The 72,089-nt window shown below is 39.1% G+C and overlaps 1 protein-coding gene across 1 annotated transcript; it reads right to left on the bottom strand.

The window, feature by feature from the left end:
• Window positions 1–18,633: 18,633 nt before the first annotated feature.
• Window positions 18,634–71,183, bottom strand: LOC309548905 (uncharacterized protein). Its single transcript, XM_082248830.1, has 9 exons — window positions 70,876–71,183; window positions 64,823–65,115; window positions 63,312–63,367; window positions 56,496–56,634; window positions 51,622–51,749; window positions 45,534–45,669; window positions 32,302–32,479; window positions 22,254–22,452; window positions 18,634–19,489 (listed from the first exon to the last, which is right to left on the bottom strand). The coding sequence occupies exons 1-9, from the start codon at window positions 71,110–71,112 to the stop codon at window positions 18,732–18,734; spliced, it is 2,124 nt and encodes a 707-aa protein (XP_082104956.1). The 5' UTR covers window positions 71,113–71,183; the 3' UTR covers window positions 18,634–18,731.
• Window positions 71,184–72,089: the final 906 nt, after the last annotated feature.

The raw sequence follows: 72,089 nt of genomic DNA, 5'->3' as shown, positions 1-72,089 counted from the left end.
TATCATTATACAGGATTTATATAGTGCCAACAGTTTGCGCAGTGCTTTACAATGTAGAAGGGAGACAGTAAAATTGCAATACAGTTCAATAAAGAAGGAATAGGAGGGTCCTGCTCGTGGAGCTTACAGTCTAAAGGGAGGGGGAGGTGGTACAAAATGCAATAGCTGTGGGGATGATCTGATGGAGGTGACTCGGATACAGTTTAGTGCCTATTTTACAAATATGCATGGTGTTAGACTCCACAGCGCATTTTCACACCAACAGTGTGTACCGCAAGCAATTACCCAATTTTGTCAAATGCTAGGACTGCCTCTTGCCAGGACAGTCTTTGTTTATTTTGCTGCAATTCTTGTTGTACTGGCTGAAATAAAAAGGAAATTCTTCTTTCTGTATACAGATTCTGTACAGTGTTATGTGGAATGCTTAAAGTGATGGTAAAGTCTTTTTCTTTTTTCTAAATAACAAACATGTTATGCTTACCTGCTCTGTGCAGTGGTTTTGCACAGAGCAGCCCTGATCCTCCTTTTCTTGGGTCCCTCTTCGGTGCTCCTGGCTCCTCCCTCCTGTTGGGTGTCCCAACAGCAAGCAGCTTGCTATGGTGGCACCTGAGCTGAGTCACAGCTCCCTGTGCCCATTCAGACATGGAGCCATGGCCTGGCCCTGCCCCAATCTCCCCTGATTGGCTGACAAACTTTGACAGCAGCGGGAGCCAATTGCGCAGCACCGCTGTCTCAGCCAATAAGGAGGGGAGTACCGGGCAGCAGAGAACCTCCTGCAACATCGCTGGATAAAGATAGGCTCAGGTAAGTATTTGGGGGGCTGAGGGGGGCTGCTGCACACAGAAGTTTTTTTTATTCTAATGCACAGCATGCATTAAGATAAAAAAAAAAAAAACATTCTGCCTTTACAATCCCTTTAATTAGAGGGGCAGTAAAGTAACTTTTACATCCTGTGTTCTTAGAATGTTTACTGTACAACAGACAATGAACACCATAACTTGGAGAAATAGGAAAAGAGCAATATAGATATGGGATGAGAGATAAAGGGTAATGGTGGTAGAATTTGTATGGAGACTGTACCAGTGAGTAGATGTTGTTCACACGTCATTGCCACCACATAAATGTAAGTCAATTATTTATCTTTAGTATCAACCATTATTCTACTCTAGTGGTCCAATAATATATTCATTACAGAAGAGGTTTACACTGGTGTCATTTCTTTTGAGGACATGTTTAGACTTGTATGGTATTTTTCATTTTTTGTCTAATGGTTAATAATTAATTTTTGCTTGTTCTCACGTTTTTCTTCATCGTTGACCCATGAAGGAGTCCTGGGCACTTCAGACCTGGCCTATTTTAATGCTCATTTATTATTGCCTTCATTCTGTATAGGCATTATTTTTTTGAAGGATTATCTGACTGCAATTCAAGGTATAATTATAATATATAACATATAAGTACAAGTTATATAGGAAAATGTAAAAATAAAGCTTAAAATCCAAAGCGTTTGACATATTTTCCAAGGGCACAGACAACCAGAAAAGTCTCATAAAAGGTCCATAATAGGATTAGTTCTAATTTTATGTAAAGCCAACAATAACAACCTTCCTGGTATGCATGGTGCCACACTGACTGCTGCTGAACTCACTGGAAACTCTCCACTTTCCTTAGGATCTGAGAGTGAGCAGCATATAGTGATAGGCTTGCAGATCACTCAGTCTTATAAAAGTCCCAACTGTCCAGGTCAGCTCACTGCCTGCCTTTAAAACCATTGGCTAACAAGGCATGCCTGGATTGTAGTTCAATATGAGCTGCCTGCCTGTCAATGAAACATTTTTAATTTTTTTTTTTTTTTTACATTTATTTTTATTGAATAACTGAGAAGCATAGGTACAAAACATAGTGAATGTGAGAAAGTGCGCTGATATGTGTACGTGAGCTGCAACCAAAGATCCAAATTTTGGAATGAAATATAAAATAAAATAAAAAAATAAATAAAAGTTTGGTGCGCTAAAGGTGAGTCTTCATAAACAGGTGAATGTGATAAAAAAAACATACCTATATATAAATAACATAAATATACATGTTGATTGAAAACAAAGGTGTATGTCTTAGAATAAATATATACTATCCCTAATGGGAATAGAACAGATGGTCCCTAAAAATCACACTCAAAGTCCAAATGTGAATGGTGTAATAAGTCCCAAGAATATCCAACTCAAAATCCCATGGTGCTGAATGTGATAAACGTGAAGAATAATATGGTGAACTGGTGTTGAAGAAAGCAACAATGATCCAACGTAGGTGTGACAGTTTCCCACCACCTCACAGGAGAACCTTTGTGAAACCAAATTGAAAGTGATCTGTTTCCACTCTTTACACAAAGGGGCTTCTTACCAGATCCCAAATGTGTAAGGCTTGAGGTATATCCTTTTAGTCTCTCCTAAGACTATAGATGGTATACAACACAGGTCTCCTGGCACACACGCTCAATTCAATGTCCAGAGATCACATGTATGGAGCAAGAACAGAGGGAGGCAGATAGTGCATTATCCCCAAATATTTATTAAAAAATTAGATAGAGCACTTACAATTTAGACGAAACAATCTGCCTGGTTTTGAAAATGTCCGCGGTTGCCTGCAGTGCAAGTCGCGGCATAGTGAGTGACAGCGCGGCTCCTCCTTGCTCTGACACGTTTCCTCCCGATAGGGCTTCCACAAAACATAGACTTGGGGCATTCCCCGGCTAAAACATAAAACATGGAACTACAAATAACACCTCCTATTATAGAACACATAAAAAAAAAAGGGGGAGAAAAAAAACACCCCATCCATACACCTCGCTCTGTCATTCTCTTATAAAATCACTTCAAGGGTTGATGATTTATAAGGAGATTCCAGTTCCCTCTCAACCATCAGGATAATGTATCGGAAGAATATTAACTCATGTTTAGAATCCTACCTGAACAAAGGTAATGCGAGTCCCTTCAGAGGAATAAATTTGTTCATATCATAAACTTAACCTTATCACTGGGGAATGAATTCAGTCTGTGGACTCCTGATTATCTGTTATACACTCCAAATCTGTCCACAAGTTCCAGACCTCCTCAAAGTTCCTAGGGCAACCCAGGGACTTTAATTATTTAAATAATATACATAGAGACCAGATTGTCTACTTGTCAGCTGATGGAGGCATATTGGGAAACATGATATCCCTATTCAATAAAAGACACATGGAGCAAAGTGCAGTAACCAATTGCAAATAATTAGAGCTCACTTCGTGTAAGTCAAACCAGTAGATAATGGATGTTGATTGGTTTAATGGGCAAAGGATTGCTTTTCTTTTTTCTTTTTCAACCAGGGTGCCCAGGCCCACTGGGGTGCCTTGGCAAAATGCCTAAAAAATGATCAAAAATGGTATATATTGCAGCATATGATATCATTATCTGGATCCATATTTCACACAAATGGACAATCAGAGTAGTCACTTTACCTGTTTTATCTGGAAACTGGGATTTCTTCACATTAGTTTTTCACATAGACTTTTATTCTTGTTTCTATTTATATAGTTTTATTATTTTTTTTTTTTTGTACAACATTGATACGTTATAAATGATGCACTGGAATGTTTAATATTATATTTATGTATTTAGGAGCCAGTGTCCAGGGGGCTGCTAGTATGTCAGCGTTTTAGCACACGGGGTATATCCAGATATACCTTGACCAGGTAATATCTGTCTTTGCACTTGTTGCTTGGAATTGATTTTTTTAATTTTCTGTATGTGCTGTACTCTGAAAGGTTACTAAAAACAAACTATTTTCTGTAACTAATTATTGGGTGTGAGCTGGACTTTGTCTTCAATTTGTGTAAATCCATGCATCACTACCCCCCCCCCCCCAGACTGACACTGTTGCTGTCTGCTGTCCCTTCAGGGGTTGCAGGGGTTGCAATCGCTACCGGGCCCCGTGCTCCAGGGGGCCTGGTAGCAAACCAGTGGGTGAACTTCCAGGATCGCAAAGGTCACACTTGCGACCGGACCCTGGCATTGCACCACTGTGGGGAGGCCCCAAGATTGCAGGAAGTGGGCCCACAAGATTGCAGGAAGGGGGCCCACTGCAGAACTTGTGAAAGAATCCTGCTGCGGGACCGTAATAAAAGGCCATGCAACGAGTGTAAAGAGCCCCAGGATTAGTGGGAAGAGCCCTGGGCTTGAAGGTAAGGGCCCCGGCCAGGGGTCTGGGGGGCCCTTCATGGTTTCTTGCATCAGGGCCCTGAAGGTTCTAGTTACGCCTCTGCTTCTATGCTCATTCTTCCAGAGTTGTGTCTCACTAATACAGGAGCTGTGTTACTGAAAAAATCACCGGGTGAAAACAGAAGGAAAAAAGCCAAAGAAATAAAAACTGATGCAACCACTGCATCTAAAGATTGGTAAACTGCAATATATTACATTTTTTGTTTTGGGTTTAATACCGCTTTAAGATTCTACCGTAAAGCCTCAGTTTAGTAAATTGTTTTTTTTTTTAATCAGCACAAGACATAGCACATGGATTTAATGAGAAGTGTACCTTGTGCTGGTGGTTGCTGTCTTAGTTGAAGCCCAAAGTTCTTTGCCCATCCTTTCTGCCCCCTACCCATGTTTATAGAAGATGTACTATAGCATCCAACAATAAAAAACACACTCTGAATGAAGGAGGGGCTAATGAATTAAAAGTCCTAAAATAAAAATAAACTTAGATTTTATTAAAAAACACAACTTAATCAGCAGCTCACTTACTTACTAAGGTATGAAATGTGCATGTACCAAACTAAGGAAACACTCCAAAAAACTTGCTTACTGTTCTTTACAAGTATATGAGACATTAATAATATGGGTAATCATCAATGGTACCTCTACTTGCAAGTAGCATTGAATGAAATTGTGCATGCAAAATTGCCAAGACCTAACCCTATAGTTTTGCGCATGAACACTGTGGCACCCTCCATGCAAAATGAACAATAGTATTTAAAATTTTAGTCGGGTTTTTTTTTTTTTTTTAAAGTCACTGGCAGTGATTGTAGTGCAAACTTCATGTCTTGTTCTTCCAGAATTATGCATGTCAAATAGCTAACAGATGTCACAAAATCCAAAAACATTAGAGAAAATCTCACTTAGCTGTGAAACATTTGGACACTGGATTTGAGTACAGTCCTTAGCAAAGCATATTTATTTGTGAATTTGCAGTATGTAGGCTATATACAGCAAGGATACAATTGGGTTGTTAGTCCTGCTCCATGGCCATGTTCACGAAACAGCATACTCACATATGGTGTATAAAACCAGACCCATTCTTTGACAGACACATTTTTGTACATTGTGCACTTGTGTACAGTCATACTCATTAAAGTATCTGCATCTTCTGACACTATAGTACTCTTTTTGGACTACACCTTTAAAAGCTTGATGACTTTACTATGCTACTGGTGGACACAGTAGGGTTGATTTACTAAAACTGGAGAGTGCAAAATCTGGAGCAGCCCTGCATAGAACCCAATCAGCTTCCGTTTTGTTTTTGTCAAAGTTTAATTGAACAACCTGAAGTTAGAAGCTGATTGGCTACCATGCACAGCTGCACCAGATTTTGCACTCTCCAATTTTAGTAAATCAACCCCAGTACAACAACTTATTAGACAATTATAGATGGATCGGCGCTAGTTCATGGGCTATATCAAGTCTATTCTGAACTTACAGTGTCCTGAAGTATAAGGGGCACCATAAGAAGGTGAATCCACAAGTCTTCTAGGCAGCAATCAGCAGGTGGGGGGAATGACTGATACAATATTCCCAAATATGCAAGAAAAGAATAAACACAAAGGTGCCTCTAAATGCAGACTGTAGATAATTTAAAAAAGAAAGACAGGTTCTTAAAAACTCACATTTTGCATGAGTGTATGAAGCCTGAAATAGGGGAGTAAGGAGTCCCTTTTCTGAGTCCTGGACGGTGGGTCTTTTGTGCTTCCAGCAGGTTAGGTGTATCGTTTTTTCTCTCCTCTTTGCTTCCTTCGTGGATGTGTGAGCTGGCTTCCGGGGAGTGAGGAGGAAGCTATCTGCTTGACAAAGGAGCTCGCTGTTTGGACCCAAGCCATACGGCGCATGCTCCGAAACGTGTCACATTATTGTGACGTCACTGGCGCAGTTTGCGGTCCAAGGTGCGGTTCAGTCCTCGGTTTCATCCTTACTCCCCGGAAGCCAACTCACACATCCACGAAGGAAGCAAACAGGAGAGAAAAAACGATACACCTAATATGCTGGAAGCACAAAAGATCCACCATCCAGGACTCACAAAGGGACTCCTTACTCCCCTATTTCAGGCTTCATACACTCATGCAAAATGTGTTTTTTTAAGAACCTGTGGGTCTTTATTAAATTATCTACAGTCTGCATTTAGAGGCGCCTTTGTGCTTCAACTTGTTATACCTTGTTACTGTAAAGCAACAAACTGCACCATTGTACTCCACTGTCCAGTGAATTATATAAAATAATCCATTGTTTTATTATAGATTATAGGTATCCAAATAGTGTTGTAAGTTTTTGTTCTTCGTAAGATTGTGCGTTAGCTCTAAATTGATTGTAATAAGGTTAATTACATACTTAAACATCCAAAACCAGCAGTGGAGCGGTTTAAATTTTCAAATTCAAGTAAATGTAACAGAAAAAATACATATTCCAGGGAAAATGCTAAACCAGCACTGAGCTTGTGATATTACTAGAGTTTCCCAACCCTGTTAATAATGTCAGGCCTCCCAATGACTAGGTATGAATGAGACTGACAGTTTTGAGTGCTCTTGAATATCAACAAAAACAGGGAGATTGTGTTAAAATTTGGGAGAACTACATTGATGTGAATGTAGAAGTTACATAGTTATATAGTAAGGCCTTTTTTACACGGGGCAGATCTGTTTTGATGGACTCCGCTTGCTCAGTGGGGGTTGCTCCGCTGATCCCCGCTGAGCAGGTGGATGACAGGTCCATCTCTGTTCACTGTGCAGAGAGGGACCAGTCAGAGCCCCAGTCTCCTCTATGGGGAGATCGGATGAAAATGGACAGCCTGTCCGCTTTCATCCGATCTGACCCGCTGGGCGGATGGCGAATGTATCGGTAGCCGTCTGTTTTCAGCAGATCTTGTTGGATCAGATGCAAGGCAGGTGTTAGCAGACACATGTCAGCTGACATCCACCTCCCCATAGAGGAGAATGGGTGGCCCAATCGGGTCCCTCTGAAAAACGAAAAGACGGACCCAATCAGTCCAATCATGTAAAAGGGACCCTGGTTTAAAAAAAAAAAGACACAACAATTTAATCATTAATGTGCCCTAATGTGTTTATAAGTGTGTTTGAGACATTCAAATATGGATTCCTTGAGGAAACAGGCACTTTCGTGAATGCGTGTTTGTATTTTGTAAAGTACAGTTTAACTTGTTGGCATTACATTAGTACTGTACAGCAAAAACGTCAATTCTCTCCTTCAGTGCTGGTCCTTGAGTTCTTCCAATGTTACCTATCATGCTGTAGAGCTAGAACTGAAGAAGGCACGTCAATACTATAGGGTTTATTTACTAAAACTGGAGAGTGCAAAATCTGGTGCAGCTGTGCGTGGTAGCCAATCAGCTTCTAACTTCAGCTTGTTCCATTAAACGTTGACAATAAGACCTGTAAACTGATTGGTTTCTATGCACAGCTGCACCAGATTTTGCACTCTCCAGTTTTAGTGAACCAACCCATTTGTCTTTCAGCTAAACTCAGTTTGCCATAAATTACCTAAACGGGATTTGAATTAGATGTGCCTGGTAGGCTGCTTTCATTGTGCCAGTTGAATGACCATAGATCTTTGGTGCAATAAAGAAGCATCTTCCTCAAATAATTTGAATATGTATTTTATACATGATCATTCTTGTAGATTCGAAAGCAAAGAAGATTACATAGGGGGCACTTAGTTACCCCAAAAATGCTGCTGCTCTATGCCCTGGCCTGAATTATGTTTCTACAAAAAGGCCAGTTAATAAGTTATAGATCTTTCTAAATATGTCCAATTTGGATGACACCCTGGCTTGTCTGATCCAAGTCACTCACCCATATTTAGCAGCAGTTTCAAATCAGCCCACAATGGTCAGTCAATGCATTTATATTATAAATTATGTGTTCAATGTAGTCTTATTCCCTTGTATCATCAATAAAATTCAGTGCCTTGTAGTTGCCAGAAGCTTGACATCATTTATTGGCCTCCACCAACCACTTTCAGTTAATTTTATTCAAAGTGTGAACTGCCCATCTGGGAATAAATGAACCATTTTGTCATAAACAATGAAAGCATAGCCATATTTTCCTTAAAAAAAGAAAAGAGTGCAGGTGTTTTGCTCATGGCATTACAACATGTTGTATAGATTTATAAGACGTAATGACTTTATGCCCAAAGAGCAAGAGTTAAAGAAATTTTATTGCTGGTCAATTCTGCGGGGATATTTATTTGTACACTGTGAGCATAAATGTACACTTGAAGTAAACCTTTTCTAAGAAAAATATGAAGGTTGTCATTGGTGACCTCCTTCATAAAATGCTGGTTTCCTGGCTGGTATGCTGACCCTTTAGCCTAAATACTGTCACTGACCTGCAAAGCATGTTTATGGAGTTAATCAAAGTAAGGCTTTTATAACTTTCACTACAGAGGATGCCTGATCATATCAAACACAAAGAAATGTTGAAAACCACTTTCATGTCAGTGCTACAACACTACTAATTTGGGTGCCAGTTGCTGAAATTTTATGTCAGGTAAAATAGAAACATTGGGGTTTATTTACTAAAACAGGAGAGTGCAAAATCTGGTGCAGCTCTGCATAAAAAACCAATCAACTTTCATTTTTTTTCTGTTAAAGCTTAATTGAACAAGCTGGCGTCAGAAGCTAATTGGCTACCATGCACAGCTGAACCAGATTTTGCACTCTCCAATTTTAGTAAATCAATCCCATTATGTTATCCAATAATAGACTGACGAAGATAGAAGAAGAAGCTAAATATAGTGAATACCCCGAATCGTGTAGTTTCAAACAGGTAAGCAAATTAAAGCAGTATTGTTTGAGTTAGGGGGAAAAGAAGCCAGGTTCACTTTAATGACTGTACCCATAGCTGCATATTTTGCATTCCCTTCACTTCTCCACCACTCTGTACTCCCAGGAAAGCAAAGTTAAATATGGTGATGGGAGACCATATGACTTGGTCTTCTCCTTCCCACATGACATTTCACTTATAGTTACATAGTTAGTCTGGTTGAAAAAGACACAAGTCCATCTAGTTCAACCAATAAAGGAGGATAAAAATAAAATAAATTAATAAATATAAAAAAAAAAATCATACAACCCCATATACACAATCCTATACCCACAGTTGATCCAGAGGAAGAGAACAGCAAAGCATGATCCAATTTGCTCCAGCAGGGTAAAACATTTCTTACTCATCCCCTACAAGGCTATTCCCTTGATCATTTTTTCCTATCAATATTAGTATCCAATTATAATATGTACATTTAGGAAATAATCCAGGCCTTTTTTAAAGCAATCTACTGAGCTGACTCAGTATCAGAATCAGCTCTTGGGGAAGTCTATTCCACATTTTTACAGCTCTTACTTTGAAGAAACCTTTCCGTATTTGGAGAATAAATCTCTTTTCCTCTAGACCTAAGGCCTCTTTCACACGGTCCGCCTCCGTAGGCGGATCCGTGTTGCTCAGTGGGGATCGATCCGCGATCCCCGCTGAGCCGGCGGATGACAGCTCCGCCTCCGCTTGCAGAGCGGAGAGGGAGGTGTCACAGCTCCCGCTGCCCTCTATGGGGGATCGGATGAGAGCGGACCGCCTGTCCGCTCTCATCAGATCCGATCCGATTACTGAACGGATGGAAAAATAGGGTTTCCATCCGTCCAGATTTCACGGACAGGATCGGATGCGGATGGCAGCGGGTGTCAGCTGCCCCATAGAGCTGCATGGAGGATCCGATCAGATCCGCCTAAAAAACTGACAGGCGGATCTGATCGGATCGCCCGTGTGAAAGAGCCCGAAAGAGTGCCCCCTTGTCCTCTGTAATGACCTTAAAGTGAAAAACTCACCCCCAAGTTCGCTATATGGGCCACTTAGGTATTTCTACATGTTTATCATATCTCCTCTTCTCAAGAGAGAATAAATTCAGTTCCTCTAACCTTTTCTCATAGCTGAGCTCCTCCATGCCTCTTATCAGTTTGGTTGCTCTATTCTGCACTCTCTTCAGTTCCCGGATATCCTTTTGAGAACCGGTGCCCAAAACTGAACTGCATATTCCAGATGGGATCTTTCTAATGATTTGTACAGGGGCAAAATGATATCTCTCTCTCTGGATACAAGAAAGGACTTTGCTCACTTTGAAAAATGCAGTTTTCTGCGTTTTGCATACATGGAAGTGTAGTGGAGGTGTCTAGGGTCTTTTAGACCCTCGATCCCTCCATAAAGTGTACCGGTCACTACATATTGGTGTCACAAGGGATGTTTACATTGCTTGTGACAGCAATAAAAGTGATCAGATTTTTTTATTTTTTTTAAAACTTTAATAAAGTTAAAAAAATAAATAAAATAAATGGGAAAAAAAAAATTTAGCCGCCCCCGTCACCGTTAGCTCGCGCACAAAAAAAAACGTATACGGAAGTCGAGCCGCAAATGAAATCGCTGTTCAAACCACACATGTGAGGTATCGCCGCGATCGCCAGAGCGTGAGCAATAATTTAAAAAAAAGAGCTACACTCTAACTCAAAACTGGTAGCCGTTAAATAAATTTAAAGCGTCGCAGATTGAGATCTCTATTGACCGTAGTTTGTCGCGATCCCACGGGGGGGCGCAATTTTAAACCGTAACATGTTGGGTATCTATTTACTCGGCGTGACATGTTCTTTCACAATATACAAAAAAAATGGGCTAACTTTACTGTTTAGTATTTTTTAAAATTAGTGAAATGTGATTTTTCAAAAATTTTCCAAAAAAATGGCGCTTTAAAGACCGCTGCGCAAATACCGCGTGATAAAAAATATTACAATGACCGACATTTTACTCTCCAGAGTCTTTGCTAAAAAAATATATATAATGTTTGGGGGTTCTAAGTAGTTTTCTAGGAAAAAATACTGATTTAAACTTGTAAACAAAAAGTGTCCGAAATAGGGCTGGGGCTTAAGTGGTTAAAGACCAGGCCATATTTTGCGATTCGGCGCTGCGTTATTTTAACGGACAATTGTGCGGTCGTGCAAATGCTGTGCCTAAATAAAATTGATGTCATTTTTTTCCCACAAACAGAGCTTTCTTTTGGTGGTATTTGATCACCTGTGCGATTTTTATTGTTTGCGCTATAAACAAAAAAAAAATAGAGACAATTCCTGAAAAAAAAAATATATATTTTTCACATTCTGCTATATAACATTCCCAAAAAAAAAATGTAAAAATCAAAAATTTTTAACGTTTTAGGCCAATTTGTTTTCTGTTACATATTTTTGGTAAAAAAAAAAAAATCACAATAAGCGTATTATGATTGGTTTGCGCAAAAGTTATCGCGGGAAAGATTTATGTAATTTTTATTGTTTTTATTTTTTTCTACTAGTAATTGTGGCGATCTGCGATTTTTTGCGGGACTACGGCATTGTGGCAGACATATTGGACCCCCTGACTGACATTTTTGAAATTTTTGGGGGGACCAGTGACATTACTACTGTAATCAGTGCTAAAATATGCACTGTTACTGTAATAATGACATTGGCAGGGAAGGGGTTAACATTGTGGGTGCTCAAGTGGTTAAATGTGAGCCTAGGGGAGTGATTTTAACTGTAGTGGGCGTGGTTTGTGAAATGATCATAGAGACCTCTGATCCTATATAGAAGGATCACAGGGGATCTATGATCATTCCAGGGAGAAGAACGGTCAGCTGTGTTTACAACAGCCAATCGTCCTTCTCTCTCAGCGGGGAATGATCGTGGGTGTCAGGCGGCAATCGGATCCGCCTGCCCCGTGCATCGGCTTCCCCGCTGACGAGCGGGGGCTGGAGCATGCAGCCCCCTAGCTGCCTGCGCGTGACCGACGTATACCTATGGCAGTTTGCGCAGTATAACTGCGGTGGGCATTCGTAAAGTGGTTAAACTTATGATCTACCAGAACCCCCCGATCCTGCTCCACCATTGATTCCCCCAGTTGTACTACCCCAAGAATGTATGATGCATGCATATTCTTAGCCTCCAAGTGCATAACTTTACATTTATCAACATTAAACCTAATTTGCCACATAGTTACCAAAATAAACAGTGCACCGAGGTTGGCTTGTAAGTTGGAGACATCATGTAAGGACGTTATACTACTACATAGTTTGGTGTCATCTGCAAAGACTGAAATGATACTTTTAATCCCGGACCCTATATCATTTATAAATAAATTAAAAAGTAAGGGTCCCAACACTGAATCTTTGGGCACACCACTGATGACCTTAGATCATTCAGAGTAAGAATCATTAAACACTACTCTCTGAATTCTATCTTTTAGCCAGTTTTCTATCCATTTACAAACTGAACTTTCCAAATCTGTAGACTTTACCTTACACATTAGCCGTTTGTGGGGACTCATTCCCCAACCATAACAGTGGTGATATTTGACAACTGACAGCTCTGACACCAAATTCAAACAAAATTCTCCTGCAGGACTAATATTGGAGGGTTTTCTGGATTATGCTTGCAGCAAGAGGAAAAAACAGGCATACCTACATAGGATTAGACATGTCTAATGCTTCTAATCATAAATGGTTTTGCCTGTAGTTCAGCTTTACATGAAAATTAAATACTAAGATGTATGCACAATCCATAGCCTACTTGCTGTGTAGTTTACTTTGTTACCCACACATTGTTATACTGTACCAATCCACCACACCCCCCTTGGTCAGTAAATTGGTAATTCTGGAACACATCTGCTGGTGATGCTGGAACAACCTAATTGCTGCCTTTCACACACAGAGACCCTAATGTAAGAAATGCCAGTATCAAGATGTTTTTTTACAGCTACCAATCAAATTAAACCTGCCTTAGAAATGAACATGTTTTTCTCTTACATCTCATACATATAACACTTACATCTATCTATCTATCTATCTATCTATCTATCTATCTATCTATCTATCTATCTATCTATCTATCTATCTATCTATCTATCTAATGTGTATATATGTATATATATATATATATATATATATATATATATATATATATATATATATATATATATATATATATATATATATATATATATATATACACAATATATATATATGTATATTTGTATATTTATGGTCGGAGCCCTCCAACCGAGATAGACATGAAACCACATAAAGACACCATAAGACTCACAACATACCATAGGCCTGGTCAGCTGGTCAGTACACCAAAAGGGGTGCATACCCAAGATAAGTAATGGTTGATTGTAGAAGAGGGATGTGAAGGAAGTGCCCTGTAAAGAGGATGGGAGGGAGGGTATAGTGCACTGGAACCGAAAATATATATAGCCATTTCTTTAATATTTTTATTTGTTTTATTATTTTTAGATAAGTAATAGGATTGTTTTTTTTACTGTATATGTGCCCTTAAATTTTTTCTTTAATTCCTGTTCCCCGACACACAACACAAAGTAAGTAAGTAAGTGATAGGAAATCTCTACAAATCCCTTTCCTTTCTTAGACAGTTGTCACTAGCAGTGGCGGGACAAAGTCAATCAGTGCTCAGTGCAAAGATGTCAAATTGTACCCTGCCCTTCCTGGACACAAGAATTCCCCCCCATATTGGTGTAAGTGGACATATTTATAACCTCAAGCATTGATGTCAGTGGACACATTTATAACCCCCAGCATTGGTGCCAGTGGACGCCATAATAACCCCAAGCACAGGTATCAGAGGACGCATTAATAACTCCCAGTGTTGATGTCAGTTGACGCATTAATAACCCATAGCACAGGTGTCACTATGTCAGTATTATTAACCCCCTCCCCTACATTGGTGGTCAGTGGCATTGAAATTGAACCCCTCTGATGACCACCATGTGGAGGGAGGGGGTTAACTTTCAATTACATTACCACAAATGAAGAGGGGTGGTAGTTTACATTTTCGCTGCCATGAGGTACAATGCAAGGCGGGGGGGGATCAGGGGTTAACATTCACTGACATGAAGACCAATGCAAGGTGGGTGGGGGGGGGGGCAGTGGCAGGGAAAGTTAACCCCCATCCCTCACCTGCATTGGTGGTCACGCCAGTGTTAATCCCTAAATTCCAAACTGCTCTAGTCCTAACCCCCTACTTTCTGTACTCTGGTGTTGGACAGGGAGCAGGAGCAATTACTTTAAATACCACCAACTGAGTTTACCTAAGCACACACTCGCTCCTGCTCTGCTCATATCTCCCTGTACCAGGAGGGCGGGCTGGATCCCTGATGCTGGCCGTATCCCCATCCTGCCTACACAACAAGCAGCAATAGACAGCAAACCGCCTTGGGATTGTTCTACACCAGAACCTGAAATTGCTGAAGGAGATAGGAGAAGGAGGTTCCAGTCCTCCAGCTGGAGGGAGCAAAATCCTCCCTCCAGCAGCTATAGCAGTCTGCACTGTGCTTTGTCACTCCTGGAGACCTGAGCGCTCGTCTGCTTTCAATGCTCCCTCTCCACATAGCGCCTCTGTGCCCAGGACATGTCCCTTCTGCCCACCCCTTGTCCTGGCCCTGGTCACTAGAACAGGTGTCCCCATTGGAAGATTTACCATCAGCTCTTGTTCTTGTGACAACTCTAAGATTTTGTATTTATAATGGTTACAAGGACAAGAAAAAGACAAAAGGAAGGTATTGAATCTATCTAGTGGGAAAACAGACACCATTAAAAACCTGACAGGCATAATCCTTTTCCCCAAAATGAAAAAAAAAAAAAAAGTTTGTTTTACTGTACATACACTTATATACTGGAGTTTTCGAATTTTATAAATTTACAGTTGCTAAAAATTGTTCCCATTGGCTTGTGATAGAAAAATGTTGTTATTAGAGAGTGGTTCTGAAATCTACCATTTTATTGGTGATGTGCTATATGTATTCCTTTATGCCCTTGTATTATCTTCCACTGTATTGCTTCCTCTAATTTGATGGACTTTTTTTGTTGCTGTGAACAGGTAATAGGAGACTCATGAAGACGGTTCACTTATTTCAATCTCTCTTCACTACTTCATACTAGAACTAATCTGAACATAGAATGGGCTATTGAATGTCAGGTTACTTGTTAATTATTAATAAGGATGGATTGATCATTACTGAACAGACTGACTTAGCACTCTGCTACAGCTCATTATCATTTTGCAGAAGACAATGTTCAAAAGCACTTCAAGCAATTTAAAATGTGTAAATTGTTACACGATTTAAAGTTATTATATGGAAACATTTATTTTATAAAGGATTAGTTCTTGTTGCTAACATAATTTGTATAGCTATTTAAACCTATTTATTCCTTGTTTCACTGAGGTTCATGGCAGCAGGGACTATGGGGTTGTTATACTAAAGGCAAATAGACTGTTCACTTTGCAAGGGAATTTTCCCCAGAGCTTAGTAAATGGGGTGAAGCTCTGTTGGCTTACATTACTCAATCATGTGCAAGCAAAAATGCTGTTTATTTTTATATTTCTTGCACGTGATTGGGTATTCTTTGCTAGGTGAAATCTCACCATCTACTGCCATTGCATCAGACCCGGAAAACACAGCACCTCAAAGAGAAAGCCCTTTGTATAGACTCAAAATGTATTTATCAATACAAAATTCATACGGTTAAAATGTACTGTATATTAAAATGTACTGTATATTCATTTGATTCGGTTATTAGAGTTAAATCATCAAAACATTTCTTTCCAACTTTGTTCATTTTGGAACTATAGAATCAAATGTTTAGGAAAGTTAAATTGTAATTTCCACATCTCCAGTGTACAGTATTTGGCTAGCAGAAGGACATGATTTGAGATTTGAAAAAAACGTCCCTCCTGATAAATTATTTAACAAAATTGCTCTTTTCCTTTTCTTGTGTTCCCTAGTTGTCCCCTTTAATTTGTACCCACATATAAAAAAAAGAAAACAATCATGCTTAGTTAGCTGCTTCTATATAAAGTATGTGTCACACTTCAGATATACAGCAAATGTACAAATAGAAAGATTTTTTCAATTTATTTTTACCAGAAACAAAAGATATTTTAACACTAGGGTGCACTGTTGTTGCATCATAATAGCCTCCATTTCTTTACAGACTGCAAAAAATGTTCATTTTCAATGTTAACAAAATATAGTCTTTGCATCATTGCACAGCTTTCTCAAATTAAAAGACACTGAACTTTTTTAAAAACAAGGTGGAATAGAAAACAGCTAAAACAGGAACAGTCAGGAGCTGTCACCCATAGAGACCAACCACGTTTTAACTATTATCATATTTCCTTTTTTAAAAAAAAAAATAAAAGTCAATTTTCTTTTTCTGTTTTTCTGTAAATAGCTCCCAAAATGTTCCAGTTTTGTGTTAAGGACTAATGCCAATACTCTTTAGAGAACTGATTTCCTGTATGGCACAGCTTAATCTGGGTATTTTTTCAAGATAATGCATTTAAATTAATAATGCACCTTGGCTACGTTTAATTTAGTATGGTTAGAAAATATTTCCAGGCAACACCAGAAAAAGAACTAACCTATGAATGATTTCAGAATGTAATTTACCGACTACTCTTTTAGTGATGTGTGGGGGTTATCATGTGGCTGTTCACTTTGCAAGGGAGTATATGGAAATGTTTTCTTTGCAAGGGAAGTTTTACTTTGCAAGGGAATTTTTACCTTAGCTTAGTTAATGAGGTGAAGCTATTCTGACTTTCATCAACCAGTCATGTGCAGGCAAAAATACAGTTTGCACGTGTTTGTCCTTGCATGTGATTGAGTATTTTTTGCTAGGGGATATTTCACCACATTCATTAAGCTAAAGGAAAATTTCCTTGCACAGTGAACAGCCTATTTGCCTTTAGTAAATCAACCTCAAGGCATTGGTTTATTGTAGTTAACAGAAAAGTAAACCCACTTCATGAACATTATTATTCACGAGAACAAGTAGTAACTAGCATTATGATGGTAATTCCCAATATCACAGTGTGGTTTTCTGTGGACAAATTTTGGATAATGTTTAGAATGTGGACGGGCCCATTAAGTCATCTAAATTGCCCATAGTTGAACACATTTGAGACATGCAAAGCTATTATTGTGTGTTCTTACCAAACTCAAAATACTTAAAAACATTTTCCAAGATAAACAAAAATGAGGTTTCTCAAGAATGAATCAAGTATTTTTTCAGTTCAATGCAAAATATAGAAAAATATTGTATCACTTCAAAAAATTGAAAGCCATACCTTCTTATTTTATATGTACTATAAATATTGAAAATAAAATTATTCTGTATATCCTTTCAGTAGATCAAAACATATAAATATGTATTATAGATGTTACAGTTTCCATTTCTAGAAATGTATAAAACATTGAATATGTATCTCTCCATATCTACAACTGCACATTAAAAGTATGACTCATCATTAGACTATTGATTTGTTGCATGGATTGTGAATTATAGCTGTTTAACATTTCTATAAACTCAATGTTTACAGCAAGCTACTGCCTTCTACTCAAATGAAAATATTCATCACTGTAAGGTTTCTAAGAATCATTATAAGATTGGGGAAATGACCCAGCATACAACACATACCTGTGATTGGCCATGTATGGTCACTTATATAAAGAGGGGAAGTGCTTTACTAACTAACAGGTTCTCATAACAATTGTGTGAATACGTATCCTGTGTAATTCAGATTTTACTTTTAAGACCTCATGCACACAGGATGTTTTTATTTTTAACTCTCCTAGAAGCCATCAGCGTTTTTGCAGAAAATATGCCCGACGCTTGTAAAAGTATTTAAAACTTTTACAAACTTTTAGGGGCTTTTACAGGCGTTAAGTTCTTGGAAGTTAATTCATTTAATTGGCCAGTATAAATAATTTATTCTGCCAATCAAAATGAAATAATGCTCAAGCACTAGCGTTTAGGCTCATTTTGGCGTGTTTAGAAGCTTCTAGCAGCTTTAAATAGCTTCAAGCGTTTTTTCTTCCCAATCTCTGCTGCTCCTGAAAACACTGGCTGAGGGTTTTTTTTTCCTGCCTCTAAAAGCTCCTACCACTAAACGCTGCTAAAAGCCTATGTGTGCATACACATAGGCTAACATAAAGGGGCATTTAGAGGCAGAAAAAAAAAAAAACGTTAGAAGCCCCTAGAAGCAGCTGTAAAAACATCCAGTGCACATGAGGCCATATTATTAAAGCCTATATCATATTAAAGAAAAATTACAATTCAATAAGAATAAGAACAAGATAATTGTATATATGTTGGGCTGTTGAAATTACTAACATTTTATTTTTCACCTTACAGTTTTAGATCACCTAACTGGAAGAGCCCAACACTCTTGCAAATGATGTGTTTGTGCTTCCCTCTCTGCTACATTGAGTTGATTGACAGTATTGTTCTGGAATCTTGCAAGGTATTACGGAAATGTATGTTTTTTCTGCTCTTGAACCTATTCAACTATGACAATCTGAGAGTTAAAAAAAAAAAAAAAAGAGTAATAAGCTATGCAATTTCTAATTTTAAAACATTCTTTTTCCTGTCTGACCTTTTCTGATAATTGGGTAATAATAATGGAAGGTTTAAATTGGTAGGCTTGTGAGCTGGTGTTAGCTGAATCATGTTCCTCTTGACTTTAATATTATCCATAGTCAAGTGTGGCTTCTCTTTTGAATTTCCCAAACTTTTTACCATGATAGTTTTTTGTCGGGACATTGGGAAAAGTGGCGGTCTTGTACCATGGATAACAATTGGAGTAGATCCACTTTTTGTATGCGGTGATGATGTCACCCAAGAAATTCTCTTCGTAAAAGGCTCTCTAGAAATGGGTTGCCTAAGTTTTGGTAGCGTTGACTGATGTGATGCTTCAACTAATACTAGATGGTGGCTTTCTCCATCTTGGTGTTGATAGCAGTCATTTGGAATTGTCCCATCTACTATGAGGTCTCTAAAATGTGGTCCCTGTTTTGAGAATGGAGGTATGTCAATAACTTGTCCATGAAGAGGCATTGTCATCGCCTTTTCCATATGTGAAACTGATGGGTTGTAAGTTTGTTGGATTTGAAATTTGGCAGATTGATTTGCTTTACTTTGAGTGGAAGTTTCTTTTTCTGCAAAGTGTGTCATGTTTTCTTGATGATGTTCTTGCTGATTTAAATCCTTATTACTCAAGGGAGTTAATCTTGCACTAGCACCCAACTTTTGTTGCCTTGATGAATCCGGGGGCTCCAGGTAAACCACCTCTCTCCCTGCAAACTTTGAGGCTGAAACAAAAGAAAATAGGGTTTATTAATCAATGGTGTACAACTGTACACACAATATTTACATAAGTATAAATGCAATTTGTCTGTTTGGTAATAAAAAAACAGATGTAATAATTAGATAATAATACTAAACATAAATTTATTTTCACAAATGAAATATGTTAAAGAGCCTCTAATAATACACAGTGAAGGTTTTTTAAACATTAGGGGATCATCCCAAACACACTGCTAACTTTGTATCATGTCTGGACTGAAAGTGCTGCACTTCCACACCTATTATTAAAGAAGAGCTTAGTCGTGGGCACTACTCTCATTTGTGTACTGCTCCATGCAGCTGCTCTTTGCTCTTTTGTATCCAGGTGCTCTTGGCTCCTTAATTTGATTTTTGTACCATTTTCTTTATTACTACTGTATGTGTTACTGAAGACTCTTCTTTTACAAATTAATTTACAGTTTTTTCCTTTGAAATTTTCTTGGATTTTAATTTTCTTCTTTCAGTGCTTACCTCTCCTTTTAAATGTTATGTTCTTTCTTCCTTCTCTATTTGTCATTCCTCACCTGCACTCTTTACCTTCAACATTAAACACATTTACCAGATACATTACCATATTTGGTGAGGTGGGAGCTTAAATTAGGTATTTTAGCACATTTCTTTTTTTTCCTTTTTGAGCATAAAAGAGTGTGCTTGTTATAATGACTGTTTTATTATAGTTTCTAAAGGGGGAGAGGTCCTTCTCAGATAAAGACTGTAGAGAAAGCAGACAAGTGTGTCATTATGCATTGTTCCTTGGAAATTACTGACAATAGATGTGAATCTTGGGGATTTTCCAAACATCTCTATTTGCACCCTCATAGATCAAGGTATCATCTTGATAGCTGTCATAAGTATCCCAATATCTTCTATCTGTCCAGCTTCAGGAATTTATTGGGAATGTACTGCCGCCTCCATACCTGGAATATTGATGTTTGAACCAAGCTTCCAATGACTGGCCATGAAAGATTCTCTTCTCAGGACTGCAACAGTTAACTATCTGCCAATGAAGAGGATAAGCAAAGCGGGAAGACAAAATGCTCCTTTGGCTAAAGTTAGAAAGTGTTACTAACTCCTGAATAGTTTACAGAAAAAATCAGTATACAAGTAGGTTCTCCGAGTTTTAGCCTCTAAAAACACCTGATTCCAATGTGTTCCTTACAAAACAAACAGCCTTCTGATGTCCTTTTTACTGACTTATAGTCAGACTTACAGAAAATCATCAAAACCACCAAAGGCGATACCTAAACATTGTTCTCGGTTAATATTATTCAAAGCTTGGGGAAATCCTAAAGTGGATCTCATGGCCTTGTACATCAGCTTTGTCTTATTTGCCTTTTTTGCAAAACTTTCTCCTTGAAAATGTGTTGTTAAAAGGATCACTTGATCCTTTAGGCATTCTTTTATCCTTTATCCTTCCCTTCATGTAAGTCTAAAGGTGTTTCTGAAGATCCAGAGATAGGGAGCCTTGATAACCCACCCCATTTGGTAGGTGCTCCCATTAAAGAGAGAGATCTCTCTATGGGGCCACTTTTACCCAAGGTTGTAAAAGTTGAATTTAATGGCCTGGATATTGAGAGAAAAAAACTGCAAACTTCCTAACATTTATGCAGATGTCACTAAAATACAAATTAATGTATGTCCACCAATTAACTAAAATCCAAAGGACTCCTCCAAATCATGGTTTGGGTGAATTAATCCAGTCACTAATATTTGTGTGTTATTATTAGTGCTTTATTATACTGCTGTCTTTCATATTGCAATAATTAAAATATTCCTTAGATTCAAGAGTTAATTTTGTTAACATTATCCAGTGTTTCTAAAGACATTCCTTAAGTACAACTAACTAGTACATTTCACACCATAGAAAGGCATTTCGGATGCGTTCCAGATGCTTTTCTACATGCTCATTTTTGATGCATCCCAGTGCATTTCTTATGCAGTTCAGTGCATTTTCCCCCCTCTTTTTTTGTAACCTTAAGGCCCGTTTCACACTTCGTGACTTTGCCACGATTTTACAGCAATTTTTTGCCACAATTTTGCAGCAACGTTTCCGCGAATTTGCCGTGACTTTGACTGGACTTGAAGCAATGCCTGTATAATCTTGAGGTCTATGGACCTCAAGTCCCATCAAAATTTGACCAAAGTAGTGCAGGGACTACGTTAAAGTTGCTGTGACTTAAAGTGAATGAACGGTACTCATTGGAAATAAGGGGGTACGACTTGTCATGCGACTTTGCAGCCCCAAGTCGCAGGACAAGTTGCACAAGTGTGAAAGGGGCCTGAATAAGGACATGCATTTTCCAGTGCATTTTTGGTGCATTTAGGTGTGTTACAATGCATGTGTTATGCGTTTTACCGCGTTCCAGTAAAGTCCAGTGCAGAAAAAATGCAGCATTTTCTACTTTTTTTTTCTGGAACTGGAACGTACTGGAACTTACCGCACTGGTGTGAACTATGCCATTGAAAACCATATAACCTACTATTCATGCGTTTTTGATGCAGAAAAAAAATGCACTGGACTGAATGTGGTGTGAACTGGCCCTTACAGGTAATTTATTTCCAGACTACTAGGTGCACAGGCATGCTAATGAACAATTAACATTAGTAAAAGAAGCACTTCTTATTACACATTATTACAGGACTTAAGGTCAGAAGTTGGGAAATATTGTTTTGAAACCTATTTGCAATAAACTAACATTTGACCTTTAATATTATCTGTAATAAAAGTACCTTTTAGAACATTTTCTTGATTATCTAATGTTATAGCAATTTCGTCTTCTTGAACAGCTTCGTACATAAGAGGTTTTTTTTTATTTTGCAGTTCCTCGTTTTCATTTTGCATAGTTGATTCTTCAAACTGGATATCATCATTCTGATTATCTGTGCACCTTATAAGGTCGCTGCCACAGTTTTCATCAATTTCTCCATTCTGTGAATAGAGAGTAAAGAATCACTCTTACTTATATAAGGAAGAATATATGCTAATGTTTTACCTTACACACCGCCTTAAAGTGGTTGTAAACCCTCTCATATACCATAGCCTCAGATGATACACAGAGATGAACAAATCCTCCTACATACGTTTTACTTGTTTATCTGCATCTTCCCTTTTGTACACCCCTTGCTGATTTTAGGTAAAACCCTTCTGTATTTTCCAGTATCACACAGGAGTGGGTGGGGAGCTGCATTTTGAGGCCTGAGATGCTGTGTGAGAGCTGATTGGAGGAAAGGAACACACCCCCTTCACACACACATCAGAACTGTGTTCTGAAAACTCTCTCAAAAATTTGTCTCATGTGTCTGGAAAATTTCTCAGAAGTTACTCATGCTAATAACAGAGAAATGAAGCACCAGAGAGAAACTACACTTAGAGCTTTGGAGAGAGCTTTGGAGAGAGACAAGTAAACACTACAGATATACTCTATGTGCTTTGTTCAGATTTCACGACTGAGTTGTACAACCACTTTAAGGTTTACGTGAAGGAATCACATGTTTCTATAGTGTAATAATTTTCCACAGGGTGATTCCGGTGCTCTTCAGCAGATCTATATTTTTACTAGGCTTTACTATGTTCTGATGGCCTCCCTGACAAGTAACCTATAAACATTGAAACTGATTAGTGCACCTAAAGCCCCTTTCACACTTGTGCAACCTAAAAGCTGGGCAATTTTGCAGTGATTTTGCCGCAATTTTTACTGGACTTGAAGCAATGCCTATATCTATGGACCTCAAAATGCATCATAGTTGGACCAAAGTAATGCAGGGACTACTTTAAAGTCATTGCAACTTAAAGTCGCACAGATATGAACAGTACCACTCATTGGAAATCATGGAGTACGATTTGTCATGCGACTTTGCAGCCCTAAATTGCAGGACAAGTCGCACAAGTGTGAAAGGGGCCTTAATCTTCCTACACAAGTAGGTGGTTGGCAGGCAAAAAGTTTGGTGTGGTGCTGCAAGAATTGGATGCAGTTTTCAGGTTGCATATAGCATTTCACTTTTATGGTTTCCTACTGGCATTGATTCAGACCTTAAAAACACAAATGCAGGATGCTCTTCTGCATGCAGCGTCTGTCTGAATTCAGCTATACTGTATGTAAACAAATTGCCTTTACATTCAAATACATACCAAAGTTAAAGCTGTTCATAAGGTTAGTCAGCACGAGAAGTGGATGGCTATTACTGCCCAGATTCTGAAAATACTAGTTGACTGGGATCTTTTATTGTAAGTCCCAGACCCAGAACACTCATGCAGATGATGAACATCAGGGAAAAGCAAACTCCTTACCGTTAAAATCCTTGCAGCAGTAGAAAAGTTAGGTAACTACATTTTTAAGGAGCGACAATAGCAGCCTCTTAAAGGGCAATATTAAGAATACATAAATCCTATAGATACAGTGGGGATTGAAAGTTTGGGCACCCCAGGTAAAAAATTGTATTAATGTGTATAAAGAAGCCAAGGAAAGATGGAAAAATCTCCAAAATGCATCAAATTACAGATTAGACATTCTTATAATATGTCAACAAAAGTTAGATTTTATTTCCATCATTGACACTTTCAAAATTACAGAAAACAAAAAAAATGGCGACTGCAAAAGTTTGGGCACCCTGCAGAATTTATAGCATGCACTGCCCCCTTTGCAAGGCTGAGACCTGCCAGTGTCATGGATTGTTCTCAATCATCGTCTGGGAAGACCAGGTAATGGCAATCTCAAAGTTTTTAAATGCCCAGACTCATCTGACCTGGCCACAACAATCAGCACCATGGGATCTTCTAAGCAGTTGTCTAGACTCTAGAAAACTGAAACTGAAAATAGATGACGCTCACAAAGCTGGAGAAGGCTATAAGAAGATAGCAAAGCTTTTTAAATGTCAATATCCTCTGTTCGGAATGTAGTTAAGAAATGGCAGTCATCAGGAACAGTGGAAGTTAAAGCAAGATCTGGAAGACCAAGAAAAATATCAGACAGAACAGCTCGCAGGATTGTGAGAAAAACAACTCAAAACCCACGTTTGACTGCACGATCCCTCCAGAAAGATCTGGCAGACACTGGAGTTGTGGTACACTATTCCACTATAAAGAGATACTTGTACAAATACGGTCTTCATGGAAGAGTCATCAGAAGAAAACCTCTTCTACGTCCTCACCACAAAAATCAGCGTTTGAACTTTGCAAATGAACATATAGACAAGCCTGATGCATTTCGGAAACAAGTTCTGTGGACCGATGAGTTTAAAATTGAACTTTTTGGCCAGAATGAGCAAAGGTACGTTTGGAGAAGAAGGGGCACAGAATTTAATGAAAAGAACCTCTGTCCAACTGTTAAGCATGGGGGTGGATGAATCATGCTTTGGGGTTGTATTGCAGCCAGTGGCACAGGGAACATCTCACGAGTAGAAGGAAAAATGGATTCAAAAAAATTTCAGCAAATTTTGGATGGTAACTTGATGCCATCTGTGAAAAAGCTGAAATTAAAGAGAGGATAGCTTCTACAAATGGATAATGATCCTAAACACACCTCGAAATCCACGGGGGATTACATCAAGAGGCGTAAACTGAAGGTTTCGCCATGGCCTTCACAATCTCCTGACCTCAACATAATTGAAAATCTATGAATAGACCTTAAAAGAGCAGTGCGTGACAGACAGCCCAGAAATCTCAAAGAACTGGAAGACTTTTGTAAGGAAGAATGGGCAAAGATACCTCAAACAAGAATTGAAAGACTCTTGGCTGGCTACAAAAAGCGTTTACAAGCTGTGATACTTGCCAAAGGGGGCAGTACAATATATTAACTCTGCAGGGTGCCCAAACTTTTGCATTTTTTTGTTTTCTGTTATTTTGAAAGTGTAAATGATGGAAATAAAATCTAACTTTTGTTGACATGTTATAAGAATGTCTAATCTGTAATTTGATGCCTTTTGGAGATTTTTCCATCTTTCCTTGGCTTTTTTATGCACATTAATACAAATGTTTGCCTGGGGTGCCCAAACTTTCGATCCCCACTGTATATATATATATATATATATATATATATATATGGGTTTGAGGGAGCCTTAAATCTTCAAGTGAAGTTATTGAGCTTGACCAAATATGAGTAATTGGTCACGATCAAATTCGGGCAATGACATCATCCAGCATCCCCAGCCCCTTTGTTTACACACAGAAGTAAGTGGGACCTGTCATTTGTGATGGGAATAATGCCAGGTTAACATTGTTGAGCACGGTGGGTCCTCATGATGGTGGGTCTATATTTTTCTGTTCTGTAGTGTATCATCACAGCTGATGGGGATCTACATGACCGGTTAATATGATTGACATTGAATTTACATTGGGGGACATTGTTTATTTTTATTTTTTTAATAAAGGACTTTGTACCCTACTATGTACCTTTTACTCATTCCGCAATTAGTACAGATATCTGGGGCCTTCTAAAGGTGTCATACAGATAAGTCCCCCCCTGCAGACTCACATATTCCTTTTTGAGGGACAGGATATTGGGATGAGGCCTGTGTTCACATCATAGGGACAAAGTGCCTGACCCTTGAAGGAAAACAAAACAGCTTTAAATATACACCTAAAAATTCAACATTTCACATGTTGAGGGGGCAAGAGCCTCAGTCCCACAAGGATGTGGAAATCTGCAGGGGACACATCACAATCTGTAAGTCCCTTTAGGAATCAGATGGCCCCCAGATATCTGACCCACCTCCTAGGTGAATGAGTATGGAGTACCCCTTGTTACTCCTTCACAAAAAATGTAAATGGTGCATAAAACACCCACAACTTCCTTTGCAAATGACAGATTTATGGCTGGCTGCTGTGTACAAGCAAACTGGCCCAGCAAACTTGGGTGATGTCTTGGACCAAATAGGATCATATGATGTCACCCAAAATCCCCAGCTGTTTTTATTACAAACCAAAACAAACCAGCTGGGGATCCCTCATTGAGCTGCGGTAGCCCTTCTGCTAACTAGCGTTAGTGTTAGCATGGCTAAATGACAGATCCCTGGCCATTTTCTTTTCATCACCCAGGATTTCTGGCCAAATCGTTGATATAAAGAAGGTCAGCAGGGATATGTCATTTGGGATGGAAGTAGTGGTGCATGAAGATTGCTGGGTGTAGCGGGTTGTTGTGGTGGTGGTTAGCCTCAGTGGTCTTTGCTTGTTGTTGCAAGGATTTTTGATGTGATTGCCAATAGATCTACATTGGGGGGGGGGGGGAGTTACTGGTTAATATGTTTCATAATAAAGGACTTTTTGTAAAAATGTACTATAGGTGTTTCTATTTACTATTCACATTTTTTTTGTCCATGAGTAACAAAATATACTGTATACACTGTTCTCATTCATCTAGGCGGAGGGCCAGATATCTTGGGATTTTCTTTTTCTAAAAGGGGCCTTCATGTTTTTGTAAGTGCCCCTGCAGACTCCCACATGCCGTTTGGGAGACAGGACTTCATGCAGTTTTTTGAGGGATTTCTTACAGGGAAAGTACACATTTTATGCACCTTTAACCTCACTGGCGGTATGATTCTTTTGGATTTTAGGTGCTGAAAGCGGTACCATTATTTTGCATGTAATTCTTGTGAATGAGCAGCCCAAACCAACTGTATACATTATATATATATATATATATATATATATATATATATATATGTATGTATACATAATATAAATATATATATATATATATATATATATATATATATATATATATATATATATAAAATAAATGTATACAGTTGGTTTGGGCTGCTCATTCACAAGAATTACATGCAAAATAATGGTAACGCTTTCAGCACCTAAAATCCAAAAGAATCATATATATATATGTATATATATATATATAGTACAGTAAAACTGCAGGAAAGGGCACTGGGGGGCAAACTAATATGATTTTTTTTTTTTTTGAATTGTATCAGTGTGTTTGGTGTGTTTTTATATTTGAATTTGCCGCCGGTTCCACCCCCCTGCGAACGTCACGTCGCAGGAGACGGAAGCCGGGGCACGGAGACGATCGGGAGGAAGATCCGCTGCGAGACACCGCCGGGACACATCACTGGATCCCGGTGACAAGGTAAGTAACCCTGCTTACAGGATCCAGCGATGCTTCTGGCGGTTAAATTTCAGAGCCAAAAGCGGTAACCCCGAGCCACACTCGGGGTTACTGCTTTTGGCTCTGAAATTTAACCCCGAGCCACGCTCGGGAATACCGCTAAGAAGGTTAAGAAAAGAATAACAATGAAAAAAAAAAGATGGTGGGCCCCTGTAGAAAAAAAAAAAAAAGGCACTTACAGTATGTAGATATACAGCCAGAAAAGGGGGGCAGTGAGCATGAGCCCCCCTCCCCCCTTCCTGAACCTCACTAGGCCACATGCCCTCAACTTTGGAAGGGTACCTTGCAAAGGGTAGCAGAAAATCTCTCCCCCATGCAAGGAACCTTTTCCTTATGTTGAGGGGAACAAGAGTCTCACCCGCACATCCTGTCCTACTTTAGCATACAGGATGATAACGACCTTCCTCCCAGGTATGGTCAGTTTGTTTGTTCAACCACGAACAGGCTATATTTAGGTCAAACTCATTTGACAAATGCCATTTATAACTCCAGTCCTGTTTAGTTATGGTTTATTCTGTATTACTAAAGATTATATAGTATAGTTTAGAGGACTTGTAAAGGCGGAAGGTTTTTTATCCTAATGCCATCTGACCCAGCACCCCCTGATACTTACCTGAGCCCCATCTCTATGCAGCGATGTCCACAATCCCTCCACCGTTCGTGACCCTCACTCCTGATTGGCTGAGAAACAGCAGCGGCGCCATTGGCTCCTTCTGCTGTCAATCAAAGTCAGTTTGCCGATTAGGAGAGAGAGGGGGCGGCATGTCCGAATGAACACATGGAGCTGCAGCTTGGCTCGGGTGCCCCCATAGCAAGCTGCTTGTTGTGGGGGCACTCGACAGGAGGGAGGGGCCAGGAGCAGCGAAGTGGGACCCGAGAAGAGGAGGATCCAGGCTGCTCTGTGCAAAACCAACTGCACAGAGGAGGTAAGTATAACATGTTGGTTATTTAAAAAAAAAAGGCTTTACAATCACTTTAACCACTTCCGGACCGCCCACCGCAGTTTTACATCGGTATTTTGATGTTAAATACCGGGGTTATGGCAGTAGATAGCACACATGCCGCCAGCAACCAGCTCCCGCTATGATTGGACACAGCAGGAGCCAATCAGTGGGTCTGGCAGACCCAATGTCCACCGGGACCCGCCGATCATTCCCGAGAGAGGCAGAATGGCAGTCTACCTATGTAAACAAGGCAGATTGCCCTTCTCTTACAAGGGAAGACAGAGATCCTTTGTTTCTGCTAAGCAGGAACACCGAGCTCTGTTTTCCCACAGTACAGGCACCCCCCCACAGTTAGAAAACACTTCCTAGAGACACATTTAACTCTTTGATCATCCCTGATGTTAACCCATTCCCTGCCAGTGTCATTAGTACAGTGACAGTGCATTTTTTTTAAAACTGATCACTCTATTGGTGTCACTGGTCCCCAAAAAGTGTCACTTAGTGTCTGATTTGTCCGCTGCAATTTCGCAGTCCCACTATAAGTCGTTGATCGCTGCCATTACTAGTAGAAAAAAAAATAAAAAAAATAAAATTCCATAAAAATATCCCATAGTTTGTAGACGCTATAACTTTTGCGCAAACCAATCAATATACGCTTATTGTATATTTTTTTTTTTACCAAAAACATGTGGCAGAATACATATTTGCTTAAAGTGATGAAAAAATTAGATGTTTTTCATTTTTTTATTGGGTGTTTTTTATAGCAGAAAGTAACAAATATAGGTTTTTTTGTAAAATCAACATTTTTTAATTATAACACAAAAAATAAAAGACACAGAGGTGATCAAATACCACCAAAAGAAAGCTCTATTTGTGGGGGGAAAAGGACATCAATTTTATTTGGATACAGTTTTGGGTTTACTTCAGGGAGATTTTTGGGTTTACAGTTTTGGGTTTACTTCAGGGAGATCATGTCAAACAAATCTTATAGATTTTTTTGACTGGGTGACTAAAATAATAGACGGTGGAGGTGCAGTAGACATTGCATATCTAGATTTTAGTAAGGCTTTTGACACTGTCCCACATAGAAGACTTATCAATAAACTGCAGTCATTGAGCATGGACTCCCATATTGTTGAGTGGATTAGGCAGTGGCTGAGTGACAGACAACAGAGGGTTGTAGTCAATGGAGAACATTCAGAACAAGGTCATGTTACCAGTGGGGTACCTCAGGGATCTGTACTGGGACCAATTTTGTTTATTATCTTCATAAGTGATATTGCAAAAGGCCTCGATGGTAAGGTTTGTCTTTTTGCTGATGACACAAAGATATGTAACAGGGTTGATGTTCCTGGAGGGAAACGCCAAATGGAAAAGGATTTAGGAAAACTAGAAGAATGGTCAGAACTCTGGCAACTGAAATTTAATGTGGATAAGTGCAAGATAATGCACCTGGGGCGTAAAAACCCAAGGGCAGAATATAGAATATTTGACACAGTCCTGACCTCAGTATCTGAGGAAAGGGATTTAGGAGTCATTATTTCAGAAGACTTAAAGGTGGGAAGACAATGTAATAGAGCAGCACGAAATGCTAGCAGAATGCTTGGATGTATAGGGAGAGGTATAAGCAGTAGAAAGAGAGAAGTGCTTATGCCGCTGTACAGAACACTGGTGAGACCTCACTTGGAGTATTGTGCGCAGTCCTGGAGGCCATATCTCCAGAAGGATATAGATACTCTAGAGAGAGTTCAGAGAAGAGCTACTAAACTAGTACATGGATTTCAGGAAAAAACTTACCAGGAAAGGTTAAAGGACCTTAACATGTATAGCTTGGAAGAAAGAAGAGACAGAGGGGATATGATAGAAACTTTTAAATACATAAAGGGAATCAACTCGGTAAAGGAGGAGAGCATATTTAAAAGAAGAAAAACTACCACAAGAGGACACAGTTTTAAATTAGAGGGGCAAAGGTTTAAAAGTAATATGAGGAAGTATTACTTTACTGAGAGAGTAGTGGATGCATGGAATAACCTTCCTGCAGAAGTGGTAGCTGCAAATACAGTGAAGGAGTTTAACCTCCCTGGCGGTATGATTCTTTTGGATTTTAGGTGCTGAAAGCGGTACCATTATTTTAGGTGCTGAAAGCATGTAATTCTTGTGAATGAGCAGCCCAAACCAACTGTATACATTTATTATACATATTATATATATATATATATATATATATATGTATGTATACATATATGTATGTATACATATATTATATATATATATATATATATATATATATATATATATATATATATAATGTATACAGTTGGTTTGGGCTGCTCATTCACAAGAATTACGTGTATATATATATATATATATATATATATATATATATATACATATATATGTGTATATATATATATATATATATATATATAATATGTGTGTATATATATATATATATATATATATACGTATATATATATATATACTGTATATATATGTGTATATATATATATATATATATATACATATATTTACATAAAAAGTACAGTAAAACTGCAGGAAAGGGCACTGGGGGGTAATGTAATGTGATTTTATTTTATTTTGAACGATATCAGTGTGTTTGGTGCATTTTACATTCGAATTTGCCGCCGGTTCCACCCCCCGGCGGACGTCACGTCGCCGGAGACGGAAGCCGGGGCACACAGAGGATCGGGAGAGAGCTCCGCCGCCGTACACCGCTCGCAGTCTTCGCTGGATCCCGGAGAAAAGGTAAGTAAAACCTCCTCCAGCATCCAGCGATCATCCTAGCGCTACCCCGAGTGTGACTCGGGGTTACCGCTTTTGGCACTAAAATCTTACCCCGAGTCGCACTCGGGAATACCGCTAAGAAGGTTAAGCATACATGGGATAGGCATAAGGCTATCCTTCATATAAGATAGGGCCAGGGACTATTCATAGGATTCAGATATATTGGGCAGACTAGATGGGCCAAATGGTTCTTATCTGCCGACACATTCTATGTTTCTATGTTTCTATGTTTTGCACGACCACGCAATTGTCAGGTAAAATTGCGCAATGCTGTATCACAAAAAATTGCCTGGTCTCATGAAGGGGGTACACATTCCAGAGCTGAAGTGGCTAAACAATGCAAAACATATTCTACTTTGATATCTTACTGTCTTTCATGAATAAATATAAAATAGATTTTCAGTTTAAATCTGCCTGCAGTTTGATCTGGCTCAAGGCTGGTAGTAGACATTTCCACCATGCTGATAATCATCAGATTCAGTATGATCCACTGTATACCATATATGGTCTGTATGTGTTTTAGTGTACACACTATTATACTGCAACATTTTCTTTAATTAGCCAATTTAACTATTTTTGAATAGTGCCACTAGGCATTGCTGTTCAATTTGAAATTCAGCAAAGCAGCACTGGCTTAAAGCAAATGTAATATTGTTGTCATAGTCTCATCATTTGAACTGTACAGTAATAACTTGGCCTCTTTAATTCCTCTGTTGATATGGATGGTCCAGAAGTTAAGTTAATTTCATAAGGAAATGAACAAATAATTTGAAGCTGTGAAATGCAAAGATTTTACAAATAGCTGCATCTGAAGGAAGAATATCTTACAACCTGTCTGTAATGTGTAAAGATTTTCATTACTGAAAATACTATTATTACTATTATACTGTATTACTGAAAATACTATTTTACCTTAAATAACCAGTATTTACTTGGCTTCTTCAGAAACTGTTTAAGGAGTAAATAATATGAAGCCATGGTTGGTGAGGGTTTGTTGTTTACCACCAGATGTGTAATTTTGGAGATGTCAATATCCATGGTGGAGACCATGTGGCTCAGCACAGCAGAATGTAGTTCATCTGGACGAAGCCTGCAAAAGAGATGAACTTACTGAAACAGATTCAGAGTTATTCATATAAACTTTGAAAGAAGTATGTGAGTATTTATACAGCTTGCCCATTCCTGTTGTATTTATCATTGGACCTAGAAAACACTTGTTTGTGACTTGTTAGGTGTGTTCTGCTAGTCACTGATGTTTTTTTAATGGTATTCACCTGTTTAGCGCTACCCCTGCAGGAGCTGATGGTGTTACCTGGTCCTTTCCCAAACAATATAGAGACCACCAGTTTTTCAAGCAACAATTGATTCATTCAATTTCAATAAACAGTCCAGTGTTTGTCTTTTTAAGACGTATTGCTTGAAGAACTTGTAACAGTAGAGGGGTTAGGGTGGTATGGGATACACCAACAACACTGAGGGCACACTTCACTATGGTAGGCTTTTCTGGACAGTCTTTATGCTAGGGACAAAGGGGGATAGCCAGATCTGGAGCCAACTAAGTGAGAGCTACCACCGGCACTTATCACCCCAAATATAAAACCACACAGAGTCACTAGGATATTGAGCTCAGGTTAGTACTTGTGTCACAGGACAGCTAAACACTTCCCATTTTCCACCAGACAACTCTGTCACAGGACAACTGCACAGTTCATAGTTTCCTCCAGGCTCTCATTGACTGCAGAATAGTTACTCACTCCCAGCTTCCACTGGACACTTTTCAGTGAGGGAGAGGTTAATATAGTCACAATGACACAGGACTTCCCAGCTTCCATTGTGCACTCTTTAATGAGCTGTCTGGACCAGATCCTTAGGCTAAGTCCCTTAGCTGGCTGCAAAGATACTTGGGAATAGGCCCCCCAGCTCTGCAACAACTGGGACCTTGATGATCATCAGCAAGCTCCAGAGGAATTGCCCCAAAGGAGAAGAAGCCCCTTAGGCTGTGTAACTTCTCCAACAAGACAAGAACAGGGCTGCTCCAGACTCTAGGCTGTTTATGTTATCCCCAGCCAACTTCTTGACACCTCTCCCCAGTGATTGGCTGAAGCACAATAAATATTCAAGTTTCCCATTTGACTATCGCAGCCCCATGTTTTGGGAACTTCCTGCACACTGTGAGATCTAGAACAGCCAAAAGAAATCAATAGCTGCACCAATGATTACAAAGGAGCCAAAAAGAGTTAATTTTGTCTGACATCTTAGCAGCCTATATAGTAAGGTGCTACACTTGTATGAACCCTGCAGACTTCTGTACACACAATCAGTTCTCTTTCATGTTAAATTTGGTAAAAAGATGTATTTATTTTCTGTACCCTGTACCATCACTGTACCACTCCATATTACAATAAAATCACATTCCCTCTGTCCTCGCCTGAATAAGAGCTGGGGGAGGAGCAGCAAGAGTACACTGAGCTTCCCAGTGAAAGGCCGTGCAGGGGAGGCTTGTCAGGATCATTGAAGGAGAGTACACTGAGTTCCCAGCATAGCTAGAGAACTGAACATAATGTGTTCTCCTGCTTAGTGTGGTCAGTTTTTATTAGGAAAGCAGAGGGACTGGCAGGAACACCAGGGATTTCGCACAAATGAAGCAATACAAAGAGAAAAGGATACTTTTTCATACAATTACATGGTACAGCAGGCACATATCAGGAATATATATAAGAATTGGCAAACCAGTAGAGTAGCCTAAAGGACCATAACTAATGAGGCTCCGGGAATGGTTACAGAAAAATAAACATCAAGAGCAAACTCTCTGCTTTATGGTGATCTGATTACTCAACAATCAATTGCCCATTCTTGTAATGACTATACTGTGGCTAGCCGCACTGGGACATTAATTTGGTCCACTTAAGTGTGGGGTTTGTCATCATTGCTAAGTGGAAATCAGTCCACACAATATTACAACAATTTATTCTCTGTTCCATCTACAATTGGTTAGTCAGTCCAGCTTGGTTCTGTTCCCACATTGATTGCATTTCCATCTACCCAGGGAGTCAACTCCATTGAGAATCTTTGGGATGTGCTGGAGAAGGCTTTGCGCAGTCGTCCGACTCTCCCAACATTTGGTGAAAAATGAATGCAACACTGGACGGAAATAGATCTTGTGAAATTGCAGAAGCTTATTGAAACAATGCCACATCAAATGCATGCCATAATCAAAGCTAAAGAGGTCCAACAAAATATAAAAGTGTGTGACCTTTGCTTTTGGTGGCGACATTTTACTTGTCCGGGCAGTGTATAAGCCTAGGCCTTTTTTGTCCCTTGTTGCTTACAAGTGAAAATCAATATTTTTTTGCTAGAGAATAACTTAGGTCCCCCAAACATTTATATATATATATATATATATATATATATATATATATATATATATATATATATATATATATATATATATATATATATATATACTATATATATACTATATATATATATATATATATATATATATATATATATATATATTTAGCAGAGACCCTAGAGAATAAAATGGCGGTTGCTGCAATATTTTTTGTCACACCGTATTTTTGCAGCGGTCTTGCAAACGCAATTTTTGGGGAAAAAATACATATACATTACTTCAAATACACTGCTTCATACATATACATATGTATATATGTACATATACTTCAATGAATTAAAAAAACGAAACATTAAAGTTAGCCCAATTTTTTTGTATAATGTGAAAGATGAGGTGATTCTCATTTTATTCAGAACTGTGCAGCTCTAGCATCTAGGCATCAGTGAGCTCTGAATGTAAAAGGGTAAATCTGAAATGCATCTGCTGTTCACTGTGATATTACTGCACTTACCCACAACAATCTACACAAAGAAAAAAACTTAACTTTTCTTTGTGTTTTATCCCCTGTAATGTTAATATAGGCCAGTGGTCTCCAAACTGTGACCCAGGGGCCGGATGTGGCCTTTACTTGCCTTTATCAGGTCCTTGGGACACTATTCCTCCCACTATTACAAGGCACTTTTCCTTCTACTCCAACAATTGGGCATAATTCCTGTCACTGATGCCAATAGTAGGGCACTGTTCCTACCACTGACCCCAACAACGGGGGACTGTTTTTCCCACTGACACCAACTGCAGGGCCCTATTCTTCCCACTGACTTTCCCTATTCCTTTCCCTCATACCAACAATGGGGCAATATTCCTCCCACTAGTATTAATGATGGGGCATTCTTTACTTCCATTCCGTCAGGGCATTTTCTACCCACACTGACCAGAGTCTGGCCCTCTCAAAATCAGAAGGACAGTAAACTGGCCCGTTGTTCAGAAAATTTGGAGACCCCTGATATAGGCCATCTGCTGCGACCACTCTCTCCTCATGCATGAGAAGATTGCTATGCACTTACACTAAAGTGATTTACATTATCTGAAAATATCATTACATGTATGGCCTACTAATAAGGGAGTACCATGACTTGAGTTGCTTGTAAATGGTGTATGATAATCCTGCTGAGTCGTGTACATTGCTGAAACAAGCAGTGTAAGGTTTAGTTAGGGGTAATTAAATTATATATATATATTTTCTGGTAAAAAATAATCCCCTCATTTTATTATGTCTTCTGCAGAGGTTACAAAATAATTGGAATAGCTAGGTGGTAATGATAACAATCAATGTATTATGGCTCCCACCGCTGTCTCATTATCCCCAAAGTTGTTTTTCAGCTAATGTTGCCCTTGCCACCTCAAGCAATCCTCTAAAGCCCAGCCATTCAGTTTTACTTTGTGTCTTTTATGATATCACGCTTTGCAAGTAACAAGGTGTTATGAAAACAACTTGCTTTTTACGATTTCCTGCATTTAAATCCAAACATTTAAGCAACATGACTCTTTTTCTATGGTTATTATCATCTCATAACACCTGCTGTTGAACTCATGACTTCCAAAGTGTAAATGTGCAAATACAAGAAATAGTGCGGCACTCACAAAATAATGCTGGTAGGAATCTGTTCTCCATCATTTGGCACTGTACATGATGATAAACAGCAGCAGGCCACAATCAGGTTGCTAACATTTCCTGTGCCCACATTTACAACTCTCCAACACAGGATAAAAACACTCACCTGGCCAGGTTTTATTATTCTATATAAATTATGGCTAGTAACATGTCACATTAGGAATGCGGTGGAGATGTGTTTTTTTTTTTTTTTTTATCTTTCTTCTTAAGTTTCCAGATAATGAGTTATTCAATCAATGGACGCACCATTCAACTGACTCTCTAACAACCTGTAAATATTTTGATGACTCAAGGCTAATCTGTGGCGGTTCTGCAAAGCTGCTAAAAGGGGAAATTTATTGGTAACCCATGTAGAGCTGTGGTAAATAAATAAAAGTGACTGAGCTGGTAATTTACTGCCTAACCATTTTTGTTGCATATAGTATGTGGGCATGACCCATATCATTAGGGGAGTGTTTGTCTATTCTCCTGATCCACAGAAACAACCTAGACTCAGTAAAAGCAAATTCAATGAGCCCTCAAAATATACTGCTGCATTTTGCGCATATTTTTGATCCTTTCTAATTATACTGGAGTCTATTCAACTAGTTACCACCTGGCCTATAGAAAAATGATGGCCGGTCTGGTCTTTCATCGATGGCAGGTCGGGTCTTTCGGGGCTGCGCTGTGGTGCTATCTGTCACCTGCTGTGCCTTTTGGACACAGCCAATGACTAATCAGTCTACCGACCCGCTCCCAGTACCATGTGATAGCTGTGTTCAATCACAGCAGATTACATGACAATTGTAAATAATGTTATATGATAATGCTGTAGTAGTTGACAGTATGTTAAAAAAAAATTGGGAAAACTTTTTTTAAAATTTCCTTATTTTCCATAAAATTAGGACAAAAGATTAGAACTTACAACAAAAACTCCCCATGCCTCTTACTTAAATCCTTGGACTGTCTACGTTTCAAAAAGGGGTAATTTGATGTATACCATAGTTTGTGTAATATATATATATATATATATATATATGATTTTGGTTATTTTAACCAAAAAAAAAATGGAGCAGAATACATTTTGGCCTAAAGACCCGTACACATGATACGAAAATCAGAAGTAAAATTTTGTCCGACGAGCGATCTGCCGATTTTCGGATTGTTAGTATAGTGCTTTCGACATCCGATTACGAATTTTTGGACGACAAAAACTGGATGTGCAGGCTATAAAATTTTTATCATACGTCAACACAACGTCCAATTTTCGTTTAATTAGTACAGTTTTCATCTGAAAAAAATCGTAAGAGCAAGACTAGGCATGCTCAGAAGTGAAAGAACACATACAAAACAATTCAACACATGACATCACTTCTGAAGTTGAATTCTGTCGTACGGGAATTTTTGGTATGAAAGTAACCTCTTCACTTTCCACATGAGACTAGCATGCAACAAAAAACGGATGACAAATCGTTCAATAATCTGATCGTGTGTACCAGGCTTTAGTTTATAAAGAAATTATTTTTCTTTGCAAAATTGTATAACAGAAACAGAGAAAAACACATTTTTGTTTTCAAAATGTTTGGTCTTTTTTTATGTATTTATCACTCTATTTGTGTGAGAGCCGGTTCACACTGGGCCGACTTGTCAGGCGACTTAGCGCTGTGCACAACAACTTCACAGGGCCCCCCGGCAAGTCGGATCGCCTCAGTGTGAACCGGCTCTGAAAAACATGCTAAAAATATCATTTATGTACAGTGCTGCATGACCAAGCAACTGTCATTCAAAGTGCGACAGCGCTGAAAGCTGAAAATTGGCCTGGGCAGGAAGAGGGTAAAAGGGCCCTGTATTAAAGTGGTTAAAAATGTTTTCACTCCAGAATTATTTATTTTACCATAAGAGTCAATGTAGAAAAAATGGATAAATCCTAGTTAAAAACGTTGATAAAAAAACCCCACTGTGTGAATGTGAAATTAAATATAATTTTTTTCTTCAAAGCTTAATTCTAGTCAAACAGCTAAATAAATAGGGGCAATTTTACTTGCCAAAGGATTCATAATTTGTCCAGCCAGCCCTGGGATTTACACCACATAGCCAGGTTGGCGATCCAGCCAAGTAACCTACCTGCTCCCAGACTGTAATATGACAATGAAGGAGCAGCAGTAAACTAATGAGGTTACAACTCTATTCTCTCCTTCTATTTGCATGATCCTTGTCAGTACAAGTGCATGCAAAGCCTGCTTGTCTTAGAGTACTTCTTATATAAGGAACATTCAAATACTTTCAAATACTTCCATAAACTAACTTTAAATGTATTTTATTTATTTCAGTATTTATTTCAATATTTTTATTACAGTGAACATGGGGTTTTGTCGGATTGGATGAGGTGGACTTGTGGGGTGGTGATGTCAATATGACCATGTCATCCAATCAGAGAATGCCTTGTATTCATTAAAAAAAAAATACAGGGCATCTGTAAAGGGAAGCAGTAGTGAGTAAATAATCAACTGTAGTAAGTGTGCAGTGGGGCAGGCCAGCCGTTTGGCACAGAACTTAAAAAATTGCAGCAATCACTGTAGTAGCGCTTACTGCTACATTAATTGTCAGTTTTCACACCGGTCCCCTGGTATAAGACAGGCAGAGCTATTTTGGTCCAATCTGGAAAAATGTAAGTGTGCAACTGAGATCACACCTGCAGTTCAGCTTTAAACTAAACATACAGTATGTAGCACTGTCCCCGTACGGCTTGCTGTATGATGACTTGTTGGGCCTCCTCTGATTACCTGCAGACAGTTACTTAGGGTACAGTTCACACATTCATCCTTACTCCCAATGGCTCGTTACTCAATAATCAGTCCAGGGGTGTTGGTTTTTGATATTTATTGTGGAACTTGGATGGGAGAAGGGAATAGTGGAATATTCCAGCTAGAACGATTTACAACTGATAAGGACAACTCTCACTTGTCCTCACCAGATTACTTTGGAAGCAGTAACACTGCTTTGACCATACTGCCACGTGTATGGAAAGGATTAAGTCTCCTTGCTCTTTCTCCAGCTATATACTTGGTGAACTACATTATCCTCAGGATACTCTCCAGCATCCCCTTTGCTGACACCTGTCTGCTGACCCTTCTAGCTGCAGGGATGGCCCCCCTTATGTCAGGCCCCTTGACACAGATCTGTTCTCACTGTATACAGAATAAGATCCTTCCAGTGTCTCCCTTTCAGTCAGCTTTACAGGACCTCCGAGTTCAGTTTCACTCCAGCTCCTTAGGTCCTCAGGTTGACCACCTGAGGCCGCATGGCAACTTCTACAGAGGAAGAGGCAGCCACCCCCTCTCTCTGGGACACCGCTCTCCCGCTGAAAGATGCTGAGCACATGTGATCTTGGCATTTATACAGTATCCCAGCATGAACGAGGCACTTTCCTCTGCCAATCACCAGGGCTGTACTATAATGCCTGTGCACTCATTTGTCAGGTTTCCTCCCACTGTCCAATATGCCTCCCTACTGGACCATTGTGAAACACTTCAGACAAACTAAGTTGCACCAGAGCACATTGAGCAGACCTCACTAACAGATCCTGCTCTCTGGTAGGCAGAGAACAATATAGATTTACCTGGCAATCCTTCCGGTAAGCAGAAAGGTTTCAAAACTACACTCTCTCTAGCACCTACCTAGGAGGGTGCTACATCTACACTATATTATCAAAAGTATTGGGACACCTGCCCTTACATGCACATGAACTTTAATGGCATCCCAGTTTTAGTCCGTGGGGTTCAATATTGAGTTGGCCCACCCTTTGCAACTATAGAAGCTTCAACTCTTCTGAGAAGGCTGTCCACAAGGTTTAGGAGTGTGTTTATGGGAATGTTTGACCATTCTTCCAGAAGCACATTCTTGAGGTCAGCCACTGACGAGACGAGACAAGACAAGACGAGAAGGCCTGGCTCGCAGTCTCTGATCTAATTCATCCCGAAGGTGTCCTATTGGGTTAAGGTAAGGACTCTATGCATGCCAGTCAAGATCCTCCACCCCAAACTCGCTCATCCATATCTTTACTGACCTTGCTTTGTGCACTGTGCGCAGTCATGTTAGAACAGGAAGGGGCCATCCCCAAACATTTCCCACAAGGTTGGGAGCATTAAATTGTCCAAAATGTCTTGGTATTCTGATGTCTTAAGAATTCCCTTCACTGGAACTAAGGGACCAATCCCCCCTCCACCAAATGATTTGGACCAGTGCATAAAGCAAGGTCCATCAAGACATGAATGAGTGAGTTTGAGGTGGAGGAACTTGACTGGCCTGCACAGAGTCCTGACCTCAAACTGATAGAACACCTTGTGAACACCTTGTGAGCTAGGCCTACTTGTCCAACATCAGTGCCTGACCTCACAAATGCACTTCTGGAAGAATGCTCAAGCATTGACATGGACACACATCCAAACCTTGAGGACCACCTTCCCACAAGAGTTGAAGCTGTTAAAGCTGCAAAAGGTGGGCCAACTCAATATTGAATTTTACGGACTAAGACTGGGATGCCATCAAAGTTTATGTGTATATAAAGGCAGGTGTCCCAATACTTTTGACAATATAGTGTACATTGAAAATGTATTTAATTTAAAGCATTCCAGAATTTCTATATGATCTTGAATGCAGTTTTCTTAATAATGTTTCATAGATTTGGGAGCTATAGGCTTGATTATTCAGTTACTAAAAGTATATTAAGGTAAATCTGACTACATGCAGAATACAGAGTATACAATCCAGGGCAAAACCAGTGATTTTATCTTTGCTACTAAGAAACTTGATCACTTGTTGACGCTCAGTCACCTCATTTACAACACACTGAAATAAATATGATTATATTGAGATAGCTTTTAAATGATTTAATTGCAAGCATAGCCCTAGTTTTAGGATGGTATCAATAACAATGAATTGGGGGAAAATTAATGAAATATAGTGTGATTACAACTCTCATTCAGTTTCTAAAGCAGATTTCAAGGCAGGATACTAATCACAAATTCCTGTATGAAATTAGGTCATCTGTACAGCTGATATAGCAACATTGCTTTTATTCACATATAGTATGCAAATGAAGACAACTGTTTTTTCACAGTCAGCTACTTGCACTTTGTAGGCTGTTCAGGCAATACTACCTCCTTTCAGTAATGCTGTTTTTGCATGAAATCCAGACCCTATCCTAGTACGCCTTGAGGCCTTTTTTTTATAAAGACATGGTGTATATACTCTGCACAAACCACAGGGCATCCCTGGAAATACTCCACACTGGCATTTTACACTTGGGTTTTATACATTGCCCTCTAAATCTGTTGAGGGAAGGTGACCAGTTTCCGTGCTTCTGAAATCAGTCGGAAATTGACTGCATTAAAGAGGACCTATACTCAAATGCTACGTTAAAATATAAGGGGGCTGCCATTGCTGATCTCTTTCTGAAAATGCTATGTAAATAGCTATGATGCTGAACCACAGGTTGAACTACTGAAACAAATATAAAAATTAGGAAATTCTGAGAAATCCTTATCTGCATTACTGTTCCAGGTCAGAAACGTAAAGTATTAAAGCTTGAGCGCCAGGTCTGATAGCATGGCAGCTAGCACCCTACTAAGAAGAGATGAGCAATGGAGGATTCCATTGTCTGTGGGCAGGACAAGCATGTAAAGGTAATTTAAAGGAACAAGGCAAGATAACATCTTTCCCCAAACTTCCAGGGGTTTACCAGACCAACCCTAAACTGACTCTAAGGCGGAACCTTTCCCTAAGGTTAGTCTAATTCTCCCTAACCTTGGTGTCTGTCCCTATCCTATGTTCCCCATGTTGCAGGGTGCACAAAATAACCAAGGGGGCTAAATATAGCATCTCTAGATTCAAAATGACTGCCCAAATCTCAGGAGAGCTGTGTCCAATCGGACACAGGTTCCATACAAGGTGGCCTGGGAGCCCAGTGCAGAGGACAAATTAGTCTTCCACAAGGCTAGTGCCAGAGGTAACCAGCAGTCATATGATCACTGCATTTACTTCTGGCAGGTAATGTGGAAGTGAGTGATTTGCAAGTTGTTGCCTCGCTGCCCACTCTGTCATGTGCTCGAGCTCTGACTCTATCGATGACTCCCTGAGTGCAGCAGCAGTTGCCAGCATACCACCCCCCTACATTTCCCCCTCACGTAAACAAAGCAGTCTGCAATATTGCAGCAAGACCAACAGACAGCATACAATATAAAGAACCGCAATATAAAAAACAGCACTAGGCCATGCCATGGTGTTATTATAGGAAAAATACACACAGGATTCCTATTAAAGCAAAGTGTGAAGCTCTGGAGCGTTTCTTTTGAATAGAGAACACTGACTGAAGATTTTTGTAATCATAGATTGGGACCTGGAGCTTGAAGGCTTCAACGTGTCTTGAGTAGGACAGAGCCTTCAATCCTGTGTCCAGGTCTTATTGGATACTTGCAGGTTGTGTGAGTATACAGGTGTGCATGCTTGTTATAAGCCAAAGCTGATCATAGCTTAGGGCTCCCATTTTGGAGACAGAACCCTGTCAGGAGAGACCTGGGTGGTTCAGCCAGGATGGACATGTGTTCCGGCCAGGAGACTGCACCCCATGTTGGGGGGGGGGTTCTTTACCCACAGGACTGGGAGAGTCAGGAAAGCTTCACAAGTCTGTGGAGATGGGAAAACTGAGGTGGCTAGCACGTCCAAGGGCTGGATGGAGTCTGTATGTCACTGGAGGAGTGAGAGAACCTGGAGTACTAAGAGAACCCTATCTAAAGGCCAGGAGTGGGCCCATGCAGTGAAGGACTGCATGTTGCAACTAAAGGCTTAGTGAGCCAGGGGAGCTGAGAGCTACAAACAGTGGTGCTAGTGACAAAAGAGCTTGGTGACTCAGCAGTTTCTCTTGACTGTTTTATTGCTGCAAAACCCCTGCATGGGAATCATTGTGTTTGAGCTTTTTCTTTCATTTTATTTTTAAAGAAGTGGGCTGCCGTGCCCTAAAATACAGTTTGGACTGCCACAACTCCTTGAATATCACCTCTACCACATGTGCTTAATCACCCCATATCACAAGAGAAAGCAAAAAACAAAACATTTCAAGTAACACAATCAGAGTAATTGACAGGCATGTGTCCCTTCGTGGCTTGCCTGTGCAAGTGAGACTCAGATTTCAGAGACTGTCAATCCTCAACAAAAGAATCAAGATGCTGTTAGTTTCCCACAGGATGATAAGACTGTTTTTGGCCTGAGGAGTCTTCTACAGTGGGGTCTAGCAAGCATTCCACTGTTGAGAATAAGTCCTCCAAAATGGCCATGCCAAATTTTGGGTGATGCAAGGTTGTGGTGGTAATTTCAAAGGACCAGGAGAGACGCTTTCTAAGAGTTTTCATGTTTATATAATGAACTGTACAACAATGTGTTTGCTTTACAAAAGTGGAAGCATGGACGAAAAGGAACTTGTACATAATTTCAAATGCAATTCAAGTGAGAGGGACTTACTTTAGTAGAAAACTTTAGGAGTGCTTCTTTACTGGGTACCCTTGAGACTTATACAGTGGCCCTCCTGTTGGGGTTTTCCACTGCTGATGCTAGGCACAAGGATGTACCAATCCAGATGGCAGGCTGGCTAGCAAGGTCTTTCTCCAAACAAGGTAGTTTCCAGGTATTTACCAGACCAATCCTAAACTGACCATCCTCCACAGGACACTTTTCCTATGTTGAACCTAACTCTCCCTAGCCAGTGGGTGTCTGTCCCTATCTTACACTACAGGGCACCCAACCAACCAATGACCAAACAGGGGCTATATATAGCCTCTCTGGGTCCAAAATGTCCCATCAGGCCCTATACATACACCAGGGGATTGTGAAAAGAACAAATTAATTCTCTGCAAGGTTCCTCTAGTGCCAGAGATAAAAATGATCAATTGCAGTGAATGCAAAAGAGAGTGGTCGATCTACTGATAGCTGCCTCGCCCCCCACTTTGCTACCTGCTGACCGCTCACTGAATGCAGCAGCTGCAGCCAGCATGAAAGCCCCTACATTCTCTTGACAATTGTTTTAAAACTATATCAAAGTGTATCTGACCCCCCAAAAAGATAATATATTGTACCTTACCATTTTTCATTTACAGGCTGCATTAATTGTTTAAGAATTTTATTTTCATCTGGTAATTCCACAAAGTGGCCAAGGTGCTTAAAGAGCTACTCTTCATTTGGTGATTTTTGATCTCTGCTGAAGAGATGGATCTGCTCCCCTATTGTTTGAGGATGAGTCAGACTGTCCTTCAGGAACCTCACTCCTGTAATTGGACATAGCAGATCACAGGCAAAACATACACAGCCAATGAGAGTGTCAAAGTACAAGTGATCCATGTCATCACAGAATGTAAGGAAAGGTGGCCATTAGCAGCCATGTCTTACTTGCTTGCTAGTGATCAGAAAGCCCTCTTTACTCTAAAACACACTAATATGTGGTGAGAGTAGAGGGGGACTGAGGTGGCTAAGAAAAGCAGCACAAGCAGACAAAAAATTCAGTCTAAAAAAAAATCATTTTTTTTTTAAATATAGGATAAAGTAAAGAAAGGTTTTAACCCTGTCACCTTTTTTTTTTTGCAAAATGTGTCCCTTTGGGGAGATTTACCTTCACTTTCTGTCCCATAGCTATTACAGGAAGTGAGAGGAAATCCCTGCAAATTAAGGGATTCTATTGGGGCCCACCAGGTCACCATAAATAGTGTCACAATTGGAAGATTTCCCCTCTATTACTTTTCTGAGGACAATCTAGAAGACAATTTTTCTTTTACTTTCAATTTTGATAAAAATGATAAATAGGACAAACAGAGATTGTGAATCTCCATAATGGGCACACAGACAGCAATAAAAACCTAATAGTTATACAACATCTTAGTAAATCCTAAGGTGTCAATCTATAAATGTTTCTAGTCAAGATTAACACAGCTTTTACTCAAGATTCCCACTTTTTTCTAATTAAATTCAACTGGAAAAATGGGTAAATTGTCTGTAAAATTTGTATATTTCTCATGTGAAAAACTATATAACTGGACCCCAAAGTGTGTTCATAACTGCATATATACATTATATCCTGCTGCAGTGAAGTCTTACCGATTTTTGTATGACATGGAACTGAGACGTTTTCGCATAAACCCATCATTTAGCCATTTATTGTCCATGGCTTCCTTTACAGTTGGACGTTTGGCAGGATCTGGCTCCAGAAGAGTGTGGATGAACCGAATTGCACCTGATTAGTACAAAAAAGGGGAAACTGTATTCTTGTGTTTTGCAATAAAATAATAGAATGCTGTATGGTGGCGATGTTTGATCAATTTAAATTAGAAAATGTAAGTGATTATAAACAATCACCCTGTAAAATAATCCATTCAGTTTAAAATAGAAATGAAAGGCAAAACATTTTTGTATAGATATAAAAAAACATTATAAATACATGTTTTCCTTTTTTTTTTTTTTTTTATAAGTGATCACATTCCCTCTGTATTAGAGCTGAGTGGAGGAGAAGCAGCAGCACACTGAACATCCCAGTAAATGGCTGTGCAGTGGGGCATGTTAGGACAAGTGCCTTTGTTGCTTATTTATGTTGGTGTTTTATGGTCAGGGTTGGGATGTTTTCTTTTGCTTGATGAGTAGAAGAAACCTGAGGTCTCTGACAATTGTGCAACTTGATAAACTTCATATATTTGAAAGAAATATGATTAATTAATATAGAACATTGGAATATAAAAGAGAAATATAGAAAATATAGAAATATACAAACATGAGCATCCCCATCTAACAAGTCAAACAAATAATTTGAAGTGGATCTTCACTTTCATAATCAACATTTATTATTTTTAACCCTTATGCTGCTAGCATTAGTAAATAGACAGGAAAGTATATCATATTTCCTTGTTTGAAACTTGTTTGCCTTTCTTCAGTTACTTATTGGTTTCCTGGCCTAGGCAAATTATGTCATACATCCCAGAAGTATTTTGGAGGGGAGGAGGGGCTTTCATAGCTAATCACACCCTCCTGCCTTAACACCTGAGTTAAGGGCAAATGGATTCTAGGAAGTAAACGCTACATGAATCATCTAATGATAGCCACGGCCAGAAATGGCACCCCCCACCCACAGCCTACCTGACAGCCCCCCAAAATATTAAAACAATATTTTCACGTAGGAAGCGCAAACACAAAATACCTTACAAAATTCCTGCTAAATCTAAAAGATAAAACTGAATTGAGTTTATAAATAAAGCTGTGTGTGTGAATGAGGTCTTGGGGCTCATTCACATGGATGCTGTGGCCCGTACAGTATGAATAAGTGTTTTTTTTTTTTATTGCTGGAGCTGTGTGTATAGGCAGCCTATGTTACGCTATTGGGATGCAGCAGCTGTATGAACACAGCTGCGATTCCTAATATTATAGGTATGTGGATGCAGGTGTATGGCCCCCATCACAGACAGTGGGCATATGGGGCCACTCACCCACATCTACACACCTGTCAAATTAGGACCTGTGGCTGTGTTTGTACAGCCTATATGTCCTCATAGAGTAACAGGTGACTCCAACCACACACAGAAACCACTCATTTACGTTGTATGGGCCAGAGAACCTGTGTGAATGAGTTTTTATTTTTTAAATTATTTGTTTTCATTTTTTTTTTCACATTTTTTTTTACATGATTTTCTATTTATTTATTTGTTAACAACACTGTTTTGGGGGGAGGGCTTTGGTAAAATATCAGGGGTCTAAACATACCTCTGATGTTTCAAATGTGAGACAAAGAAAGGGACTGAGAATTTAGACATTTTTACCATCTCTTTCTCCCACTCCCCATCCTGAAAAGATCCCCAACCTGTATAAACATATCAGCTAGCGGTAAAGGGGAGGAGAGGAGGGTCAGTGCAGTAGGGGTAATGGAATCCTGGACAGGGAGGGTGGCTGGTGCAGCAAGGGGGTCAATAACAGAAAACAATTCCATGTTTGTTTCTCTCAGCAGCAGCTGAAAGCCAACAGGAAGGAGACGGGGAGAAGCTGGCTTTCAAGTGTTGCAGGGACATAAAAAAAGGGGATTGGTTCCTTTAACCACTTGCCGACTGCCGCACGACTATATACTGTGGCAGTCAGCCCCCTACAGGCAAAGTGATGTATGGGTATGTCGCTCCCCTGAGCCGCCGGCAGTGCACTTCCGCCCCCGCTCATTCCCTGCCTAGCCTGCGCTTGTGACCGGCCGCTCCGATGTCCGCCAGCAACTCGCGATCTCCCTCAGGAGAGGGAGAAAGATAGACGGCTGATGTAATCACAGCCGTCTGTCATTCTCCCTGAAGTAATGACAGAGGCTATGCGATCCTGATATGTAGGATCGTATGTCTCTGTGATTACTTCACTAGCCACGCCCCCCCACAGTTAGAATCACACCCCTAGGGACACACTTAAACCCTTGATCACCAATAAAGTTAACCCCTTCCCTGCCAGTGTTATTTTTACAGTAACAGTGCATATTTATAGCACTGATGACTGTAGTAATGTCACTGGTACCCCCAAAAGTGTCAAAAATGTCAGTCAGGGGTCTGATCTCTCTGCCACAATGTCGCAGTCCCGCAAAAAAAAATTGCAGATCGCCGCCATTACTAGTTAACAAAAAAAACAATAGTTAGTAAACGCAATAACTTTTGCGGAAACCAATCAAAATACGCTTATTGCTATTTTTTTAACCAAAAATATGTAGCAGAAAACAAATTGGCCTAAAATGTTAAAAAATTTTGATTTTTACATTTTTTTTTTGAGAATTTCTTATAAAAAAATTTGAAAAATATTGGTATTTTTTTCAAAATTGTCGCTCTTTTTTTGTTTATAGCGCAAAAATTAAAAATCTCACACATGATCAAATACCACCAAAAGAAAGCTCTGTTTGTGGGGAAAAAAGGATGTCAATTTAATTTGGGTACAGCGGCGCACAACCGCGCAATTGTCCATTAAATTCACGCAGTGCCGAATCGCAAAATAGGGCCTGGTCTTTGAGCAGCCAAATCCTCCGGGGCTTAAGTGGTTAATTTCCCCCCACCCCACTGCACCAATAACCCCCCCTCCCCTCCTGCTCACATCTGATTCCCCTATTGCCTGGGCTCCCATGCTGACTCAGGCCCGGTACAGGAGGACTGGTGCTACCCTCTTATCAGTGAAAACACTTGTAGAACTTCTGTCCTGGGCGCAATCCATTTAAAAACCTACACAGAATATGAATCAGGCAGTAGGTGCACTCAACGGGACTTACAACAGGAGAAATTTTCCAATGTAGTTTAATCAGCGTCAATGTTTTGGCAGGGCGCAGCCTGCCTTTCTCAAGACAAATACAGCAGTGACACACACAGGTATAAATTCCTACAACCCCTCTCACCACCAACCGCCAGTGATGACATAATCAAAAAAACAATTGAAAAAGTAACTAGAACTAATCACAGATATCTCCTACTATAAATTATAGTAATGAGAATAAATACTCTGGAAATTAACAAAGTAGCAAAGAGGGAAAGGTAAAAAACAAAATTGAGGTGCCTTTGTTTATTTCCATAGTATTTAATCTGCATTGTAATGGACCTTTCCCAGTCTTTTCACACTGCTCTAGTCTATATTTGGAGATGCCATATGTGAGAAATTAGCAGACATCTAGGGACTAGTGTTCACTTTTGAGCAGTTGCATGCAGGTTGAACTCCGAGGACAGCTGTAAAGTTCATGCATTTAACTCCATTGGCAATTTGGTCATAATCAGTTTGTAAGGAAAGTTGCACTTTACATTGGAATTTTCTACAGAGCTTGGTGAATAAGGTGAAGGTGACCTCCATCATGCAATCATGTTCAAGCAAAAAAATGCAGTTTTCTTTTTTCTTGCACATGATTTGGATATTCTTTATAAACTGAAATGTTACCACATTTACTAAGCTCTGGGGTAGAGTTCCTTACAAAGTGAACACCCTTTAGTAAATCAACCCCATTGTATCTGAATAGACAGAGGAGAGTATCTATGATGCTTTCAAAAGGTTGTATGTGTGCTGGTGTATGTTGGTAAGCACCATGTAAACATGTCTATGTTTTTGCCTTTTCAACAGAATTATAAAAATTATATATGTGATATGTCAACTGTTTGTTGCAGAACATGGATGACCTCTTTTATAAGCAAGTCTAATATCATAAAAAAAATGCTAGCATATAAAAATACAAAAATTTAACTCCAAAAGACCATAAGGTGTGACCACCTTTCTCCTGCGCTTGGTATCCCAGCCCCACTACCGCACTCCTCACGGGACTCAATCCTGGCTTCTCAAATGGCTAAGGTCTTGCTGCCCAAAACGGACTGGGGTAGTCCACCGATACTGAAAGCAAAGAAAACAAAAAGAGGGCGCACCGACCTAGCGCATTATCCTCAATAACAGGCTTTATTGTATAACATTAAAAATGGCTACTCACAGACGTAGATGTAAATGTCCATGACCGATGAGATGATGGCTGACGCGTTTCGAGGCTCAGCCTCTTCCTCAGAGCTACTGTGTCATGGCTATCTCTTGTATTATACTCTAACTGCATGATCGATATATGCCATTGTATATTACCCCATGGGGAGACTATCACCAAAGATGTCATGAGGGAGAATGTAATGGTGCTCAGGCCACTCCCCGGGGGAGGGGATACTCCCACCTGGGGGTGGGGACTGGACCATTGCCTTATTATTTAAACCAAGGAGATAGCCATGACACAGTAGCTCTGAGGAAGAGGCTGAGCCTCGAAACGCATCAGCCATCATCTCATCGGTCATGGACATTTACATGGACTGACCCGGACATTTGAGCAGTTAAGCTCGACATGCTTTACTATCATCTACGTCTGTGAGTAGCCATTTTTAATGTTATACAATAAAGCCTGTTATTGAGGATAATGCGCTAGGTCGGTGCGCCCTCTTTTTGTTTTCTTTACAAAAATTTAACTACCATTAGCATTATAATAGATGATAAACAAACAGTAATTCGATTTTACTGAGGAAAAGAAACTGTTGCATTAAAATTCCAAATGTCAATCAAAGTCAGTGAGCCAATGAGGAGAGAGAGGGGGTGGGGCCAATCCATTACTCCATGTCTGAATAGACACAAAGAGCAGCAGCATGGTTTGGGTGCCCCCATAGCAAGCTGCTTGCTGTGGGGGCACCCAGCAGGAGGAAGGGGCAAGGAGTGCCTGCGAGGGACCGGAGAAGAGGAGGATTCAGGCTGCTCTGTGCAAAACCACTGCACAGAGCAGGTAAGTATAACATGTTTTTTATTTAAAAAAAACAAAAACAAACAAGACTTTAATATCACTTTAATGCATCCTTCTAGCTAGGCTGTTAGGTAAATTTATTTTTTGACTTGCTCTGTAATTAGAGGAGCAGAAATTGTTTAGTCTAGTCTATTCTGAGCTTCACAGACTGGGAGTTTGATTACTTCCCTCTGCCTCTAGAAGATTCTAGAGCTTAGGGAGGAAGAATTAATCTACAGTGTCATCTTCGGAGGTAGCGCTTCACAGGTTTTTGAGGAGAGCATTACATGACAGAGCTAACATTTCTCTCATGACAGGTTTCCTTAAAGCAACATGTGGGAATCTACTGTATATTGTAAGATAAATCAATCAGTACATGAGGAAGGCAGCACAAGAACCACACTGGGATGCAATGGATAAAGGAGTCAGGTAAACATCCAGTATAGAATGGGTTAACAGTTTACTGGTATTGATAACCGGAAAACAAAGTATATAAAATGCTTACATCCCCCTGGGCTGGAGTAGACAAGGGCACCTGGCAGCAAGCAACACGAGTGAGAGGAGGTCAGTCTCCCAGGACCGCTGATCAGTGTGCGCACAAAGCCGGAAACCAGCCGGCTCAAGGATGAAAGGACTCCACTGTAGTTCCAGGGTGGTGACATCAGCCGTACAGGCGCCACTTGTGGGAAAACACCAGGAACCAGGGTGGGACACAAGCTATATAGTTGCCATGACTACATGTTTCGCGCCATGCACTTTATCATCATGTACTTTTGTCCTTATCAGCACCCTTCCCATGCTCATTGGCTAGCAGCAGAACAACCGCTGGGGAGCCTCACAGGCTTTCTTCTAGCCCTCCACTCTACAGGCACCCCAGGAGCGCCTGGTTTGTGAGTATAAATCAATCAGTACCTGTTGAAACACCACGTGGAATCGGGTTGATTTCCAGATTCACCATTTTCTGATGTAGCTGCTTAATGTTAAATGGCTCCACAGTAAACGGAAGTGTTCCCGTCAGCATTGCATAAATGCTCACTCCTCTGAAACATATTGAGCAGAAATATACTATAACTTCATTTTTTTTAATTTCAGCTATTAAATTGTAATACAATATATTTTTAATTATTATGGTGTATTAAGCATGCCACCAGATGTTCTATTATTTCTTCTTTCTTAACCTGAATACTGATCACTTCCACTTGCACATTAGTTCTCCTTCTATGGTACTCATCAAACAGCACAGTGTAAAACGAAAAGAAAAGATTGGAGGTATCAAGTGTTTAAGCATTTTATAAATTAAAGGCAACCTGTAGTGGTTTATGGTTAAGCTTCTCTTTTCAAGGCTACACATTTGTAAACTTATATTTTATGTATTTATGTAATTATTATTATTTTAAAACACTAGTAGTATGAAATCCATATTTTCCAATAAATACAGGATGAAAAAGTGCCTTATTGTGTACAGCACATGTTGAATTGTCTTATAAGTGAGCAAAGCACTAGCTGTATGTCTGTGTGTGTATATATATATATATATATATATATATATATATATGCTGCATCTTTCCCTATTGATCCAGCATCTGTGAAAGACTGCTGATCGCTACCAGCACTAACTGGTGCATCTGGCTGTGGAGGGGGAGAGAGCAGCTGGCTCAGGCTCTCAGCGGCGAGGTACTGTAATTGCATTCTGTTGGGCTTAAAATATTTAATGCGGATACCAGACCACAAGTCTGATGTTTTGGGCTGATGGTCTGGAGGTCATAGTTTTTCTTTTGAATTTACCAGTGTAAATAGAACTAAGCTTCAAAAACATTTCCTGCACATTTACTAACTCTACATATGTGATTGCTGGCAAATGTTATCAGTGAATGTGCACAGCTAATACAGCAGCAGCTATAGTAGCAGCTACTTACCTTTCTGGTTCCGGCTGTGTCACTTGTCCACCTGTTACTTTTAATTGTTAGTGCAGTTCCTGCTATGTCTCACCTGTCTGATCATGGCACTATGTGCTCTACCTGTCATTCATGGCCTCAGCTACTATTCCTAGTATGCGCCACTTGTCACACTTGGCCGCTGGTACTGTTCCCATTATGCTTTACCTGTCACTCCTGCCTACAGGTATTGCCAATACTCTGCTCATCTAAGCTCTTGCAGCTGGGCATAGCTACTCCTGGTATGCTCCATTTGGCAAAGTCTGCTCCATGCCCTTGCAGCTAGGCACAGCTTTCCTGGTATGCTCCATTTGTCAAACTATGCTCCTCTGAGCCTTTGCAGCCAAACATATCTGAGCATCTCTCTTCCTCTAGCTCCTCCTTTTCCTCTCTAATCATTTGACCAATTCTGCTGTTGGTTCAAGCACATATTCCTAGTCCAAATCATTGCGAGGGGGTCCCTGGTAAACATCACTTGTCCCTTAGACTCCACACTTCTGAAAACCCAATAGTAGTCAAGGTAGGGTCTATTGCTCTCCATTTTGATTGGCTAGTGACAGGTTGCATGGGCCTTTCATCATGAATTTGATTTATGTGCCTCAACCTAAGAAGGACCACAAATCCCTGGTAATTACATTCCTGCAGATCCTGCCCAGCCCCCTTGACCAATTACAGCACAATTTTCACATTGCATCCCTGCCTTTGGCTCCTCTAACTCCTGTGCCTAGCTCACCAACTGGGTTTGTCTCTTACACTCTTCACATGCCACATCTACCCCACTATTCTTATTAGAATCTTGGCTGGAGACAAATAGAATACTGCTTTCATTATCAGAGACAATCGCTATAACCATCTGCTGATGTCCTTGGGGGCTGTACAAAATCTTTAGAGATCTACTCTACTGTGTGTGGCGATATACTTGGACCATCTTTTGGTGTTCTCTTCTGATCTCTTATATCATTGTTGTTATGTCAGGACTGTTATTTAGTGGCTTCAGGCCAATAAATCTTTGGCCTGAAGCCACTTAACTTGGATTGGCCTCTGCCCATCAGCCTTAAGGTTACTTGAAGATTTATTTCTTTTTTCCAAATACTATTGTCAGTTTCTACCTTGGTAGCCCTCATTATGGTCCTTTTTCAGAAGGGAGCTAATGCCAAAGACTGGCCTGAAAACACTAATAACACTGATTAAAACCTAAAGAAAGCTTTCCTTTCTGATCCCTCCTTATCTAGACCTGACCCTCAAAAACTTTTTCTTTTTGAAGTCTAATTATCCTGACGGAGTCCCTGGTGAATACCACTATCACTTAAGGGAAGGTCCAAACCAGATTGAATCATAGAAAGAAATGTCATGCGTGTGTGGGACTTTAAAGGCACCACATACAATGCACAACGATATACATAAAAACATTTTTTACATCAATATGGTTCCATCAATTAAACATAAAAGATAAGATGTAGGCTGAACATGGAAGATAGTCATACTCTCCTGAACATAGGTACAAAACTATTGATCATATTATTGTGTGGATTACATCAGTTTTGCTGACATGTTTGGAACCTGACTAACAGGAATAAACATACATAAAATAGAGCTGGCTATATTAAGTACAGTATAATAATTTATAGAAAAACAAATTGATGATTTAAGGATTTAAAAGAAACACTTATAAACTCAGTGAGAGATATGTAGCCAATCGCCGACAGCAGATAGTTTAAAAGCAACAACTAAATTAGTGCAATCCCCTGATGGTTGAGTCCCAATAAAAAAAGGGACAGAAGAGTATGCAGGGAACCCTGGAGCAGCAGATAATCTGGAAAATTATTACAATGTAACAGACTAAAGACACCTTTTCTGAATAAAATAATAAATACATGAAAAATAAAATAAAATCACCAACAAAAAAAAGACTAACCTTAAACACCCCAGCAAGGAAGTATGTACCAAGGCATGGTTGGCCACAACCATCCAACCAGGGAAGAAGCATAGACAGCCAAGCCTCAAGAAAGTCCCCTTATATGTAATCATCTTTTGTTTTAATGATGAAACAATAATGGCCAAAGCCAGCAGAACATTAGCATGCATAAAGAAAGGGATGCATTCCAGAGATAAGACTATAATCCTTCCACTTTATAAAACTCTGGTCCGACCGCATCTGGAGTATTCCATCCAGTTCTGGTCGCCAGTCCTCAGGAGGGATGTGTTGGAGCTGGGGAGAGTCCAGAGAAGGGCAACTAAACTAATTAGGGGATTGGAGGACCTTGACTATGAAGAGCGTCTACAATCGCTCGATTTATTCTCCCTGGAGAAGAGACGTCTGAGGGGGGACATGATAGCAATTTATAAATATCTTAATGGGGATCCCAGCTTAGAAAAAAAGCTGTTCATTCGAAGGGATTGTATGAGGACTCGAGGGCATACAATGCGATTAGAGGAGAAGCGTTTTAACCTCAGGCAACGCGGGGGGTTCTTTACTGTCAGGGCAACAAGATTGTGGAATTCTCTACCACAAGAGGTGGTTTCTGCGGGTAGTATGGTGGCTTTCAAAAGACTCTTAGACTTACATCTCAAGGATCAGAACATTCAGGGGTATGTGAGATGATTACAGCCACACACACCTACACAGGTTGAACTAGATGGACTATTGTCTTTATTCAACCTCACCTACTATGTAACTATGTAACTATGTTATTTTTTTATGTATATGGTTGTGTGTTGTATCTGGTGCCATTAGGAGTCCCACACATCCATTATATTTCTATGTACAATTTTGGGAAATTGGCACAAAGGGTAGTCCCAAATCACACTCATGCTAACTGTATCTTGGTGCAGACTTCTGTGAAATCAGTGAGCCAGTCATACAAGCAGAACATCACATTTCTGGAGGTATTCTTTACACATACAGTGTACAGAACGTCTTCAGGTTGTCAGATTGCATTGAATTTTACAAAAAATACAGAGGCTGCAGATTGAAAAGGAAAGGTACATTTTAATAACGTTATATTACAAAGTTGCTTGGGTAGCAATTGTATATGCTATATTGTTTTGCTATATTTTTTTTCCACAAATGTGAAGGTATCCTTTAAGTGTGTGTTTCATCATTAAAAGGTGCATTTCAGGGTCACCAGATTAGAGAGGAGCTCCAGGCTCCACCCAAAAAATAAATTATATTGTAGCTGCTGACTTTTAATATGAGGACTCTTACAGTACCTGTCCAGGGATCCAGCAATGTCCTCACCCAAACAAATTCTTCAGTTGGCTTTGGGTGCAGGTGCAGGCATAGCAAGTTATGGAAACAAGAAGTAAAGCCTTGCGGCTTCACAGTCAGTTTCCTACTGTGCATGTGCGAGTCACTCTGCGTCTTGTGAATGGTCCTATAGTCTTCAGGGGCCTGTGATAGGTCCCATAAGACTGTGGCAGAAGAAGGGGAGCCGAACCAGGTACCTGCTCTCTCCAAAAAAGTGCCAAATGTAGCAGTCGAGGGCGCAAACAAGTGGAGCTTCCTCTTTTGGGTGAAGCTCCGCTTTAACAAACTAGGCTGGACTGGTGAAGTACAGCAATGCCTGGATAAAACTGAGTTACTTAACAGATAGGCTATTCTCCTTTTATGTATCTCAAGGATTAATTTTAATTGTGGCAGGGGTGTACCTTTAATATTTCTAAGAACCTACAATTACATATTGTACATGTGAAAGTTTCAATATAACTGCAATTTTACACAGAGAAATGCGAGCTAAAGAAATACCAGCTTTGTAATGTTCTTTTAATGTGTCCACCTAAATATAATATCACTTTACCAATTTTTTTTTTTTTTTTAGAAATAACAGCAAAGTATCAAGAATGTATACTTACATGGACCAGACATCCACCTTTGGGCCATATTTTTTATTGGATAATAATTCAGGAGCCGCATATGCTGGACTTCCACATTGAGTGTTAAGTAGGTCTTGTGACAGGCCTTCACACTTTATGGTATTACTTAAACCCAAATCTGAATTAAGTAAAGAGTAAGTAATAATAAGTAAAATACTTCTTGGGATTAAATCATACACACGACAAAGAAAATGACTAATTACAGCTATCTTAAACTTTTCATTACAGTTAGTTTAATCTAATTGTACCAACCAAAGTACATTTTATTTCGATTTTTTGTTATAGATTTAGCCTCTTTTACATTAACACTGCAAAAGTTATACTAAAATTGAATGCTGTTTAAAAAATTATTACAGTTAAGTTGCCAAAATTTGATATATCTGTATATCTTATTTATGGAATGCATACCATATCGAACAAAAAGAATAGGAATTTCGAGGATTTGGTGGGTTTGTTTATGGATGTGACACAGGACTAAATAAATACTCAAGCCATATTATTGAAATGCCTCTTTTACCACTTTGGTAAATGTAGGTTTAAAGATAAATGGCTATTTTTGTTAAATACAGTACTGCAATGAAAGCTGTTTATTATGAGTCACAATGCATGACCAATAAGGACAAGGTTTGGGAAGACCTTGAATTAGACTCAAAAACAGTTCATTGTATCCTCAGGGCATTTGGTTATGGTGATTGGCACTGGATCTACATTGCTGGCTGACTTGATTGATATTGGATACACATTGGGGGCTTTTTAAATAAAAGCACCCTTAATCTTTAACACTGGAGGTGAGGTCTGGATATCTGGGGGCCTCATTATTTTAAAGAGGACATCCAGATTACAACAATCCCCCCCCCCCCCCACAACCATGGGCCAGAGAGGTAGGGATACGACCCTTGTCCACATCAACATGGGAACATAGTGCTTTGCCTGGGATGGTGGCTTCACCATCCCCATGTCAAAGTATTCTACTAGTGTTGAGGGCATGTGATATGATTCAGGTACCTCCCTCAAAATCCATACCAGGCCTTTATCCAAGCATGCAGCCTGGGTGGTCTGGAAAAGGGTTGACACAAGCATGAATTGCCCCCTTCTGAACTATATTTAAAATATATACAAAATGGACTGAGGACAGTAAATGTGTTTAACACAGACATGTGCTTAATCAATGATGATCAATCCTACGACTGCTAATAGAGAAGAGAGAGGCCAGTTTTGCTCATGTGCAATGGCATCCATTGAGGATAAATTCTTCAATTACACCTGGGTGTTAGTGAAAATGTTGGTTCATCTGCTCAGCCTCATCAAATCTCTAAAATGATATCATTAAACAGATACTGTCACCTTGCACATGTACTGTAGGTAACAGTGACACTATATCATCTAATGGCACATGTGACATTGTCTCATTGACTATTAAGCCCGCTTTTACCTTTTTCATAGTAGTGGCAAGTTGCAATGTTTACTCTTTAGCCAATTGGAGTAACAGAACATGTTTTTCAGAAACAGTATTCTTCTCTCTGAAAGGCTTACATTGGAGTAAGTTAATTTTCCTATTACTTTCTGAAAGTGAAGTTTGTATGTGGCATTTCAGCACCCAAAACATGTTTTTATCCTAACCCCACCATATTCTAAATAAACACACAGGTTAATAGTACATATTATGCCTTAACTTTTTATTTTACCACTTTTGTTCATAGGATTTTTTTCAAGAAACATTATTTAAATTTTAAATGTAATTTAAATTTCAACAAAGCCTCGCAACAGATATATCATGTCTTCACTTTTTTATTTTTAGACGTTATTATATCTATATATATTTTTTTCCTAGGAATATTTGTTTAATTCCAATAAAGGCCCAAAACTGTGGGCAATACAATAACTTAACAAAAATAACATCAGCAACCACAAGTGGTAGTAAGTGGAGTGCAACTGTAGTGGACTGTAATGTTCTGCCTGTAGTTGGAGACTTGATCCTTGAGAAGAAGAGAAAATGGTGCAGGTGGAGGAAAGGGAGGAATGTTTTTTGGTAGTAGCATATAGACTGTGGGCAAGTGAATTTGTGAGGAAAATGGTAGTTGGAAAGGCATATGGGTGCTGGCACACAGGGGCCTATTGTGGAGGGTAAGGAAGTGAGGTCAGATAGGGACCAGATTGCTGAGCAGAGGTATTGGATATAGGAATATGGGCAACTGGATTAAAATGGTGGCAGGTAAACAATGAGGTTGGTTGGTAACTTAAAGGTTTGTGCAGGTATAATGAGCAAAGTAATGCTGGCAGATGATGAACAAGGAGCAAAGTAGGCAATATAGCGCATCATAAAAGACCGCAACTCCACTTGATACTCCTTTAGAACTATGTTAATGAGGCCTAACAAACTCTGTACAACTCATCTGATGTATTTGTCTCTATCTTTTCAGAAATGTTGTACATTATCCCCAGCCACTCAATATTTTCAGAGCCTGGTCTCCCAAACACTGTCCATCATGGTCCCTTGGCCAATACAGGGACGGGGCTTCAACAACTGCAGCCTCTTCCTCTGCCTTGGGAATATTTAATGTGATGGTGGTTTTGTGCAGAGGCGTTGGTTGGTTGGTGTTCTTCATCAGGAAAATTTTTGATAACTTCTGCTTGTTGGGATGGTTCCCAGCTGCTTACTGCGCTGCAAGTACAACATATGCCTTTTCATACAGCCACATTTTGTTATCCTATATTAAGCGACACAGATGATGACAGATGCTAGCTTTCTTCCACGTTTCCAGTGTCAGTATCAGGATTTCTAGCTCACTGATGTGAACATACTCATTGTATGTTGATGCTGCAGATCCACTTTTTCACCTTTTAAGTAGGGCCTAAAGTTGATTGTAATGCTTCACCACCTGGTGTCAACTACAAAACATACAAAAAAATATTATAATTTTTCTTTTATTTTTAGGTACCTATCAACTGGTCATTCCTTTGCTTGTTTGCATTTTAACATTATGGTGGGGAAATTGACAGCAAGCTGCATTGTGTGTGACAACTGCAAAGCCATATGGGAGGTTCTAAAGCATATGGTCGTGAGGAAACCAGCAAGGGAAGAGTGGTCAAAGATTGTCCATCTTTTCTGGGAGAGCTGTCATATCCCCAGGTTTGTGGGAGCTATTGATGGGAAACACATATTATCCATCAAGCCAGTAGCTAGTGACAGCAAGCACCTTAATAAAAAAAAAAAAATGTTTTACTACTGGTGGCTGATGCCAATATTTGCTTCAGTGATATCTACATTGGGTCCTATAGGAACATCTCAGACTCCAGTATTTTTGTACACACTTTATTTGGACAGCTGCTGCATGACAATGTATATGACTTGCCAGGAAAATTCCTGGTTCTGCTCTACTGAGTGTCTTTGTGGGAGATTCAAATGGTTATCAAATTTAGAGAAGTGAGTTTTAAATATTAATAGGGTAAGAAGAGTTGTGGAGTGTGCTTTTGGCATCCTTGCCATTAGGTAAAGTAGAGTCTGTTGCACACATCTATAAACCTGAACTTGCTAAATGCAATCACTGCAATTAAAGCAGTATGCACCTTGCACAACTTTGTTAGGCTGATTGTAATGTGTATGATAATCCTAATATGTATCAAAAATTTTTTATTCAAACATGTCAACCCAATAGAACAAATGAAGAATAGGTAAAATAAAATATGCAATTTGCTTATGGTTATTCCCAGCTGTCCCTTATTCAAATCACCTAAGCCCTTTAGGCTCACAGATTTATTGGTCTAGCCATAACCTTTCCCATGGTTGACATTTCTGAGCATGTATGCTATTTAAATGTTGAACAACGGCTGTTGGGAGATTTTCAGAGTGAACGTACCCCGTAACAACATTACCAGGCAGAAATGTCCTTTTACAGGCATACATTTTAAAGAAATAATTACCATATAAGAAAGAAACATGTAACAAAGAAATTAATAAGAATACCTTTTTTTTTTTCATAGAGGCTGGGTAACTGTCCCAATTGGTGAAAAGCTCACTGCAAATTTCCTCCCAGGTCCTCTTGAACTGATCATGGTCCTTATAGTTGGAATTACTGGAGTTATACATCACGACGTCCCCTGGCCTTCCTTATTCACTGCTCCACATCCAGCATGCTGTGGCCTTCTTCTTCCAAAGTTTTGACGCTTGGATTAAATTAGAGGTTGCTAGGTAAAGGGGGCTTGTTGCCATGTGTTATAAATGCATGCTGGTGCAACTAAAAATGCACCTGTTCTTTTTTTCTGAATGTAGAGCAGAGCAGTGCACAGGTGTGAGCAGGCTCCATAAAGAACAATATATGAGGGCCTTAACCACTTGACCTCTGGAAGATTTATCCTCCTTCATGACCAGGCCATTTTGTGCGATATGGCACTATGTTTATGTTATTTTAACTGACAAATGCGCGGTCGCGCAACGCTGTACCCAAATAAAATTTATGTCCTTTTTCTTTCCTTTCTTTTGGTGGTATTTAATCACCTTTGTGGTTTTTATTTTTTGTGCTATAAACAAAATAAGACTGACAATTTTGAAAAATAAAACAATATTTTTTAATTTGCGCCATAAAACACATCCAATAAAAATTTTTTAAAAATCGAATTTCTTCATCAATTTAGACCAATATGTATTCTGCTACATATTTTTGGTAAGAAAATTAAAGCGGAGTTCCACCCTGGATTTTTTTTTTTTAATACCCCCGGGACAGTCAGGGCTAGTACATTCCACAATGGCTAGCCTCTGATCTGTCCCGGGTTGCACTTACCTGTTAGGACAAATACTTACCTTGAAAACGTCTTGTCCAGCGTTGCCATCTCAGATGTGGGCAGCTTGAAGCCAGCGAGATCCCCTTCGGCGTCTTCTTCCGCCTTCTTGGGTCCCACGATGCTCTGCGCCGGCCCCGACGTCACTTCCGGTTCACGCGCGTCATCCCTCTACAGCTTCTGGGCATGCCCAGAAGCTGTTTAGAAGGGGATGACGCGCGCGACCCGGAACTGACGTCGGGGCCGGTGCAGGCGCAATGATTCCTGGGAGCTATGACGTTCAGATCCCAGGAATCATTGCAGAGCCAGGAAGTGACGACGGGCCGCGGCCGAGGAAGGAGGAAGAAGGAAGTAAGGTAAGTATTTTTTCTTCGCTACGAGGTAAGTAAAAAAAAAAAAAAAATATGCGATTATCCATTTCTTTTTCAGGTGACCCGGAGCGAGAAGATGGAGGTAAGTATAAAATTAGGGTGGAACTCCACTTTAAATCCCAATAAGCATATATTGATTGGTTTACACAAAAGTTATATGTCTAGAAAACTATGGGAAATGTTTTTTATTTATTTATTTTTTCACTAGTAATGGCGACGATCAGCGACTTAGAGCGGCTACTGCGATATTGCGGCGGACAAATTTGACACTAACTGACACTTTTCGGGGACCAGTGACACTAATATGGTGATCAGTACTAAAAAAATATGCACTGTCACTGTACTAATAACACTGGCTGGATAAGGGTTAACATCAGGGGCCATCAAAGGATAACTGCGTGCCTAGCTGGAGTTTTTTGCTACTGTGGGGGAGGTCCTTGTACTAGGGGAAGGCATGGATCGGTGCCCCTGCTTTGCAGATACACAGGATCTATGCCTTCTGTACTAACAGAACGGCGATTTGCCTTGTTTACCAAACAAACGGTGGGTGTTGGCAGACATCGAGTCCATTGTATCATTTCCCACTGTGTATAATCACAGTGAAGGGGGCTGCAGTTGGGTGCCCCAGACCTGGTAGTGCAGGATGATCACGTACTAGGTACGTGATCCTGCACAGCAGAGCTGCCTTGCCACCATATATGTAAGTTATACGGTCGGCAAGTGGTTTTGTTCAATAAGGTATTGGTGATCTTTCATTAATGAGTTAAAAAGGTTCCTTGAATATCACAATCTGTACACAGTGGAATAAATATTACATAAAGTGAATTGCCGGTGGTCAGTTCTTCTTGCCTATTGTAATTGAATGCAATATTGGCAACACAAAATAGTGTTTAACTGTTCAACTATCCTTTTGCATCTGAAGATGGTGCCATCCTAGCCTTTATTTAGATCTGCAGCTGTGATAGTGCTGCACATGTGTTCAGTTATGACACCACCAATTTGAAGGCTTAAAGTGGTGTTCCAGTCTCCCCTCTCTACCTCCAGAAATTAAAATTCAGCAGCTACAGTACATACTGTAGCTGCTGACTTTTAATATTAGGACACTTACCTGTCCTGAAGTCCAGCAATGTCGGCACCACAGCCAATGTTTCTATCGGCTTTCGGGTGCTGCCGCCACCGTTGCCGGTGAGGGAACCCGGCAGTGAAGCCTTGCGGCTTCACGGGTGGGTCCCTAATGCGCATGTGCAAAGCAAAAAAAAAGAAAGAGGAGGGGGCCAAACTTCCGAGGGACAGCGCTCCGGCTTCATCTCCCAGGAGTGGGGAAGGGTACCTGTCAAATGTGGCACCGGAAGCAAATGAGTGGAAGTTCCACTTTTGGGTGGAACTGCGCTTTAAGTTTAGAGCTGATATAAGCACACTGGCAACTTTGACAGTTATCACCAGACGCAGGCCTTGAATGTAGAATGCACTGCACATGCACTATTTGGCAGAATGTATATAAAGACAATGCAAAAAACAAAATTGGTATGTTTGATTAAGGATTTAATAACATTTTGGGAATATTTCTAACTTTAACTTTCTTTTAGGAAGCAATTCAATTAGTGGTTTTAGTACTGCTTTCAATTGTTCTGTGCTCATAGTTACCTACCAACAATTTTAATGTTTCCATTTTCATCCAATAGAAAGTTTTCAATTTTTAGGTCCCTAAATGATAAAACAATAATCATCATTAGTATTTAAAATGTATTTGTGCATGGAAAACAGCAAAAAAGACATGTTCTTTTCACCTTGCCACATTATAACATGTTTTAATTAATATAGCAAATCATAGTTGGAAGTGGAACTTACATGTGCCAAAATCAGTGTTCAATATAGATTTAATCCCAAATTAAGTTAAGAACTGTGATACATTTGAGCAGGTCTATTCACTAAATTCTTATAGATAGCATATTTCTTACAACCAGTATGTGTTGCTTTTGCATATCACAGTCATCTAATATTAAAGCGGTAAGTAACCCAAAAGCAAACATTTATTATACTGTAACTCATCAGTCCTTGGATGTGACGGCTGGATTTGTTTTCTTTTTTAGGCTTTTTTTTTAAATTGTTACCTGGTGATCTGGCCAGTAAGTCTGCTACTTTTCAACAAAACTTGCTGTTCTACAGATAAAACAGCTAGAGTGTTAAGACAAATCATTTACCACTGACTGGTATTCTTACGATGATCAGCAATGATGGTATTTATTTATGTAAGATCTTTATCCCAAAAATAAATTAAAAACTGTCTCTGTAACTGCTTAAAAGTGTTAGCTGGAGTTTAGCTTCAATTTGTTCGTGCTTCCAAATCTAATAGTCTAACACTCCCCCCCCCCCCCCCCCCGATTAACAATGCTGCTGATCAAAGGTGTTCACTGGGCTCATTCATTCACAGTGGGGGCACTCTAATGCATGAAGTGTGTTGCTGGGCAGATCACCAGGGGAAAACTAAGGATTACTAAACTACCGTATATTACCTTGGTTTTTTTTTTTGTTTAATACTTCTTTTGGAGATGCAATGACCCTTTGCTCTGGGATGCCAGTTAAAATGGCCATACACGGTTCGAATTTCATATGATTTCTGATGAACTGGCTACAAATTGAGCTGTGGGTGGCTCTGTGTACACCCTTCCACTTCCAAGTCGATCTTTTAATCAAATTTTGTCGAAGGAGCCAGTTGGAAATTGTTTGGCTGAACAGTGAGGGAGAGATGTAGAGTGACAATGAAGAACATACTGTGTATGAGCTGGGATTTGAACAATTTGTTAATCAGACCATCTCTTCTAGGATTAGCTTAATTATATGTTATGATAGGGCATTACGTTATGTGGCATACCACAAATTGACTCATTTTATAAGGTCAAAATTTTATAAGCATCTCAATTCTCAGATATTTATTGATTGGTGCACTTTAGCAAAGCAGTGTGAAGTAAGTGAGAAAGGGTGAGGGTATATATATATATATATATACACAGACAAAAAAAAATAGCCATAATTTTACTCTTTGGATTGTTTTCTAGTTATAAATGCTTCAGGCTTGTTTCTATGCTATTGCTAGTGATAACCTAAAGCTTCAATCATAGTACAGAGAACCAAAACAACTAGCTTCACAAGTCTTTTTACCTATGAACTATTCCATGGCGATGTAAGTGCTCCACTGCTGACATGATCTGCCTTGCATTTTTTCTTACTTCTTTTTCTTCTAGCTTCTTTTTATCACATATTCTATCCATCAAGTCTCCTCCTTCACACAGTTCCATTACCATATAATAAGAGTTTTCTGTCTCTAGGGTTTCATAAAGCTGCACAATGTTTGGGTGTTTGACCATCTGGTGTATCCGTGGCTCCCTCTTCATGTTCTTTAACACATACGAGTCTTGTTTGGCCTTCTTTTTGTCAATCACTTTTATAGCCACCTTAAAATAAAACTGACTGTTTAAAATGTACAGACATTGAATAAACATACTATCTCATAGTTCCTATTTGGTCTTTTATTTGTTTATTAAAGACTAATATATAATGAATACCTATATGTTTGTAAATGGCCATCTGGTTTGATGAGCTACGATTATTATGGCCCTGATTTGAACCAGTGATACTCCTGTCCTCATTTGCATAATACACTAGAGTCCAAAGACTTCCATGAGTATATATACTAAAGTTGCCATAGAGTTGGTCAAAAGACATCTGCTAACTCTGTGATGGTGTGCCAACATCTGCAACAATGCCTATCTTAGAATTTACTTTGTCTATAGATAAAATATTTTGACTTTTATTTAAATGGCAAACTCAGATAGCTTTTAAAATAAAACTTTGCTCTGTATCCTGAACCCTAGCCTGCTTGTTTATCCTCCATTGGATTTTGATTCACGTTTGGGGCTTTGGTGGTGCTTATCTCTAAATTCTTCACTGGCAAAAAATTTTATTGCCATCTTCAGTTTTGAACTTTCCTTAGTTTCAGAGAATGAAAACCTAATCCCATCCTTTACATTCTGACCAAGATTAATTGACCTCAAATATAGCACATCTATAATTACAGAGGCAGAACATTTCAACACAATGCCAATGACAAATGAATGCAAACTGTCACTGACCAGTTCAGCATAATGAAACCCTTACATACGTGTTTGTTAACTCAGTCTTCAACAGTGTATTTAAAGGTAAAGTTATCTAATCCCCCAGTCTTAAAATTTTGCCTTGAGATTAGGTTCTAAACTTTATTTTTACCATGTACTGTTGATTCTTTTGATTGAGAACAAATTAAGCAAACATATTTCCAAAAGTGTAATATTGTTAAGTACTGTAGTCATTTTAAGGTATTACTGTCTAGCTTTTGGGAAGGAAAATTTTAACCTGATGTTCACATTTGAACTTTCCATACAAAAAACGTAGCCTCTTCATTACTAGCACCAAAATACCATGTTTTAGATGATGCAACTTATGGTACTTGACGTTAAATATAAAGCATGTATTGTACTAAACTTTTTATTTAAAATACATTATCCAAGTATGTTTTGCAAAGAATTTTATGCCAAAATGAGTTAAGACTGAAAATAGCAGATTAGTTTGTGCTTCTACCACCATTTGTTTTGGCTCATAGTTCCCAGTAAAGTTCTTACATCACATTAACACCTGAACACCAGCTACAATTCTTTGGCACTAAATGAAATGAGTAAGATATCAAGATAAAATGTGTAGCATTTTTTAAAATAGTTAGAATGTGGGACTTTATTTATTGAAAATGTTATTTTATTGTTTTTATGCAGAAACAAAAAATACAAATAAAGGGTTGCAAACCTATAAACCAGACAAACAAACCAACTGTGACATTTTCCCAGTGTTAGCAGTTCATGGTTACATCACATGCCCAACCAAACCTGGAGATTGTACAAACTGGGGTTGATTTACTAAAACTGGAGAGTGCAAAATCTGGTGCATCTCTGCATAGAAATCAATCAGCTTCCAGGTCTTTTTTCGTCAAAGCTTAATTGAAAAAGCTGAAGTTAGAAGCTGACTGGATACCATCCACAGCTGCAACAGATTTTGCACTCTTTAGTTTTAGTAAATGAACCCCGCAGCATACCCTTTCTCAGCCTATATCAAATGTATAAATCCATAGGTGTTTTAATCCTTATGGGTTGATCGATGTCCTTTCTGGATGGTTAATGTGTCAATATTGGCTCTTACAGACCTATAAACAGCTAATATTGACCAGAGGCAGTATGTTCTGAGTTCAGCCCACTCACCCAGACTCTATTTAATTTAAATGGCTTACCCAAGTTGATTAGTGCCTTCCAAGCCTTCCATGGTGTGGAAGCTTCTTCCATTTGGAAAAGATTATTTTCCGAACATAAAAAATAACAAGTTCAAGAAAGTTCCAGCAGCCACTATCACACTATCTGGAGTTTTTCTTCCTTTTTATTTTCATTTGGAGCGGCCTTTATAAAGAACGCTGGGGAGAGAGACCACGGCACAGGAGAGGCTTAAAGGGAACTTACCATTAAGCGCTTTTGGTCTCAATATTATAAGATATGTGAGACCCACTTCATCTGGTAAGTTACCCAATTTATAAATTACTGCACGGGAAGAAGGCTTTGAAGCACCTGCACTTTACTAGTCACCGTATTAGAAATGTATTAAGGAGCATGCTGCACATTAATTCAAGGAGAATCTATTTGCTAAAAAGTTTTTCCTCATGAAATGTTTTGTTGGACTTTCTTTTTGAATTTTTAAACACATATATTGCACAAAAAGTTTTTTTGATTTATGCATGGACTTGAAGTATTGACCTATTGATTTGCATATTTATCTGCACATTGGCACAATTTTTTTTATATATATAAATTTATACTCACTTATTTAATTTACTAGCAAGCGCTGTAGATAGCCCTTACACTAGGACTATTTTCTACCAAATCTCTATATATTTTTATACTACTGCTGCTGCTATTTCTTATATATATATATATATATATATATATATATATATATATATATATATATATATATATATTTATATTATATATATATTTATTGATTTTATTGACCTTTGATTTGCATATTTATCTGCACATTGGAACTTTTTATATATAAATTTATATTCACTTATTTAATTTTCTAGAAAGCGCTGTAGATAGCCCTTACACTAGGACTATTTTGTACCAAGCCACTGAAGGGACTAGGTTTTCCTCCAGACAGATATTTAGTGTGCTCAATAACATCAATTGAGTAAGAAACCAATTTTAAAAAATATCTATAAATATTATTAAAGACAATATGATAAAATCAACACATAAAGATACAATATCTAAAAGGTGTATTGCAGCACATCCTACAATGCGATGGATCGACACATTTCACCCATAGTTTGGGCTTCCTCAGGATCCAGATGTGTAGCAAACTTTCTCAAAGAGTATAAATACACCCTAAATAAAAACACCAAAATATAATTCATCAGCCAAGTCACAAAACCTATAATGGTATACTCAAAGATAAAAAATGCATATACACAGGAAGAGGGAGCTCAGAGACCCCTGCAGAAAAAATGTACCCAAACAGGAATAAATGCAGATTTTATACTCATTTGCTGCTAGCAGGAACGCTGGTCAGTGCTGCTCTCCTGTGTAGTGACATTAATATTTTCCTTTCATTGGACGTGTAGCTTAAGCCATAGGTGATATTTGGTATTTATATGTTTTTTGAAACCTGTGGCATTTGCACTCAATGCTCATTTGCATTTATTCCTGTTTGGGTACCTTTTTCATGCAGGGGCCTGTGAGCTCCCTCTTCCTGTGTATACACATTCTATATCTTTGAGTATACCATTATAGGTTTTGTGACTTGGCCGATTAATTTTATTTTGGTGTTTTTATTTAGGGTGTATTTATACTTTTTGAGAAAGTTTGCTACACACCTGGATCCTGACGAAGCCCAAACTATGGGTGAAACGCGTCGATCCATTGCATTGTAGGATGTGCTGCAATACACCTTTTAGATATTGTATCTTTATGTGTTGGTTTTATCATAGTGTCTTTAATAAAATGTTTATATATTTTTTATAATTGGCTTCTTACTCAATTGATGTTTTTGAGCACATTAAAATCCCCACTGTCCTCGCCCACAGGGTATTCTCTGTGAGACTAGGTTTACTGTTTGCATTTAATTTACAGGGGATTGTGCTGGTACTCTTTTTGATAGAAAGTTGCTCTCCACTCAATTTCCAGACAGATATTTAGGGCTCAGATAGCTGAAATTGCGGGAAGCATTGAGACAAGGTTCAAGATCTCCTTCCAGAAAGGCAGTCCCAGAAGACATGCTTGAAATCTGCCTTGCCTTGGAAGCACCTTCAACACGCCGATGGCTGGGAGTCTAGACTCTAGCAGGTTTGGCTGGCATTACGTAGATTTGATGTAAGAATTTATTTTGACTATATTTTGATCTATTCCAGAGACCAGAGTTATAAATATCTACCTCTACACCACCACTACCTAGGCCTGGGAAGGTCTTGACCCAGGCAGACCTTCTCAGGTATAGTATCATATTTACATTTTAGAACAATAGTTTATATACACTAGATAATGGTTTGATAAAAGAAATGCTCCCTAAAAGTAGTTTACTTTGGTAAACTGAAGGATTACCCAGCAAGTAAACTGAAGAATTTACCATCAAGCCCCAAATTGGGGGTGCTATGCATGCGCGAACTGCAAATATCTGAAAAAAAAATGTCAAAAGTTCTTAAGGTTGTCAAATGGCATCAATTTTTCATTGCTTGTGTGTGATACCCTGCAGAATTATGACACCCTGGGTAGTCCACATCACTGGCTCAGGTTTGGTAGGAAGTGGGTTTAATTTTACAGGTTTAATACAACAGTTAGAGAGGTCAAAGTATTCTCCTAGGCATCCAACATAAAAAGAAGCTACACTGATTACATCATTTTAAGTTAATACTGTCAAATTTGTTGGTCTATTTGTATGAACTTAGTCAGCACAACTGCATGTTTGACCCATTGTTAAATATTTAAACTGCTTTGTTACATGAGAACATTGGCCTTTAGTGTAGTAGTGCATCTTTACACCTTCCTGAACTTGGCTTCCTTCATCAATGAGCATGACCTCCTCTAAGATTGTACCAGTGCCCTTACTAAGCTGTCTAGTCACTTAATTGCTCAGCACCCCTTTTTCTAATTTTCTTTTAAAGAGTGTATATGGAATAAATTAAAATTTGTTTTAGCTTTACTTTTTTCTGAAATTAGTATGCTTGTTTTTTTGCCTTCCTCTTAAATTTGCTGTTTTTGTTGAGTCAAACTCAAAATGGATAGTTTAACATTTAAAAATGAATTCCAATTTTTTTAACCACCAAAATCAAATCCCACTCATTCTACTCTTGAGTGGATTGGGCAAGCATAATGCATTTCCCAGGGCTGATTCTGGATACTTGTTATTAAGTTAAAATTCCATGCTGTACGCTAGTATATTACTTTCAGCCTTGCTGCTGAACTTTAGACTAGTGTTTTATATGTGAGATTATACAGTAACATTGTGTTTCCATTTTCTTACTAATATAACAAAAGAATAGTATATAGCCTAGCATATAACGTAGCATTTTGCTGTTCCTTAGCCTGTCCTGTTGCATTCCAGCATCTGAGGAAAAACAACTTTACAAAACCAATGTCCTTTATTTTGTTACAGACTGATTCCAAATATAGCAGACAGAAAAAAGAACACAAAACAATGGTTGAAGTTATAAAATTTGTTCCCCCTCACCAAAACTGTTGAAAAATGTTTTGCCATGTTTCTTTACAAGCAAACAGATATCAAATATAAGATGCACATATAAAATAGCCAGAGGGATAGATAAATAAATATAGTATATACAGTATATTGCATATTAATAGCATAGGGCGTCTATAATGATTCCAAACTGTTATCAGCATAAAATGTTCCTCGGAGGCTTCAAGTGGATCATGCATCACTTCTATTTTCTGACTATTGCATATCATGATTATAGCCCTGAACTTTGCTGGCCACCAACACTTTTTGTTATTTTGTTACTCCCAAATATTAACAAATAGTTTATTGTATTTCCAGAAAAATAGAACAAATTAACTCAGTATGATTATCTCCAATATCTCCAGTCTAACAGCAAATTATCATATAAAATATAAAAGGTGCAGTACCTTTTGTCCTGTAGGTATGTGCATTCCTTCCATTACTTTTGCAAAGGATCCTTTATTGATCATTTTCCCAACCAGATAATTACCCACACGTTTGGTGTGAGGAAAGTTCTTTACACTATCTTCAGACATCCTGGAAAAACAGGTAAGTACCTTTATTTCTCTGTTTTGTTTCCCACATTCTGTCAATATCTTGTCTAAGTTGTCTCCATCCAAAACAGTGTTGATGGCAGCAGGCATCCTTGAACTCGAGCTGACTAGACAACTAGGTCAGTAGGTAGTGTATATGTAAAAGTAGAATACGACTCTGAGAGTAGTAATTCCTCGTAGTCTATCAGACCTTTATCTAGAAACAGAAACATCTCCTCAATGATCCCTGCTTTCAGTCATGTAGATCTGCTCAAGCACATCCAAGCTGTAGATTATTAGACAAACCTGATACATGCAGTCAGACATTGCAATGAAGCTGCCTGTGACAGTGACATCTAACACCAGCATTAACATGGAATAAACTTTGCATTTTCACATGGCACAAGTGGGAGGCCAAATGTTAAGTGTACTAGTAGGTGACACCTACTAACCAATCACCTACTTTCAGATATACCCCAAAGTTTACAAACATTCAAATGCTACAGCAAAATGTAGTAACCATTGGTGGAATGGAGTACAATAATTCTTGAACCACATACTAATATTTTTTAGTAAGTTGATCTAGGGAATATCTGATTGCCTTTTGGGGGGTTAATGAGGGACCCCCCCCCCCCCCGGAGCAAATTGGATTGAGCTTTATTGATTTTTTTGCCTTCCTCTGGATCAACTGTGGGTATAGGATTGTGTGTGTAAGGATGTTTCTATTTGTGTGTGTTTTGGATTTTTTTTTCTGTGAAAATGACTAGAGCATCATTGGGGTTGATTTACTAAAGGCAAAGAGACTATGCACTTTGCAAGTACAGTTGCTCCAGAGCTTAGTAAATAAGTTTATACATTTCTGAAATTATAAAGAGAGACACCCTTTAGCACACAGAAAGTAACAAAGGACAAGTCCAAATAAACCTCAAAGATCTAATATGCAGAAAATGATTGGCTTAACAACACAAGTGCCTTTTTCTTAACTCTACTTTTCCTTAATATTGACTTTTCAAAGTATCAAATGCATCCACCTGGAGGCTGGATACAAAGTTTAGTGCAGAAAAACACGTTTGGCAATAAATTAATGG

The sequence above is a fragment of the Pelophylax lessonae genome (assembly GCF_965119305.1).
Source record: "Pelophylax lessonae genome assembly, chromosome: 3".
Taxonomy (NCBI): domain Eukaryota; kingdom Metazoa; phylum Chordata; class Amphibia; order Anura; family Ranidae; genus Pelophylax; species Pelophylax lessonae.
Note: the sequence above shows the minus strand (reverse complement) of the source record. Positions and strands in the feature narration are given on the sequence as shown.

Excerpts from the sequence above, each read along its gene's own strand:
- LOC309548905 (XM_082248830.1), bottom strand. The coding sequence starts at position 71,112 with ATGCCTGCTGCCATCAACACTGTTTTGGATGGAGACAACTTAGACAAG. Across the intron at positions 56,635-63,311 it reads TGGAAACATTAAAATTGTTG|ATTTGGGTTTAAGTAATACC; the intron begins GTAGGTAACTAT and ends TACTTAATTCAG. Across the intron at positions 32,480-45,533 it reads TCCATGTCATACAAAAATCG|GCTTCGTCCAGATGAACTAC; the intron begins GTAAGACTTCAC and ends TCTCTTTTGCAG.